A 72,089-nucleotide genomic window follows, 5' to 3' on the forward strand; every position below is an offset into this window, starting at 1 on the left:
AGAAAGTCAAATACCAGGGTAAGGGAAACAATATTTAAATTGAGAAGTAGGATACGGGCAATGAAATCAGAAAAACGTTTTAAGATATCTGAACTTCATCGAAAATTTCCGATCAGGATGATGCGTTCAAGAATTTCCGAAGGAAATCCCTGAACCGCAAAGTGCTGAAATTTTGATAACTTCCTGCACCTCAGGTAAGCTAATCTTATGTATCGGTACGTCATACATTATAGATAATATTCTATGAGATTAAATGAATTGTTTCTTGTGATCATTTGAACATTAATGCTGCTGATATGTATTTGTCTTAATTGATCACGAAGTTTTCGTGAATTACTTATTTCGTCTTAACACAGTGTGAGACAAAGGCCTACGTTCTAGAAAATAAGTCATACAATTGCTCTTAGTGTATTTTATATCTTATATCTGTTTGGTGTCCTCTGAAATTACTAGTTTTAATTAAATTTTATAGTTTTTTGCAAACCAATGTGTTGCAATGAGCGCGCGAGACAGAATAGTAAAGAGAACTCTAGCGGCGCTTGTCGGAAGTATCTCGAGACAAGTTTAGAGTGCTGTATTTCCCGGCCTTGGTGTATCTCGTAGGCAACGTTCAGTAGCAGGGCAGCTCTCCAGAACGGCCTTTTGCTTTTGCTTGCGGATGCTTATGGGCTGTGTCTACGACATTTCACCCAGTCAATACTCGCTTACTCATGTAAACACACTAGTAGAAATGAAAAACTTCAGTTCAATAATTGATGCTTGAGCTTGCAAGTAGAAAACACAAAACACTATTCTTCACTATATCACATAATAACCCTATTTTGCTAGAGCACAGTGTTCTCATACGGGAAACTTCCAATCTTGCAATCACACTTCTTCTAAAGTTTCACACACTCTGATAATCCGAAATAGCACCCTCACGGAATACACTAATAATATGAGGAATCACTCAGATGGAACCATCAAAAGCATGAGAAAATCTCACCATATATTGCGGACAGAATTATAACACGATATTGGCTTCATCTAGAAACAAATTTAGCACTCTAATAATCTCGACTGTAGGATTACAGAACAAACAAGAAACACTGGTTGGAAAAACCTGCTTGAGTCGCTTGAGGTTAGTCATAAGTTTTTTACGGGGATTGGCATATAAAGAACATTCAAATAAAATGTGGTTGGAGTCGCCATTACTAATATTGGTACCACACAAACAGTTTGTATCCTGCGTTAACACAACGGCCTATCTGACTTGTGAGTTAGACTGGAAAACCCCAGTGTCAAGAAACGCAACGATTGCGGAAGGCAGTTTTGTATTGGTACCGGTTGTGAAACTTAAAACGTTACTTGATCAGTGCTGGCGAAGAACGGAACAGCAGAGCGCCACTGCAACTGAAACTGTTATTTTCTCGCAACGGTTTCATTCGACAACGGTTGTGTTTCGGAAACGGTTGCGTTGTATCTGCCCCAGCCCTAAAAGTTTAGTACCTTTGTGTCCCCGTGCTTTTTTCCATGTCTCACTCCCTTGTTTACTTCTTCTTTTACTACTCTAGTTTTATGGTGTGATCCCCTCTTCACCTACTTCAAGATCTTTACGTTCCATGCAGGATTTTGCGTGACATTTCCACAGCTCGATCATATTTATAGGTGCTCAATATATTTTGTGCTCTTCACAATTCCTTTCTCTATCATTGGTCGTTCTGTCCTGGCTTCCATTTTTTGAACTGAGTGCAAGTTTTGGTTGTATGTGAACTGCAAATACTTAGACTGCCTTCTGATACGTTATTTTTCAACCCCTCTATAATATTGTGCAAAATGCACTTCTCCTATGATTTTTAGACTCTATCTTGCGTGCGATTTGCTTTATTATTCGCATAGTGGCTGGACGACAGTAAAAAAGTCTATAAGTATCCAGAAGAAGAAGAAGATCTACTTGTACCTGTTGAGTATTCTGAAGTTCCTTGGGTCTCCCATTTTAACAAGGCTAAATCCGGAAGTGTCGCGTATTATGTCTCTACTGTATTTGGTATGACTGCGTGTGCGGTACTTATATTATTCGGCACTATTGGATGTTTTACATGTCTCACATTGTACATAGAACGTATACAAAGGACTTATGTTTCTAAGACACGTGTTTTTAATACACAGACATAGAAGAAGAAGGAGGCCCACGGCTCAAACCTGAGTGTCTCTAAACTAATCGCTCACCGGCCTTGTCCGCCTCAGAGGTTCACATACTTTTTAAAAATTTATTTACAAGCGACTAAATTCATGCCGCATTCAAGCTTGTGTGTGGTGAGGGTAATTCATCAGTTCTCAGGGAAATGTGGGACCTTCACTGAGGAGAATTTATATTACAATCTCCCCTGAAGTCCGAGTATTTCTTCTTGGATATACACACAGTTTCTTCGACATTTCATTGCTCGTAGACCGAAGATTTCTCCAGAGAAATAACGGGTGGAGCGTTTTAAAAGGTATGTTTTACGCAATACATGTCATAAATCTTATAAAGAGGTTTGTAACTTATTTATTTTAACGTGTAAGAAACTTGGCGTTAACAACATTTGGCGCTTGTGAACCACAGTTTGTTTCATACGGTATGAAATGATTGTAGTAACGCAAACACCTTGAAGTAAGGCACCATATAATTTGTATGTTTTATATAGGTTATCGTCTGTAGTGCCATAGGTTAGGAGCTTTAACTGATTATATATGAACATAATGAGATATTTGTCAAGTGTGTCATTTTCTGATTTCTTTTCGAAGTGTGCGCATTCTGTGTTACTGCTGGCTTTTTGGGTTAAGTCCAGGATCCGCCGGCACGGGCGAGCACGGGCTTCGTGGCCGCTGTTTGTGCGTCTATATGACGTCATATATGACGTGTTTGGCGAGTTGATTGTTGCAAACATGCTGGATGATTTGAAGGGACGTGCAGCGGCCGCTAAATGTATGAATTAATGGTCTGTTATATTTAGCTGTTTGAGACTGCATTATACAATTTACAGGCACTAGATTGGGTTAAAACTTGACTAGTTGGTTCGTGAAATGGGTATTAACGGTACGATATGATGGGGCTCACTTGATGTCGCGAAAACTTTACGAGTATTAAGCACGTGCGGCAAGTACGAAAAGCATTGGTGTGGTTTGGTTAGGTCTGGCTAGTGGCAAAACCATTGGTCTGGGGACAAGCAAAGGGGGTCTGGGGTCTTAAGTCCCCAGATTAGAACCGCGAAGCGGCCAAAAGGCCTCTAGCATCCCGTACGGAAGCAATTGTGTTTCACCGAAAACCACTGATAGTGACAGGTTAGGTTATGATCCACCGAAAACCACTGATAGTGACAGGTTAGGTTGTGATCCACCAAACACCACTGGTAGCGACACGTTAGGTTAGGTTTGGTTAGGTGCGACAGCATTGCTAATTGAGCGGGGTGATCCACTGAAAACCACTGACAGTGAAGGTTAGGTTGTGATCCACCGAAAACCACTGGTAGCGACATGTTCGGTTAGGTTTGGTTAGGTGCGACAGCATTGCTAATTGAGAGGGGTGATCCACCGAAAACCACTGACAGTGAAGGTTAGGTTGTGATCCACCGAAAACCACTGATAGTGACAGGTTAGGTTGTGATCCACCGAAAACCACTGATAGTGACAGGTTAGGTTGTGATCCACTGAGAACCACTGATAGTGACCGGGATCCACCAAAAACCACTGATAGTGACAGGTTAGGTTGTGATTCACCGAAAACCACTGGTAGTGATACGTTAGGTTAGGTTCGGTTAGGTGCGACAGCATTGCTAATTGAGCGACTGTTGTTGGAAGTACACTTTTGTTGATCACATCATGAATGGGAAGGCAACACTGTACATACAAGTATACTACAATCACTGAGACAGGATATGAATTTCTGGGTACTCACCATAAGTTGACAGAGGAGTGGACAGAAGATGCACTTCTTCTGTTTATGTAGATGTACTCTCTCTCAAAATAATAATTACTAGTATGGATACAGCACCAAACAGGAGTTTTAATTGTTTTGGCTTGTTGTACTTCGTCTTAAAACAATAATCACGACTATGACAGAGCTGGACACACAACTCGATTGCTTTCGTCTAGTTGTAGGCCTACTTCCTCTTAAGATAGTAATCATGACTACAACATAGCTGGAGACACGACTCGGTTGTTTTCGTGTAGTTATACTTCCTTTTAAAACAATAATGAACACTATCCCACAGCTGGACACACGACTGGTTTGTTTTCGTCTAGTTGTACTTCCTCTTCAAACAATAATCGCACTGCTGGTAATGAAACTTGTGATTTGAGTTTGGTGTATTTTTGTTACTCATAGACATTAAGTTGGTAATAGTTGAGAGAGAGAAGACAGAGTCATCTTTTGGGGTAAATATTAATTACTTTGCGATGCTATCTTTGTTACTGGTAATGTACTATATGTATCTATACATACATCGTTTACACATGAAACTATCAAGTAACACGTTAGCTGAGTGGATAATCTGATGGACTACGAAGTTGAAGATAGCCGGTTCAAGACGGCTTATCGCCAGGAATTTATAACAGGTACCGGTAAGTAAAATTAGTATAGTATGCAAATATGTAAGTGGAATAAGTATGTATAAATTAGGTTAAATGGATGCCGGTGAAATACAGGCAGGAGTTGAAAGAAGGTGAAGAGATAGAAACTAAAGGCAAAATTTCTTCAGTATGTTTTAATTTCTCCCCACCCAAAACCCCTGGAACAAGGCCAGAATTCGCCGGCACAGCTATGACGACATGCTTACAGAACCCCCTGGGTAGTAGGGGCTTTTGGGTGGAAACAAATCAAAAGTTATTGATGAATTTTCCCCTTTCACTGTCCGTTTCTTCACACTCGTTCTCTTCCCACCTTACTCCACCGGTATCCATATGTCACATATTATACGTATTCTATCACTTACACATTTGCATATTATACTAATTTCACTTACCTCATAAATTCCTGGCAGCAGGCCGTCTCAAACTAACGATCTTCAACCTCGTAGTCCATCACCTTCTCCACTCGGCTAACAAGTTACTTGACAGTCAAAGCTATTAAGGGGATATGTATATGTACACACGTATAGATGCATGTAGTACACCATAAGTGAAACAGATGTCATCGCAAAGTAATTCACATTTACCCAAAAAGATGGCACTCTCGTGTATCTCTCTCTCTCTCTCTCTCTGAACTGTTGCCAACAGAAACGAAAATACATCAAACACAAGTCATGAGTTTCATTACCACTACACGTTCTTCGTATAAAAGGAGACCATTATCCACGTTCCTTCCAGTCATTCGGCACTGTATAGGCGTACATAGTGGAGGTTCATTTCCAACAATATGTTGGGAGTCGCCATAGTAGTGAACAAATATCAAGAGGAACTGCGAAAAGGCACATTCATTCCGTGTTCTCTTACTCCAAAGTCGTACTCTGGAAGCCAGGAGTACCGAATAGGAGATTTCTCTAACAGCTCGTCTCCAACAAAGAAATGGTCATGGCATTCCTACGGGAAACCAGACTAATTAAAGACACCATGAGGTGCCCCAAGTGTCAGTCCACCATGACCTTGGAGGACATCAAACAAACGGGCGACGGCGTACAATGGGCCTGTACTAAAGGACCAGGGGATTCGAGATGGAAAACAACAAAGACTATACATCACATGTCTTGGTTTTCAAAGAGCAACCTTACAATTCCGGAAATCATACAGTTGACGTACGAAATAGGCCACAATACCCACTCCGCCGACATAATTCGTGAATATGGCTTCTCGCAAACCACCATCACGGACTGGACAAATTTCTACCGAGAAGTATTCATTAGCTGCACAGAAACGACCTCGGAATCCATCTTATTATTTATAATTTATTTATATGTTTAATATCATCATAAACTCTAAGGGCCCCCTGCTCATCATAACCGAAGATTTCTATATTTCTTTGGATCAATACGCTAACCCCAATCATAACATTAACGACATTACAGAGAAAACCAGTATCATCTTTGACAAAGTCATTCCTGCAATAAAAAATGACTATCTCAAATTAGTAAACACACGTCATAACAAACCGACGAATCACAAACCTAACCCCGCCCCTACCTTCACAATAGCCACTCCTCCATCCCCTCCACCAACATCCCTCCACAGAGCTAACATGAGCCCCAGACGTACTCGTAGCAGAACACAACAAATCTCCAAACATATCGGCAACAACAGTAAGTACTCTTTTCATTTCACACATACATCCAGACATTCCTTCATACATATGCTATACTGATATTAGCTTTTCTTTACAGATATCAACCATATAACGTGCATAGACGAGAGAAGTGTCACCACCAACTGCTCTAAAATTAAACCCTATCTTGCTGTATATATAAATCTTATCTGACTACATCAACAGTTCAATTGTACAGTACTCAATTTTCAAATTTTATGACAAGAGTTCTTATAACATACCAATACAAAGTATATCAGCCATAGAGGAATCTCGACATTCACCTAATACAACTTGATCAACACAAGAACTACAAGAGGATTGAAGAATGAATGCAACGCAACATGAACTCAAATTTTAATAGACGTTTCTAAAATATACCATGTTTTAATGTGTTTAATGTGCTATATTTTTTAGTGTCTTATGATGTGGCATATATTTTAATGTGTTTATGTACTCATGTCCATGCTCAATCAATAGGTTTTAGTTTATTCTAACCATCACCACTTTTAATCAGAGATATTTTAACGCAACATACTGCAATATATTTTACTTCCATTTTTCATTAGACATCCGGATGCTCTTACGTAACATCTTTGTAATTTTGTCTAATGACTGTAAATTTGTGTGCTAGCTGATGATGGCCAAGATAGGCCGAAACTGGTACTAGTGCAATAATTCATTCACAATAAATGTATTGATCGGTGGAACATTTTTCTTGTCTATTACACAACTCGGAATCCATCAGCGGCCCAAATACAATTGTCGAGGTCGATGAAAGCAAATTTGGCCGAAGGAAATATTATACGGGGCACTTCATGGAAGGCCAGTGGGTTTTGGTGGAGTAGAGAAGGGCTCGGGCTAGTGTTTCTTCACCACCGTCGAAGACAGAACGGCCCACTCCCTCATACCCACAATAAAACAGTGGATAAAGCCCGGGACCACAATCATCACAGTCTGCTGGACATCTTACAGCACTCTGAAGAAACATGGACATGAGCACCTGACAGTCAATCATTCAGTCAAGTTCGTCGACAAAGTAATTGGTGCACACACAAATACAATAGAATCTACATGGAGCCATGTCAAAGCATCCATCCCAGAATATAACCGCAGGAAGAGCCTCTACACCGGCTACCTCGTGACATACATAAACAGTGCAAAATAGCAGCCGAAGATAAATATAACAAATTTTTGGAAATTGTCCGGGAAATTGACTGGTGAGTCTGAACAGGCTCGCCAACATTCACCTCTCCCTTCAATATATCTTCCATGATCCTGTTCTCTCAATGCACATGTGTGCAACACGAAAGGCAGTTGTCGCTGTAGTGTCGAGTAATGTTTTAAGAGCAAGTACAGTTATACAAAAACATTCCAGTCGTGTGTCCAGCTCTGTGATAGTGGTGATTATTGTTTTAAGGGAAACTACAACTAGACAAAAACAATCCAGCTCTGTGATAGTGTTCATTATTATTGTAAGAGGAAGCACAACTAGAAACATGTTCCTATCATGTGTCCAGCTCTGTGATGGTGGTGATAACTGTTTTAAGACGAAGTACAACTAGCAAAAAACACTCCTGCCATGTGTCCAGCTCTGTGATGGTGGTGATTATTGTTTTAAGAGGAAATACAACTAGAAACAAACACTCCTGTCATGTGTCCAGCTCTGTGATGGTGGTCATTATTGTTTTAAGAGGAAGTTCAACCAGAAACAAACACTCCTGTCGTCTGTCCAGTTTTGTGATGGTGGTGATTATTGTTTTAAGAGGAGGTACAACTAGAAACAAACACTCCTGTCATATGTCCATCTTTGTGATGGTGGTGATTATTGTTTTAAGAGGAAGTACAACTAGCAAGAAGGAACTCAATATTGTACCCAGTTCTGACCCATCGTACCGATTATTGTTTTGAAGAGGAACTACAGCTACCAGAAACAATTCAATCTCCTGTTCTGTACTCCACTCGTATTTGCACTTCAGAGAGCACTATTATGCCAGCACAACAATTCCATCTTATGCCACTCCTGTCGCGACAGTTCCTGCACTTATGGTGAATACTCATAAATTCATATCCTGTCTTAGTGATTTCCATGTACTCCCAATGTAAAGTGTTGTTTTCCAATTCGTGATGTGCTGACCAGAAGTGTACTTCCAACAACAGTCGCTCAATTATCAATGCTGTCGCACCTAACCAAACCTAACCTAACCTGTCACTACCAGTGGTTTTCGGTGGATCACAACCTAACCTGTTACTATCAGTGGTTTTCGGTGGATCACGCCGCTCAATTAGCAATGCTGTCGCACCTAACCAAACCTAACCTAACCTGTCACTACCAGTGCTTTTCGGTGGATCACAACCTAACCTGTCACTATCAATGGTTTTCAGTGGATCACCCCGCTCAATTAGCAATGCTGTCTCACCTAACCAAACATAACCTAACCTGTCATTACTAGTGTTTTTCGGTGGATCACAACCTAACCTGACACTATCAGTGGTTTTCGATGGATCACAACTTAACCAGTCACTATCAGTGGTTTGGTCGATCACAGTTGCTTTCATAAGGGATGCTAGAGGCCTGTTGGCTGCTTCGCAGCCCTAACCTGGGGGCTTATGCCCCCAGACCCCCTTTGCTTGTTCCCAGACCAATTGTATTGCCACTACCCAGACCTACTTAACACTTGTAAAGTTTTCGCTATTTCAAGTCAGCCATATCATAACGCACCATTAATATCTATTTCACGAACCAACAAGTACAGTCACAACCAAATCTGATGCCCGTGAATTGTGTTACACAGTCCCAAAAAGTCAAATATACCAGACCATTAATTCATACATTTAGCGGTCGCTACAGGTCCCTTCAAATTATCCGCCATCTTTGCAAACATCAACTTGCTAAACACATCATATAGACGCATGAACAGCAGCCGCAGAGCCCGTGCCAGCGAATCCTGGACTTATAACTGAAACCCCTCCTACCCAGGAGGTCCCGTAAGTATGTTGTCATAGCTGTGCCGGCGAATTCTGGCCTTGTTCCGCTTTTTGTTTCCCATCGCGAACGTATCAGCATTGTGTTTTTTAACATGTTGCAGAACAGGTTGAAGAACAAATGTTACCATCACGGCCAATTAGATCTATGCTGCTGTCCACAAGGGCCCTATACACATGCATTAGTCGAAGTTAAGTCTGTGCAAACCAGTCTCTATAGGCAAGCCTTCATGTGTATGGCCATTAAATCCGTCAACAAGAAGTCCGCAGGCAAGTCTCCAACATTCTAGCGTTGCTTGAATTTGGACGGAGACTTTGCGACAAAAGCACTCTCTGAAAATGGTGGCAGGAAATGAAAGCATAACAAATGCAGACGTGCCAAGTCTCCCGATTTGAGCGGGAGACTCCCGATTTTTCATCGTTCCTCCCGATCGCCGGGTCCGATCTCCCGATTTTCAGAGCAATATCCGTAATTTTCGTATTATTTTAAACTCCCGCGGATTTCCTCATTCTATCGATATATGGCTGAGTACGGCTGGTCGATAGTAGTTCTAATAATGATACCAGATGGCAGTACGGGGCACGGTGGCCAGTCATGTGCTGCTCTTTGGTCTATAACACAGTCATTCTCTTTGCACATTCGGTGTTCGGCTGTTGTGCAGTGCACATGTCTCGCTCCGGTCACTGGTGCAGCGGCTTTTTCCCGTCTGTAGATAAGTAGAGTGTTTTATGTTTGTGTTTGTATCCTCGTAATTTTTCTTTTGTGTTTGTTCCGGTGCTAGTATAGTGTAATCCCCTTTTGGAATACTATGTCTGTAGATAGTGGCGGTGGCCCTTTAGGACGACCTCCTGATATTGGTAAAAATGCCGTGCGTGAGGATATACACATGGACGCTAGTAATACTGATACCCAACGAGACAGTTCTCAAGATACAATACGTGACATGGACCAGCGTCCGCACGTTCCTGTACCTACCTATTCTAACACTCATCTTGGCCCTTACGTAGTATTTGTCGAATCGACTGCATCTCAAAATAAAATAGGACATATTCACCCTATGACTCTGGGTCGGATTTTTTACGAGAGGCAAATTGGTGACGTCAAGGCCATCCATAGGAAGGGTAGAAATAGAATTCAAGTTACTTTCATGTCTAGCAAGGCTGCCAACGCCTTTCTTTCTCATCCCATTCTTCCAGAAAAGAAATTGACAGCTTTTATTCCGTCCTCGAATATTCAGCGAGTAGGGGTAATACGGGGAGTAGACACTACTATTTCCGAATCCGACATTCTCACCTATTTAGACTCACCATATCCTGTAGTGAAAGTACAAGGTCTAAATAGACGTTCATCCAAAGACGGACAAACTGAATATATCCCTACAGGTACTGTGAAGGTTGTATTCGAAAGTCAACAACTTCCGAAAAGTGTGTCCATTTTTAAAGTAATTTTAGAGGTTCAGGCCTTTATATTCTCTCCTTTATTATGCAAACGATGTCAGCGGTATGGACATACCGCTACTAATTGTCGTTCCAGGGAGCCGAGATGTGGAAAATGTTCCCTTAGCCCGCTGTCACACAGGGCATCGAACGATCAAGAGCGACCAACTGGCATCGAGTACTAACGACTAAATTAATTTACCTTGTCACACTGCTCATCGATCGAGAGGGATCGACTGCACGGAAACAGCTGATATTCCCGCCCAGTACCGTACAGGCTACAGACGTATTCATATTCACGAGAGAAAAAGAATGTGTTGTGAAAGCGATAATTCGGGTGGAAATATGATTCTAACCTATGAATGTAGGAGAAAGGAAAGAACCAGACGATCACAGTAGACAAGGTAAAGAGCCATGGAGAATTCCACCAACGTGTGCCTTCGTTGTGGAATGACGAAGAAAAATTCAGGAACTAGTACCGAATGCTCATCAATAATTACGGTATAAGGAATTAGAGGAAAAAATGTAGTCACTGATAAATATCAGGCAGACATTAATTACAGGAAAAGTATAAGTTCTGAGGAAAGGCTGACACTATCGTTAAATTCAATATTCACAACGATTTTTTTAGGTTTAAAGTCAGAAGTGATGTTCACCTCCGAAACAACTACTGTATGTCCGTGGCAAAATATATCAAATAAAAGATTAGTGGCAGGTACATTTCTTTGCATTCTGTAGGATTCTAATAAAGTATTGATAAAAAAGGACTGAAAACTGTTATGTAGCCTACATCAATTTGAATTCATAATTTGAAGGTGCTACAATGACCAGTGGAAATATATTTATTTAGGCCTACAGGTTTCTGGACATTAATGACTCATACAGATTTAGGATTGCTCACAATACATCAGTGGATTTGTTCCTATTATATGTGATGCCATTCATAGAGCACTACAGCCAGAATTCTTGACAGGGTGAAAGTTCCAACAAATGCATCACAACAGTGGCTCATTGTACTTCAAATATAAGACTAATACCATTTATGCTTATTTGTTTTAATGATGCTGGATCTTGGAGCATAATTACTGTTTTTAAAATGATATTTTGTGGTGTTTATTAGATGGAGGTTAACAGCTTTTTTTTTCCATACCACTTGGTGAGATCCCACCTACCAAAACAATAGACATATCAAGAAATGCTTCCAGTCAAAATTTACATTACCTAATGTAGAAATAATGTGTCAAGTTTCATTACAATCCTGTAAATAATTTTGAAAGAAAGAAAAATGCACATATGCTCTGAATATTGTGAAAATGATAAAAGTATTGGAGTTCCTTACACTGTTTCTCTCCCTCATGATCCTCTTCAAATCTCTTGTTGCCTCTCCTCTTCTTTGTTATTGTGCCATGTTCAGAATAGTATCATATTGCTTTCATGACAAAGATGTTGCTGAATTTCTGTAAGGCCTACTGTGTTTTGTGCAAAGAATCCAGGTCCATATCCAAACTTTGCAAGAATGACAATCCTGTCTTAATTTATATCATTGAAGACTACAGCAGCTTCAAAAGCAGCTAATTTTACCAAATGGCTGTGAAGAAAGGTTGTCTATGGACATCTCTTCCAAAGTAAATTCTCTTTGGGGTTCTGTGTATTCACATATGTGTACATTTCTTGAGGAGTTCAGGTGAGGCTAGTGCTCTACACTAGCTTAATAACTATAGGAAAAGCTTCTGGAATATTGTTCTAATTAGTTGGCAGTGTAGTAGACTGATACTTGTCACAACTACATGTAAATTACACACAAGGTCTTGTTTATTACCCTCATCACTAAGCATAAAGTACTGTCCCCCCAAACTTCGCACTGGCAAGCTGCTCTAATTGCTCACTTGACAATAATAAACCAATTAATATAAATCCTGCACTTCCATCCAAGTTACTGGTAAACTCCTTGGTACAGAGTAACAACTTTTTCTGCAAAGGTCTGGTAGGACTCTCTTTCTTACCTCAATGTTGATTTTGCCTTTCTGTGTATTGTTCATATGTAACTTCTTTACTGATATGAACACTACCAAGCCTATCTATCCATCCTGAAATACTTTCCTTATGAATCAGTTCAAGGAAAATGAAAACTTTGCCTTCAATTTAACCCAAAATGAGAACCAAACACTGCAAAAAATAATAGGTGCTAATAACAAGCACCTTGCCTTCTATTTTTAGAAGTGAAGAGTGTGCCTTTCTAACAACTAAATACTATTGCCATCTACAGTAAAATGTTATTTAGGCCTGTTGCTCAGGTGGTAAATGATTTAATTTTGCTATATCTTACATTGCCTGTCAAAACTGTTTGTAAATACCAATTATATAAATTAATGTTTGACAGAGTAGGGTGTATGGGTCTTTTAAGATCTTGGATTGACTTACAGGGTAATTAATCTACTCAACCTTTTATTACAAGCATGTAACTGTCATATGGATATATTTTTTATAAATATGTACATGTTCTGCCATCATATTCCCTTAATATCACATCCCACAAAATACAGTTGTTTTATGTTGTAGATTAAAATCTACAAAACTTTGGTAGAAACACCTGTCAAAATAGTTACAAATGAATTTTTCATCTTTGGTTTTCATTGTTTATATGGATCTACAGCACAAGAAATAAAATAATCGGTCTACCTTGATGCCCCCTGTAGGCCTATATGTTATGAATAAATTATAAGTGCGGTAACAGACATGAAAGTAGCGATTGCTGGTGCCGACAGGTACCAATGGCAGGAGAGTACTTGGAATGAGGAGATAAAGGCTACCTAAGTTACAAAGGTATAAGGTGGCAGGGAGCGATTCCGTCAGGTATAACTCTATAGACTTGGTCTATTGAAACTGTGCAATCTAATATCTTGCAACTTCAAAAAGGATGCAATGAATATGACATGAAAATTAGTCGTTTCAATTCTAAAGTGATGGCAGTAGGGAAGAGTAGTAGAACTGAATGTCAGGTTGAGAATACAAAATTGGAACAGGTAGATAATTTCAAATAGGTATTTAGGATGTGTATTCTTTCAGGATGGCAGTATAGTAAGCAACATTGAATATAGATGCAGTAAACCCAATGCAATGAGCTTGCAGTTGTCTTCAACAGTATTCTGTAAGAAGACAGTCAGCTCCTGGACAAAACTACTCATGTCTTTACACTGGTCTGGTTTCAGACCACCTGTGCTGTACATACCTAATGCAATGAGTTTGCAGTTGTGATCAACAGTATAGGTACCAAAAGAAGGAAGTCAGCTCTTGGACAGAACTATCAATACGCCGGTCTGGTTTCAGACCACCTGTGCTGTACAACTGCTTACTACATACACACAGAAGGGACCTACTACATGTATTTCAAAATACTCCTTTCCTTGTAAACCATACATGTTCTACCACATAAAATACACAAATTAAGATGTTGTAATTATGCTAATAATTTTAAAAAATTGGAGTTAAGGTTCTTTCCCATCAGGTGCTAATACACATAACTCACTGAGGATTCAAATAAATATTGATAGATAAGTATAACAAAAACTGATTTAATTAAAAAAGTAGAACATTTCTCAAGAACATAAATTTTATTCGATTTTTTCTTGATCTAACACTGTATACAACAGTTCCTGAATTTTAACTTTGAAAACCCTTCGACCTAGTACACTCATTCTTTCCATGTCATCACAAAGACACTAAAAATAACACTGATTACATTTTCTTTTCAGTTTTCAGTATCTTTTCTAAATATTCACTTAACACATCACTGTCACTGTCACTTTCACATTTCTGTTTCTTTTATTTTTAACTGCTGGCAGAGCTGTTTGTGGAAGCAGAAGCCACTGGACTGGAAGTTGAAGACCCTTCAGTAATTTCTGATCTGTAGGAGTAAGACCCCTCCAACACAAATTATTTCTGCTTCCTCCTCCTCTATTTCAGCTTGGTGAAAAGGCTCTCACACATCAGGTGCCACTTCCATAGATGTGTTTGTTACAGAACTGAAAAAAATGAACAACATATTAATGCAATTCTTCTAAATTGGAGCTATATTTTAGTCTGGACACAAGCCTTCTGCTTAAGAAATTGTTACTTTCAATAATTATTTTAGTAAGATGATTGTTAGGTTGGATTATATTATATTACTTTCAGTTATATCTGATAAATTAATGAACAGATGGGTGGAACTTATGGCCTACAGACTGAATCTTCCCCTCACTCTTTCACAACTAGAACACTGGTCTGTAGTGTAGGCCTACTTTTAAAAATAAATATTACAGAATTGTACCTTTTTCCAGCAATGAAGAGTTCCAGAAAGTTGAGAGCATTGAAGTAGACCCATTTTATGTTTTCTGTACAGCAGAACCTGGGAGGAGAGGGAGGATGTTATCTCTCCAAGTTCGATATCCAGCCTTCAGAATTTGCCTTGTTTTGGCACAACTTTTTCCTGAAACAATGAATCAGAATATTGTGACAAAGAAAATATACATGTAGTAGGCCTACTTATGGCATAGGCCTACACTTATTTGTCATTAAAGCGAACAATGGTAGGCCTATTCATTTCATTAGGTACGAGATGGAGGTTAGGAAAGCACTGCTTATGTTTTCCAAACATTTCTTCAATTAAGTTACAAGAATGATAATTACTAGTTCTCCTAGTGTAACTTTTTTTACCAATCTATTCCGTATAATATATTTTATCAATAAATAATCTAAGATAACACTATTCATAAGATAATCTTAAAAATATAATAATTACTTACCAGTTTTTGTCCCAGTTCTCGACGCTATAGAATGCCATACAAAATTCACGGTCTTCCTATTACTATATCCAGGGAGTCTAGGATTATACACCACTTTGTTTTCATACACTAAGCAAATTAATGTTTCGATTTCATCAACAGATGACTATGTTGCGTCCGCCATCATCGAACGACTGCGACTGAAAAACGGACACGTTTGTTTTCACAAACCAGTCGATCTTCATCGCTCGTAGTTGATCGCTGACGATCGATGCTGTGTGACTGGTGCCACTGCCCTCTGTAGGTTTGTTTTCTTAGTCGGTTGATCGCAGTCGTTCGATCGAGCCTGTGTGACAGCCCCCTTACTCATTCTACTGAAGATTGCACTCACCAAGTCGTTAAATGTGCTAACTGTGGTGGAAATCATCCTGCGGGAGCAGAACATTGTGAAATCCACAAACAACAAAAAGAAATTAAACGCATTATGAGTGTTGAAAACAAATCATATTTAGAAGTGAAAAACTATTTTGCCCCATTACAGTCCCTATCCAACCCCCTTCTGATGCCCGAACATTTTGCTCCTTTACCCAATAGACCATCTCAATCGGACGAAACTCTCCCTCGAAAGCGTAAATTTAATATGGTGGTTAGTAACCCTTCCCGCCCACCCGTTAAACCAGGTTATGACAGGGCATCATATCTCAATTTGATAAGTAATCCGAAGACGGTTCCAGAACATTCTGGCACTCCAGTCGTGCGTTTGATACCTGCTACTTCTAACGAGCCTGCATCTACATCACGGAAGTCAAGTCCCCTCGGGCAACCTTCGGATTCCCATGCACCACTTTCAGCATCTCCCTCTGTCCCGGCTTTACACGATACTTCCAATGTTAATTTTATCGACCAATGTCGCACCTTTTCTAAGAAACTTGACGATGTAATAGCCGACGTGGGACAAAATGTCCGCTTGAAGCTTTTGTTAAAGTCATTACAGGAAGATATTCTTTCATATGTACCCTCCCCTCCTTCCAAGTAAAACATACGGCTATTGTAATAGAATTGTAGGAGCACTTTCCACACATCCGCCTCCGCCTCAATCGTGTTTGTCAGCTTACACATCTCTCTTGCCTTACTTTTCTTGACAGTACCTTCTGTCCATGTGGCCGAGTAGTCGGTACTGTAACTCCCATCTTTTTTCACTGTCAGACATATGAACATCACCGTCGCGAATACATAGGTAAGCTTTTTCATGAGGGTTACCAACTGTCGTTAAATGTTTCGTGTTTCGCGTCCTCACCGACTTTTCACGTTGTGGACTTAATCATCAATGTTTGTTTTTTTTGTTGTTGTATGTAACATCCATTTGTAACCTTTTCCTTTCATTTGGGTACGGACTTGCACATACTCACCCTTATATGTGGTCCGGTTTTTGTTTGTTTGTAGTAAGACGTCGTGGCAGACCACACAGGCGTGAAGAATTAGAACCTTGTGTCCCAGTGTTTTTGTGTTCTTCCCTGATCGTTTAGCCTATATATCATTGGCATTTTCCTAAGTTTCATCATTATCCGTTGCCATTCGCTTTTTTACATAGCTCTCCCTCCTCTTTCGTAGTGTACTACTTTCTTTTACTGTTGGCACCTCTCCCCGACATTCATTAACCCGCAAACCAGTGACTGGACGTAGCGTCTTACGACGATGTCCAACAACTAACCAAGAAGAAGAACAATTCTCTTTGCAAGCGAGTCAAGCGAGTGACATTCACTTTGGAGTAACCTAACCTCAGAAGTAGCATACCAAAGTTGTTTTACCCGTAGAAGTGCTCGTGTTGTGCCTTACTATTTGTTTTGGCCAAAATGTCAAAAAAGAAATATGATGCAGTTTTTAAAAGTGCTTATAGGGAAGAGTTTCCGTGTTAGAGTGAATCCAGAAAGGGACCAACGTTCACATTCTGTACTATATGTAGGTGTGAATTTTCAGTTGCACATGGCGGCAAATGCGACATACTCAAGCATATGCAAACGAAAAAACATAAGGAGAGTGTCCAGTGTGTAGAAAGAAACCAGAAGCTGAACTTTTCATGTAAAAACCAAGATGTAAATCCTGTGACGAATTCCGAGGCGTTATTTACGTCATTTATAGTAGAACATAACCTGCCTGTAAATTGTACCGATCACGCCGGACCTTCGTTTCGCAAAATGTTTCCTGATTCGGAAATCGCTAAACGATATGGGTTTGCTAGAACGAAAACAGCGGCTATCATTACAGAAATGTGCATGGAAGAAAGGGCAGGATTTTCATATGGGAACTTTGAAGACTTACAAAATTCCTAAGCACAGTTTAAGTGCAGATGTACCTTGTTTGTCTGAAAACGTTAAGGAATGTCATAACATTTCATCTCACTCCTCAGTTAAAAGGAAAACCCAGTCATCAGTTTCACTAATAAAAATGAAACTACTGATCACACTAAGAGCCATGCATTGTCACGTGAAGAACGACTTTTCATGTTCCTTTCATCAAATTTACACGAATCTTTTTGCCTTTTTCTCTCAAGTTTTATGGATATCATTGAGAATCTAAACGTAGCTCTTCAGTCAAGTATGCCGCACATCCACTTATTGAGGTCAGTTTTGGAGGAACTGTTGAAGAATGTGTTGGCAAGGTTTGTGAAACCAGACGTTATTAAAAGATCCTCCTCTCTCCTTGATGTAGATTATCATACTCCAACAAATCAAAAGGATGATTGTGATTTGATGATAGGGAACTCTGCGTTTGTTTTAGTGAACACCTTGAAGTCTGAGGAAAAGTGCATATTCTTTAAGTCTGTTAGAAATTGTTTCTCTTCATCGTGTGACTACATGGTACACAAATTTCCATTCAAAGATGAAGTTTTAATTAATGCAGAAGTTGCAAATATTTCTGCTATAAGTAAGGCATCATTTTCTAGCCTTAGATTTTTCATTAACAAGTGTCCGAACATTTTGATTAGTGAAACGGAACACTTGGATAAAGAAACTAATATTCTGCACTCACAGTTTTGTAACTTTCAGCTCGAAGAAACAGACCTGGCAAAAGGAAGAATTGATGCTCAATGGGCATTGGTAGGTTAGATAAAATCAGCTGATGGTGTACTTAAATATGACAGACTCTCTAAGGTGATGCTTGCTATTTTATCAATTCCACATAGCAATGCAGAATGTGAAAGGATTTTTAGCAGAGTCACAAAGACAAAAGCACAGTTCAGATCCTTGCTGTCTGAACAAACTTTGGAGAAACTTTTAACCTTGAAATCAGTTCAGCAAGGCAAGTGCTTTGAGCAAAAATTTAGTTCTGAGTTTCTGAAGAAGGCTAAGTCAGCTACTGGTGTGTTGAACAACAATTAGTCATAATGTGATCACCATGTTGAAGGATGAGAAGTCACATGTTTCTACAGAAAGTTCAGGTATGTCCAGTATTTAGTATTCACATGTAAATGATGAAAAAAATAATGTGGGCAAATAGAATTGTTAATGTATTGAATTATAATGAATTTGTACATGTTGTGCCATCAGTGATGTGTCGTAATACGTCGCGATTTGCTGCGAAATTTCTCCTGATTTTTCACTTTTGAAAGTTGGCATGTCTGCAAATGGATATGTAACTGTTAGCAATGGTATTCAGTCCCTTTCAAGCAGCATTTACACACTGTTCGGTTGCACCCTGTCACTGGTCTAGGGATTGAATTTGATTTGCTTATTTTGATCTATCCTGACCAAAATGCAATGGCAGAGCTACTTGTACTATTGGCTTGAGGAATTACTCGCATAAATTCCTTGTGCACTTCATTGCATGGTTCTTGTCATGTCTTTATCTGTGGGAAAATAAACTGAGGATTGCAAACATGGTGACAGAGAATTTCAGATCTTAATAATTTCGGCCTGTAGCGAGAAACCTTAATGTAGGAAGGTGATCATGGATTTTGCAATCACAGTTTTTCTTCGTGATATTTGGTTTTACTCTCCAAAGGACCTTGCCATATGTTTCCTCATCCATCCTTAACATTGAAGCATATCAAATATCCAAAGTTTGTAATCATAAATATAAAAGGTGTGTGTATCCAGCTTTAACAGTTTCTCGGCAGATCATGAAGTCTGAGCACGTGTGGGCAGCCATGTACCTCCGACTTGCTTTACAGAGACATATCTCTATGGGCAAGTCTTACAGAAGTCTTCACGTATATACTGCCCTTGACAAATAAGTCCAGGCACTGGAATCAGAGTAGTTTCATAGTTCGACATGTGGCACTGGATGCCTAATATTAATCTGTAAAAATAAATACCCCACTGTAAAAATAGGTATTGACTTTCATTGCCGATTTCTTAATTTAGAAGTATGGAGATTGTTGCATAGGTTAATATTGTTAAAATTGTTTATTCTATAGGCACAGTAGTCGATATTTGTCAAAATAATGCATGAAATTGCCAAATTTTTTAGTAGTCTGGCGGAGTAATAGTAGCAATAACTTTTGTTATCTATAGTATGTAGATGCATTGTAAAATTTACCACAAGGATATTGTTCAATTAATGTATCCACACAGATGCACACAAGATGCTGTCAGTAGGTACAATGAATTTTATTCATATGTATACACTAATTACACACTCGCATAACCTTAATCACAGTATCACAATAAAACGCTTCACTTCAAGAATATCAAAAAGCCGCCCTGATTAAAACAGTTGACAACTGACACTGAATGCCACAGAGGTTATACTTTGAAATACAGTTGAAACCAAATGACTACCGATCAATTCAACATAGAGACCTCCTTAACTGAGCGTGTCAACCACGTGCTACTAAACAATAACTTCCAAACCACAACTTAAGTAACTCAAGAGTAACTCTCAATGACTCACGTCATCGTCAAGAAAACGTCTATATATAGGTGCCTGACCAGGCTCTAGAAAGTTATGTTACAAAAAAACTACCTTCAAGAATATACTAGAGTTACATAAAATCAGCTTCATGGTCCATATCGCACTTCAATAGATTCACAATTAAGCATTTATTATTTTCCACCTAGTCGATACAATGATTGCTTAAGGCAATTTAATGGTTAAAAGTGGTACATGTTTCGTATATTATCAACATCTTCAGCCACATAACACTGTTTAGATGAAAAATATATAAATTGACAAAGTAATGCTTAAGAGGAAGTGTCCTTAAAATTAACATAAGATTGACAACATTAAAACAAACAAAAAACTCAAGAGAAATATATAAATTATTTCTACAATTGAAAGCAGTCGTCAAGAAAACACTTGTACAATATTCCATAGAGAATATGTCCTAAATGAATATTCTTTTCTTATAAATTCATGAAAAAAGGTCAATTTATAAATTATAAATAAAACAGTTTATAAGTAATTGCTGAAATGAAGAAATCCAGATATCACAATGTGGCTCTTATTATTAAAGCAGATGGAAATATAACTAATTCCTAGTTGTCAATTCTTATTAAGCCTGCTTTCCGTTGGAACAGTAACTCCTGTCATTCTTTCACAGTCTTGTGTCTGGTGTAATAATGATGTGGTGTTCTTCCTTGCTCTTGCACCTGAGGAGGTGGAGGAGCCAGGGATATAGGTGTGTCAAGAAGCTCCTTGCTGTCACCTGTAGTTTTAACCAAGGAGGAATAAGTTGTAGGGCTATCTGTAGGTGGAGAAATTCCAATTCTTTTTTCGTGATCTTTCTTAAGCATTTTCAAATGTACTAGAATTTGATAATATAAAGGATTCTTATATTCTACAGCCTCATTAAGGTTATCATTTTTCTTTATAAGTTGGTCTAGATGAATGTATAGATCTTCATGTGTGTTCATTAAGCTGCCCTTCTTTAATTTCTTTATGATAGTCAGGTCTTGTTCTATGTTGGTAAATTTATGACCTGTGGCAGTCATGTGTGATCCCATAGCTGAGAATCTTCTATGTTTTTCAGCATTCACATGTTCCAAATATCTAACTTTAAAATTGCGGCCAGATTGTCCTACGTATGTATTCTTGCATTCAAAGCATGTGAGTTTATATATTCCCGAATCAAAAAATTTATCTTTTTCCGAGAGATTTATTGTATCATGGTTGAAAATACTATGTTTCATGTTGTTATTGGTGGAAAATGCAATTTTGAATTTTTTTCTCTTAAATAAATTTGTTATTACGTGTATGTTTGGATTATTATATGTGAACTTGATGTATTTTTCAGTTTTACTAGGTTCGATTGCTAATTTGGATTGCTGCTTCTCCGAAAATTTATTATTTTATCAATCATGTTATTGTTGAAACCATTCAAGAGGGCTTGTTGTCAGATAAACAACAGTTCTTTATTCCTTTCAGATTTGGATAAAGGAATACTAAACGCTCTGTTAACGTAACTATAATATGCTGATCTTTTCTGTGCCTCAGGGTGTAACAAGTTGTTCTTGATAGTGGTCAGTGTGAAAGTAGATTTTCTGTGGATTTTGAAAATCCTTTTTCTTCTCTAGTTGTGACTATGTCCAGAAAATTCAGTGATCTTTCTACTTCCTTTTCTAAAGTGAATTTTATATTGGAATCCAAATTATTCAATATATTTAAAACTTTATTGCTATCGGTGAGTCTGTTATCTATTATAGCGTAAACATCCACATAACGTGTCCAAAAATCCAAACCCTCTATTTAATTATTAATTTTCGTGTGTTCCAAATAGTCTAAGTGTATATTAGCCAATATTCCTGATGCTGGGGCTCCCATTGAGAGTCCTTTTTGTTGGTAAATTTTATTATTAAATGTAAAATAATTTTGATTTAAGAATTTTAACACATTAATAAAATCTTCAATTTCTGGTATGCTTACTAATTTGTTCTTCATTAAATTCTTCTTAATGATTCTGATAGTGTCTTCTATTGGAATGTTTGTATACATGTTGGTTATGTCAAACGAACATGTCATGTGAGATGATCGAAGTTTAACATCTTTAACTAGATTGCAGAAATCAACTGAGTTTTTGATAGGTGTTTTACAATGAAATACGTATTTACTTGATAAGAATTTATGTATAAATCTAGAAGTTTTATAAATGGGGCTATGTTTGAAATTTATGATACCTAGTTCTGGCATCAGCTGTTCTGTCAGATAGTTACGAAACAAAAAACATATAATGTACCACTGTGAGGTTGTATTGTTCTGCAGTAGATATTACAGTCATTGGTTTTTTGAATTGTGTAAGACTATAATTTGGCAAATTCTTTTTGAAATTTTGAAATAATAATTGTTTAGTGTTATGTATGTGTTGCTTTTTAAAACCTTTAATCTTTGCATATAGTGGGTTTTTCCTTCAGGCAGCCTCTAGGTGGAGGAAGATACAACCTGTGTCAATAAAGTTCAGTGAATAGTCCTGTACTATCAACATAGATGAACAATGCACAACAGTAACCTTACTGTCCTTCGAAATAGTCCTCTCCCATAACTGTGCACTACTGAGGTTGGCGATACATGTACTGGAAACTTGGCAAGAAGAGTTCCTTTGGGATGGTGTTCGAAAGCCTCGTCACATTTCGTTGGGTGTCAGGAATATTGACAAATCTCTTTTCTTTCAAAGTGAGTTTGATGCGTGACTTTTCACCTCTGACCTTTTTCCGACTAGGGGATCCCGGAGAACGCCATTCCATGCTTTGCCACTTCGTTTCAGGGTCGTACCTGAGACACCAGGTTTCACCCTCAGTGACAATACAGTTCAAGAAATTAGGTGTCGCATCCGTCATTTTGACAAAATCCTGTGAAGCCTCTAAACTAGCCCGCTTCTGATCATCAGTCAAGTGATGTGACACAAGACGAGAACACATTTTCCTCTTCCCTAACTTCTGGGCAATGATTTGTCCCACGGATTCATGGTTGTCTGCAGTTCATCCGCTATTGTGTACACAGTTAATCGCTGATCGTTTGTGATTAATGTCCTCACCTTCCCAAGTTTTTTGTCGCTCACGGCGGTCGCCAGTCTTCCGCTACGGGGGTTGTCAGAAACACTTTCCTAGCCTCCTCAAAAACGGGTGAACCACTCGTACCACACTTCAAGAACAGTGCTTGATCTTCGTAAACACATACCAGCATCGCATGCATTTCTTTCGGTGTCTTGCCAAGCAAAAAACAAAACTGTACATTGCTTGTTTGGTCGTTCATGTTCCTGTTTGCAGTTCAGAACCAAAGCACTAAACATGCACTGTGTCAGACATGTCTTACACGGCACACACACGATGCTCAACTGAACAACGTTGGGAGCAAGTGGTCAAAACCTGCTGCTATGCAGGTGCAGCATTGTGTCGCCAGTGTTGCCGGATCAACCGTTCTGACTTCATTCACCGAACTTTATTGTCACAGTTTGTATTGAAATAAAACATATACATTAGTAGGCCTACAGTAGATACATGCAATGAAAAGTTTGTTCGTTTCGAAATATTTTCTGGTCTCTAGCAGTTCTGGTATAGATATATATTTATTAGGTACCTTGATGATCATTGGGGTCTGTGGCTAATTGGTTACCTTGCTAGCCTATGGTTCTAGGATTTCAGGGTTTGCTTTACCTTCGTTGGTTAATTCCTCTAACTTTGAGATGGTACGTAAAGCAGCAACATGACATCCTTTTGAGATTCAGTTGAAAATATTCCTTTCAGTGAATTCTAGGTTGATAATACTTTAATCAGGCATCTACCAAAAAGTAAAATTTATATTGATTTGTGACAACTTTGTTAATTATGTAGTAAGAACAGCTGTCAGCATGCGTAAATATGTCACAAAACAAAATTACATCATATGGACAACGCATGCAAGTTCACAGTAATTATGACCTAGCCCTTTGTTTTGGGGCATATCAACTCATGTTGTTCATGAGGTACGGCAGAACAAATTTGTGATTATTATACTACCTTTGAGAAGATTGTGGTTATTTAAGAGAAATAACAGTATTTTTGGCCATCTCATCAGTGAGCAGGTACTCTTTCATGCCTAGAAATCGTGCAGTCTTAATCCTCACAAAACACGGGAAAGCAGCCTATTTCAAGTGAATGAAGTGGCGTATGGCTTTTAATGCCGTGAATGTCTGAGGCTCACCAGGTGCAGGTCTTTTAATTTGACGCCCATAGGCGCGTTGTGATGAGGATGAAATGATGATGAAGATGACCCATACACCGCGTGCCAGCGGAATTAACCAATGGTGGTTAAAATTCCTGACCCTGCCAGGAATTGAACCTGGAACCTCTGTGACCAAAGACCAGCACGCTAACCATTTAGCCACGGAGCCGGCCCTATTTCAGGTAATGACAAATGCAGCCTGACAGCAAATCATAGAAAGGAAATATGGGCGGAGATGATAGTCCTGCGCACATAACATCTGACAGTTGTTTGATACCCATGATTCAGCAACTCAGATACAGGAAACATGAAGTACGAAAAATTACTCTACAATGGTTGTTTTGTTGAGATTTGACACCAGGAAAGAGAACTGAACTACTTTCATTTAACAGTTCTCCAATATGCTTGTGCTGAGCATTGTCTCTTTTATCTTTAACCTGGTGAATTTTACACCCACCTATAGATGCGGTTGGTCCAGCACTGCTACGCCCATCTATAGAAAGTGAACGTGAACTTTAATTTTTCTGAGTTCCCCGGTTCACTTTCGAGTAATACCAATACAAATAAATGGTCCGTTATTGGACATTATAAATTCTCCAGCTAACTCATTTCTGGTTGCCAGCGTTTCGCCCTGTGTGCTAGGTTGGGCTCGTCAGTTGGTACCTAGCACACCTACCAAGACACATGGCTAGTGCATACCGTGGAGGCCACTGTATAGGCTACTTGAAGCCACCGGCAGTGCTAATGCACTATGAGAGACTTTGTCTCACTACCAAAAATTGATGCCTGCTTGGCCATCAGATGATATAGATGTTGATTCCTGTAGGGAATCTGAAATATTTGTCCCGAATGAGTAAATTTATAATACCAATACAAATGGTCCATTATTGGACATTATAAATTTTCCAGCTAACTCATTCCTGGTTGGGCGCGCGGCTGTGAGCTTGCATCCGGGAGATAGTAGGTTCGAATCCCACTATCGGCAGCCCTGAAGATGGTTTTCCGTGGTTTCCCATTTTCACACCAGGCAAATGCTGGGGCTGTACCTTAATTAAGGCCACGGCCGCTTCCTTCCAACTCCTAGGCCTTTCCTATCCCATCGTCGCCAAAAGACCTATCTGTGTCGGTGCGACGTAAAGCCCCTAGCAAAAAAAAAAAAAAAAAACATTCCTGGTTGCCAGCGTTTCGCCCCCGTGTGCTAGGTTGGGCTTGTCAGTTGGTACCTAGCATACTTACCAAGACGCATGCCGAGTGCATGGTAGGTGTGCTAGGTACCAACTGACGAGCCCAACCTAGCACACGGGGGTGAAGCGCTGGCAACCAGGAATGAGTTAGGCGGGGAAAAAAATTATAATGTGCAATAACTGACCATTTGTATTGGTATTATGAATCTACTCATTCAGGACAAATATTTCAGATTCCCTATGAGAATCAACATCTATATCATCACTCTCGAGTGCTGATTCAATCTCTGGCATGTTCTGCCATCTGTTGGGAATTATATAGAGCTATTTGATTATAGCGTATAGCTTTAGGAAGTAACTTACAGACCTCTGGGAGCCAGGTAGTGTTTGATGACAACCCCAAAATCCTTTATTTTTAAAAAACTTTTTTGCCAGTGGAGTTGCTGAAGCTGATTGTTGATGAAACAAATCAGCATCACAAAAATTGGTGGAAAACATTGAGCTGTCATGACATTCCAGGTTTAGAAAGTATTTTAAATTATCAGCTTATGTACTTGTAAGGAATTACATGTATTAGTTGCCCACAGATTTTAGAGAATAATTTTATTTTGAGCTCTTTACTTTGTATATAGATGATGCACACATGGGTACAAAAAGTGTAATTTTATTTTCTCTCAAAATAATATTGAACATAAGCATAGGATTTTCCATTTGCATTTAGATTTATAAAGAACCTACATTTATAAACATTTGAACCTAATAAGTTAAAAATTGAGGCTTCTACAATTTTTTTACAAACAAATGAAAAAGCTCAGCACTGAGGTGCTAAACAGTCAACTGTTAATAATCTTGACCATAATGGCCAGTGTTGGGTCCATATTGACTTAAACACAGTAAATAGAGAGCTGGATGATCTGCCTAGTCGATACTGTATGTTATGTTTAATATTATTTTGAGAGAAAATAAAATGACAAAGTAAAGAGCCCAAAATAAAATTATTTCCTAAAAGAAGGGAATGTATGTATTAAAAAAACATGTACTAGATATAATGTCATTGTGAAATGTCAATACATTTTTTAACACATAGTATTGACTAGGCGGATCATCCATCTCTCTATTTACTGAAACAGTCAACTGGGAACTCTGCACTTAAAAGGTTAAACTGTAGTGATAAATATATGTACACTGCAATGTGGTTGTAGCATTTCTCATACTATTTGACTCGTGCTTCTTTCCAGTGTCTTGCAGTGTCCTGGTATTAGCCAGTGCCATGGATGAATCGCTGGATGTCATACTGGAGGCAGAATGCCTGGAGGATCCATTAGCAACCCCATCTGCAGTGAGTATTTTTATCATCTAACTTGGGAGTCGGATATATATTTTGAGGATACTCAACTTGGAGATTTGAAATCCTTCTCTGTGGTTTGAAATAACAACTTGTGCTGTGCAATTGGTCAACGAATTAATAAACAATGTGTTTATTTGCAGGTACTGTACCTACTTACCTGTATTACTACTTGCAGATACTATTCCTTAATATAGTGTGCTATTTGAGGTGATCATTTCCAAACCTTGTCTTATCCACCATAAGTGACCTTTCAGGAAAAACCAGATTTCTATGGGAAAAGGAAAGTTTTGACACAAACTTTTGTGATAGAATTGTAACAAATCTAACCAAGAAGGCAATGCTACCTCCAACTCAGTTTTTAAATAGTTAAGAAGAGTTTTAAGAATGAACCGCCTCATTTGCAGGTACTGTACCTGCCTATAACATGCTATTTGTAGGCAGTTTACCTACTCATCACAAGTTATTTATAGGTACTGTACCTACGTATAATATGCTAATTGTAGGTTCTGTACCTACCAGCAGTACACTATTTGCTGGTACGCTACCTACATATCAGATGCTGTTTGCAGATACTGTACGTACTATACACATAACATACTACTTGTGGGTACTGCATTTGCATATAACGTACTATTTGCTGCTACTGTAAGTGCCTCTGACATGCTATTGGCAGACATTCTACCCACATATTGCTGTTTGCAGATACTGTACGTACTTGTAACATGCTATTTCACAGTGGTGGTGGTGGTGGTAGTAATTATTATAATTGTTTTAAGAGGAGGTACCACTCAGCAGTCATCCTCTTTTAACACTAATCAAAATGAAAATGGAAGAGATCTGACACTTTAAATAACAAAAGTATCAGCAAATGAATTATAAAGGCCATGAAGGGTGTGAAAATTAAAGACTCACTAGGCCTTGCAAACCTAATACTGCTATAGATTGAAGAGAACAGGAGTTGACCAAGGGAGGTCAGATAGGAAAGATGAATGTGGGGAACCTGGCATGAGTGGAAGAAATGCCAGACTCTGCTAGGAGAAATGTGGTCGCAACCCATACTCCCAAATTGAGAGCCCTGGGTCCATCTTTTAGACACCATTTACAACTGTCAGGGGCTACTGTAGATGTATTCTACTACTTCCACCCACAGGGGGAAACACGCTACAGTATAACCCCAATTTTGTGTGACCTCGATTTAACTTAAACCCGCATTTAACGGAAGAAGTTTCCAGTCTCAAAATTCATTCCATAAGAGCAATGCAGTTGTATATTCGATTTAATGTAATTCACAACCAGGCAAAACCCACATTTAGTGTTAAGGAAATGCTAAAATTCTCAAATTTTTATTTCTATTTGTTTTGGTTATGGGACATTAAGAACCCACAACAAAGATGTCATAAGCTTGCTCAGGATGATTCAAGGCAGAAGAGGAATTTAGAGCGCGGGCACTTGAACCCCAGTTTTAATGACAATGTTATTAAAACATTCAAAAATTCCTGTATTGATATGACATGCAATATCCTTCGATTACAGTGAGAACCTTTTTACTGATTCATCCGTTATTACGGGAAAATTCGGGCATGTTAGTTTTTATCCGTTATCAATATTCATACACACTACTCCAGTGTTTGTATTGAATGCAATCAATCATCTCCCGTATCGATTCCTTGCTACATGCGAACGATTCTATTTTGAGCAAGCCTGAGGTCTCCATCCTCACAACTCTGATTCGTGTTAACAAACATCGGGATATGTTTTCGCAATAAGGGCAATCCTAGCAATTGTTAACTCCTTAGAAATAAAGGCTTTAGTTAACAATTGCTTAATTTTAATACTATGTACTGAAATAAAATAAGAATGTATAATACCGGGCGAGTTGGCCGTGCGCGTAGAGGCGCGCGGCTGTGAGCTTGCATCCGGGAGATAGTAGGTTCGAATCCCACTATCGGCAGCCCTGAAGATGGTTTTCCGTGGTTTCCCATTTTCACACCAGGCAAATGCTGGGGCTGTACCTTAATTAAGGCCACGGCCGCTTCCTTCCAACTCCTAGGCCTTTCCTATCCCATCGTCGCCATAAGACCTGTCTGTGTCGGTGCGACGTAAAGCCCCTAGCAAAAAAAAAAAAAAGAATGTATAATTCTCCTTCTCAAGATACAGCAGCATGCATAACTAATTTCAGAGGTTAGTTTATGTATTTTAGCATCTTGTTACATTTCAGGAAGGCTGTTCCTGTGTAAATTTATAGTGAAAATGTTATCATTATTCAACAGGGAACTTGAAATATGTTTTCATAATACGTATGCTGTAAACCTATAAGAACAACCTGAAACTGAAGCGGTTCTGCATTCACTGACAAAAATATAAGAACAACCTTAAACCTAAGCGGTTCTGCATTCACCGACAAAAATCTGTCAAAATGAAGCACAAACTGTAACTACAGTACAGTGTGTAGGTTAGACATCTCTTTGTTTTACTGCTGTCTCTTCTTTAATAATGCATAATAGGACAATTTATGTTAATACAGGCAGAGATCTCTGGAAAATTGTGCCTTCTACTGAAACCTCTATTTAAGATAAACCCCCATTTAAGGTTGCAAAAATCAGGTCTCTGTAAAAAGTTAGATAGGGGTTCTTCTGTATTTGCTGGTACTGTACCGACGTACATCATGCTGTTTGCAGTTATTGTACCTATGCCTAGGACACTATTTTCAGGTGTGTGACTGTACAAGGCTGTTGTACTCCCAGCTCTGTAACATATGCTTCCCAGACTTGGTGACTTTATCAGTGGCCTATCAAGATGATAAAATGTTTCCACCTGAATGCCTCAGATTAGCCCTCTGCATCAAGGGGAAAAGCTTACATCAAAAATACTGATGTATTTTCAGGGCAAACTTACCAAGTATTGAGTCGTTGCTCACTCAAAATAAGTTACGGTAGATTGCACATGTGATCTGGATTCATTACCGTCAATTATCCACCTTAGCTACCATTAACTCTGCCATAGTATCCATTCCACCAGAATTATGCTTTCATTGCTAGAAAGTGGCACAATTGGAATGTCAAAAGTGGTAGGCAGGTTGCACAGATGGCGCCACTTCAGAAGATTTGCACTGCGGTACCCTGAAGTGCCATATGGGTTGCTGCAAACACCCTAGTGTTGACGCTGAACACTTGGCTTCTAAGCGTTCCAAATGGCACCACATGATACAAAGCAAACTCAACTTTACCAAAAGGAGGGGTTACAGATGCTGGATGACGAACGGAATGAACTGAAAAATAGGTTCAGGCATCAAATTATATAGAGTACATCACTAGTGCCAACAGTGTTCTTCAGTGCACCTTCTACTCTTCAAAACAAAAATATAGTTCAGCAGTCATGTCCGAGAGGCATTGTGCAGTGGTCGCTGTGGTCAGATAGACCAGGAACACACAATTTGAAAACACTGTATCAGCATATAACACTCGATTTGCAGGTACTATACTAAATAAACATTGCAGTACACACTTCAGTTTCTCTGGCCGGGTAGCATGAATACACCTTTAATAAAGCACACTGCCTAGTTTAATCCTGTATCTGCTGTTTCAGTACTGTTTTTGAATTAGGCGAAACAAAGTGACCCTAGAATGAAAACGGTGACTATTAGCAACATTAAAAGTAGGCAAGTTTGAAGCATCTTATAATTACAAGTGAAATCGGAATAATATGTGACACGTCTGACAAATGTCCTTGCCTACCCAAGAGTGGTTTTCTCAAAACATATGTTAATGTTGACAGCTGACTGGAGGTGAACTGTGGAGACAGTGTGTGATGAAAGCTAGTTTGAAGGGAGAGTAGGGGAGGGTTGAATCTAGTGGGCGGGGAGCGAGTGTGTAAAGGTTTGTTATGAGACTTGTTCAAGGAGAAACTGTTGAGTAATGCCTCGAAAAGCACATTCGCAGTTTCCGAAATTTCATTTAAATTGTGAGAATTGATCTATATTAATGAAGATGTTAAGTCCTTATTATTAAAGCAAAGAATTTTTATGCCCTGCTCTATGGAGGTGAAGGAGCGATTAGACTCTGTTATGTAAAGTCCGTATTGTCGTTCGTATACTTTTTCAAGTGGTACAGTCAAAGGTAATACCAATTCCCTATGGGAATCAACATCTATATCAACAGTCAAAGGTTCCACCTTTACAATACAAAGATTTTTTATTTAATTAACAATTAACAAAATATCTGTACATGTTTAGTCTATCCTGTAGACATCAGTCGAATAATTGTAAGTACAATAGACAAGGACAACGTAACTAGCTGGACATTTAACATGTATACCCCTGATTTGTGGTATTTGTTAATGATGTTATTGACTTTGTACTGGTTATAGAAAAGATTAGCATTGTTATTGATTGTTTTAAAAGCAATGTTGACATTATGTTTCTTAAGAATATTTCTGATTTCATAAATATTTGTTATTGGTGTAAGTGGAGGTGGCATATTTATCTGCTTTCTTTTTTGCCGTTCTGAGCAGAGTTGAGGTGGATTTGTTTACAATTTTTCTGACGATCCTGTCTATGAAATGCTGGAACCTTTGACTGTACCTCTTGAAAATTAACAAGTGTACATTTGATTATGGACAAACGGAGCAGTGTTGTTTGCTTGTTAATACTTATACTACTCTTGTGCTGAGGTACTGATCTTGGTATTCATATATGATGGCAACTTCCTTTAATCTATGGCCTGGTTTCAAGACCTAGACTAACTGTGTGTGTTTGTGAAACCAAGCATTGTTATCAGTGAAAGACATGTACAATATCAAAGGGATATACCATGTGTTGATACACAAAGACAGTGAAGGGCATTTATCCAAATATATGTTTTGTAACTATTGGTCATCGGCTCACTACAAATGGTGGTAGAGTCCTCCCTGTCATTTTCCGTTACTTTTCTTTTTATTCTAATGCAGTGAACTCACAGTTGCAATCAACAGTGTCAGTCCATCAGCCCGCGAACAAAACTATCTTTACACTAGTCTGTTTTTAGAATGACTTCGTTGATTGGAAGTGAAATCTTGGTGGACACAGGATAAGTTAGAAGTAACGGACATGAAAGTAGCAATAACGATTGTTGGTGAAACAATGGCTGAGTGATACTTAGAATGAGGATGTAGAGATCAAGTTAGGATTGAACTTAGTGGGGTCATGTGAGGTAAATGGAGGAGGATAGATTACCTAGGAGAATAATGGACTCGGTCATGGGGTGCAAGAGAAGAAGGGGGAGACTAAGATGACAATGGTTAGACTGTATTTCTAATAATTTGAAGATAAGAGGTATGGATTTAAATGAGGCCACAGAACTTGAGGAGGGATTAGTTAATTCACAGAGGCTTCCAGACTAAATGCTGAAAGGTGTAACAGTGTATAACACTTGTCTTTTGATAGTGGATTCTGTTCTGGATCTGGACCGCAAACTCTTTCTTTTCCTGGACCTGTACAATTTACAAGATGTCAAGTGAGAGAAAGTGAAAAAAAATATCAATTTAGGAATATTTGAGAGAATAATGTGTGACTTATATGTCCCATGGAGTAAAACAATATTTGCTCCACAGAGTGCATTGAGTCCTTCTCTAGTCTGTCACCACTTACCTGGCTCAGTTTATAGTTAACTATTGTTTTCTCTGCTCACAATTTAAAAAATAATGCATTGTTTATACATCAGGGCAAATTGTCAATTATTTCAGTGAACTTTTCCTTTGAGTGACTACAAGAGACATAAAGTGTACTCCAACCTGAATGCGAACTGCATTTCTTCCTCATTTTGCCTGAACATACAGACGCAAAACCAACGTATTGAATATGCAGTCGGACAGTTACTTTGATTGAGACTGGGAACTTAAAGCGGCATTTCAACAGTAAAGTTGTGACTAACAATTTCCACTTGGCAGTGAATGTAACTTAAAAGCTTTTCAGTTTGTCGAACACACAATCTATATATATATATATATAAAAATTAAGAGTTTTGTCTGTACATTGCTCAGAATTTAAAAAGGATGGTATTTCTGTAGCAGTCGTACCCAGAGTAACAAGGAAATGCACTTTTTACTTTTCCGTAATTTCTGTCTGTCTGTCTGTCTGTATGTATGTATGTATGTATGTATGTATGTATGTATGTATGTATGTACACGCATCATGAGAAAATGGCTGAAGAGAATTTAATGAAAATCGTTATACAAAGTCAGGTAGTAAGTTGCTACAGTCTAGGCCATAAATAATTTTATTCACGCTGAGTGGAATGGTAGCTTAGGGGAAGGCCTAAAATTTATTTCTCAAATATTTATGTCATTAGTGGTCCTATCTTAAGGAAAATTGATATGAAAAGTCGGGGAATAAGTCGCTATAATCTAGGCCATAAATAATGTTATTCGTGCTGAATGAAATGGTAGTTTAGGAGTAGACCTAAAATTTAATTCCCAATAAATACGTTATTAGTGGTCGTATCGATAAATACTACATAACTTTTTAGTTATGTAGTATTATATTTCCGATCATTTATGTCTTATACATTGTTGCCATACTGGCTATAATCAGAGATATTCATGAATTTGGATTTTTGTTACGAAGTGCTTATCAGCGCAGAGTCACGAGAAAATGGGTAAACAGGATTTAATGAAAATCAATATGTAAAATCGGAGAATAAGGAACTACAGTCTATGCTATAAATAATTTTATAAGACGCCCTAATATCACAGAGTCGAAAGAAAATTAAATGTGAAGGCCTGCAATATAGAAAGCTCATAAAATTGATCAAGATTAACATTACATTGACCATTGTTTTTTGCGATGTGCTTTGTTTTCTGTTGCCATTCATCTCCGATAGATAGAATTACTGCTGCATACCGAGCATTTTTTAAAAATTTGCCTTACGTCACACCAACACAGTTAAGTCTTAAGCGACGATGGGGTAGGAAGGGGCTGTGAGTTTGAAGGAAGCAGCCTTGGCTTTAATTAAGGTACAGCTGCAACATTTGCCTGGTGTGAAAATGAGAATCTATGGAATAACATCTTCAGGGCTGCCGATGGTGGGGTTCGAATCCACTATCTCCCGGATTCAAACTCACAGCTGCGCGCCCCTAACCACATGGCCAACTCGCGCAGTCATACGAGTCTAACAGTCTGCCTAAATATTGGCGGGAAGTAGCTGTGGAATTAGGTAACTTTCTTCTTTAGTATCCCATTCCTCTGTTTCATAAATTTTTCCAATACTACTGGTACATAACACACTGGTTCATCATAACATTCGAGCTATTCAATCCCTACTCTGAGGCACTGATTGGAATGAGCAATGTGTATATTTAACCGAATAATGCCAGAGAATTGTTAATGGCTGTCTCCGGTCTAGTCATTCCAGCTCTGGAACTTGGGACTGTTAGATCAGCACCGTAGTACTGCTCATTAAAAGTGAGAAAATGTGTATTTTTCATTTGATCAAGTATTTTATGTGATAACATTGCTTTTAATCGCTACATTCCTACTGACGTTTTTGTAATGGCCTATGTTGACTTCAGTTGGGAAAACCACAAAGTCAGTCTTCCTGAGAATCCCGTAGCGAAGCACGGGTACATCAGCTAGTTGCAATATAAATATTACACTGTAACACACCTGTAAAAGACACATTATTGAACAAGAAATAAAATACACACTGTTAAAGAATGACATGTTTCATCCTGAGAAAAACATCATCAGATTCAGGGAAGACAAAAAACAAACCCCATGGCACTACAGCCCTTGAAGGGCCTTGGCCTACCAAGCAACTGCTGCTCAGCCCGAAAGCCTGCAGATTATGAGGTGTCGTGTGGTCAGCATGACGAATCCTCTCAGCTGTTATTCTTGGCTTTCTAGACCAGGGCCGCTATCTCACCATCAGATAGCTTCTCAATTCTGATCACATAGGCTGAGTGGACCTTGAACCAGCCCTCAGGTCCAGATAAAAATCCCTGACCTGGGCGGGAATCGAACCCAGGGCCACCGGCTAAGAGGCAGGCACACTACCCCTACACCACGGAGCCGGCAAAGACACATTCAATATTTGGAAATATTTATGTTTATTTCTGTCCAAGCATCTATGAATTTGAAACTTATCTTAATGAAGCCCTGCTTTGTTACCGTGAATGAATTTCATGAAAAGCAGTTTCACATCCAGAATAACTCATGAACACTGAGGGACTGCATAACCATTGCTGAAACCATTGCTGACTTTGAAAAGATTTCACAAAACAACACTCACATTTGAGAGTGAGTGGGTGAATTTTATTTTTCACAAGTGCATATTATCATTGAATTTAAAATATCATTGATGTGCAGTTTTGTTTCTATGTGAATGTATTGTATGTAAACACTCCATTAGTTGAAATTTTAAGAAAATCATGGAAATGCAGTGTTAATTGATACCAGTGCACAACGTATTAACTTTTTGATGTAATGATTATACAAAATAACTAATCAGTATAAGCATGACCATCACATGTCTAACTAAAGCAAATATTAGGCCCCTAGTCCCCTTCACTGCGCTATTACCAACAGTCCAGACCCAAGGCGAAAAACATTGAATACCGTGACTATAATGAAGGTAGTGTATGTATTATGATGTCTGAGACTGGTTGGATCCTAAAACATTACCACTAAAGGTTATGCTGTTTTGGGGAAAACACAAAAATCAATGGTTGCACCTTAATGAGGCATACTAGGCAGGATGATGAGTGGGGGAGCCAGAAAGTGTTATTGCAGCATGACTGGCTCTATGAGTAGCTGCTTTCGTAACCTTTTCACTGCTGAATTCTCGGACAGGCAGGTGCGACCCTCGTGCTGTATTATTTCAGCCAACAACCTCATCAAATATTATCGACAATTTGAACATAAAATACAAGCACTAACTATAGAATAATATTTTGAAATGATATTTTAACTCAGTTCATATATGGGATCCATGGTTTGATTCCACATGAGGTGGCAAAACTTTCGCCCATTAGGAAGATGCTTAGAAATTTTTATTTGCATTATGGGCTATATCTATTATATTTATGCACAATAACAAACCATACACAGAATTAATATCAGGAAGATTAAATTAAACACACAGTGTTGATCAACTTGCCATGAACTTAACATCAACTGTCTGTTTGCTTCATCCGCTACCCTCACTGACATCTCTTCTTTCACAAATATATCAAAATAATCAATTTCAGGACATTCAGGGGTTTAATTATTATTTAAAATAGCTAGGTTTGGTGCTTGAAATGCATACGCCTTTGGCGTAACCTCATACGACTATGTGAGTAGGCTTAGATCAGTGTCATTTCTTCCTCTCTCTGGCACCAAATCATCACCTCTGTCAACATCATTAAAAATCCCTATCACTTCACTAATATCTTCAATACCACTACCGTCACTGTCAAAACCATCATCGGACTCGAATCTCCTCCAAAAGTGTAAGATTTCCTCTGGATACATTTTATGTTCGTACGTGGCAGCCACCATTCAAACACAATCTTTACAACTGTGACAAAACAAAAATGTTATCCTGCACAACTACTTGCGGAAAAAATATAAACTACTTAGTGTAAAGTATGACTAATAAATGGCAGAAGAATATAACACAGTTATAAAGCAGATGGAATATATTCGACTACAGCACTGGCGGCGCAAAGTCCGGATCGAGTATACTCGATCACAGCACTGGCGGGCCATTTCAGGCAACTCGAGGATACTAAATCACAGCACTGAAGAGGTTAACATCCTAATGTACCGTCATGCTCAGCTCCACCCATACCTCTGCAGCTTCTGTACTTTCACAGCCATAAACTGAGACAGAGACTTTGGTTGAAGCTACATTTTCCTCTGGCCTCTGCCAGGAAACAGATGCAGATATACTGAAACCATCAAGAAACAGCAACAGGCTAATATACGATGTATGTTGAAGTATATGATTTTTTTTTCAGGGGGTGAAAGAAGAATTTCAGTTTGAAGAGAAGTTCATCAGTGACTCTTCAGAGTAAGTATTCAAAGATACATTTCATGTAACTGAAACATTTTAATACAGACATATTGACCTTAGACAGTACATTGACTAGTCCAAGAATTTTTTTTCACAACTAGGTCCTAGAACATGATAATAAGTGCAAGGTTGTTGCATCAACTAAACTGTGCTTCCATAATTATGTCTGCATTGAGACTTACACTATCTAATCAAAAGTATCCAGATGCTTACTTGAAACCATCCTTTAAGCCTTACCCCTCGAATTAAAGTTCTCTGTGTTGTCTCTACTACTCGTCTTTTAAATGTAAATGTTTATCTTATATGACCCATACTCATCTCTCACGATTTTGGAGATAACACTTGCTTTTAAATGATGTAGTTAGGCTATACACGTTTACAGCAAGCTATACTGGAGCAAATAAAAGCAATATGTGGAGTTTAAGACAAATTGTCTTGCATTATTATTATTGTTATTATTATTGTTATCGTATACCGATTGGTTTCGTTAATAATTTCAGTGTACAAATTATCGCTAAAAAGCAATTGAAAAACTCAATTCAGCCTTTGGTTTCATACCCCACAGTAGTTCGTAGGCTGAAACCACTGTAAACGGCGATTTCTTGAAATCTGGATCTGTTGATTTATAATTGTGCCAGCCATCAACATCAGGTACATGTTGGGTTACGGTAGACAAACCGACCATCGTCAATTCACGTTTAGGCATCGTGAAATGCTATTAGATATATTCATTAGGAGCAGAGGTGCAAAAATACTGTGGTTTTGTGTGTTGCGTGATATATAAAACATATAGATGACTAGAAGAGCACATGGCGACCATGTTTGTTTACTATCGCTCGAGCTTTCGTATGCGTGAATAGACAGCTGACGTCTACACTGCCATATTTTTGACTGACTGTCAAATAGTATCTGGATTCTACGAAGTTCCACGTGGAACCAAAAGATGGCAGTACAGTATATCATTGTGTATTTTATTGGCTAAGAGACGGCAGACGAGCGGTGGGCGATAAAATGTCATGTCGGGTCTCCCCCGACATGCAACCGGAACGGGAATATCATAATGTCGGGCCTCACCCGACAGACGAGTGGTAAAGGTTAAGTGTTCCTTGGATACACTGGCCATTAGTGTATATTGACAAGGTGATCTTTATTATAGCTCGAACTCTGCAGTTTTGAAACATCTCAGGGGGCAAATTGATGTGGCAACTGATAACCATTCCACACTCGTAGTCATTAAACTCCTTTGCTCCAGTCACTCTGCAGTCGTCTTGTAGAACTGAACAACTGCATACCCTCACTTGACTTTGATAACAGAAGCCATGGTCGGTGGGACATCTAGGCTCTAGTTCACATGTGCAGAGGGCTGTCCAAATACTTTTGATCTGATGTGTGTGTGTGTGTCTTAATTTACTATTGAAAAATATGTATACTTCAAGCTTCTGGTGTTATATAGAGGATGATTGCCTAGTTGTACTTCCTCTTAAAACAATAAGCACCACAACCACTTTAGTCACAGCAAGCTCGTTAGCTGGAGTCACTTAAATGTGGCCAGTATCCAGTATTCGGGAGCTAGTGGGTTCCCACCCCACTGTCGGCAGCCCTGAAGATGGTTTTCCGTGGTTTCCCGTTTTCACACCGGGCAAATTCTGTGGCTGTACCTTAATTAAGGTCGATTCCTTCCCACTCCTAGGCCTTTACTGTCCCATCGTCGCCATAAGACCTATCTGTGTTGGTGCAACCTAAAGCAACTTCTAAAAATAAAAAATAAGCCACTGTTTCTTTCAGCTTGGGTGACGTTAATACAGCAGGGATGTTTGGAATTAACACGTTTGCTCCTATTCATTTAGCCCTTGCATCACCTAGAAGCTGAAATTATATTTATGTAAAATATTAAAGTAAGAGTTCTGTAGGTGCTAATTTTGACTCCTAAGAATTTAACACCAGTGGGGTCCTTTGAATGCAAAAACGCTTGTAAGCGTCAGCTGCACCGGGATCACATGGTAATCCATGCATGCTGTCTACTACTTATAAGCGTCATACTGTTACTTCAGACATTTTATTATTCACATGATCAACAATGTTACAATGCTAAAAAGAAAAAGATGTTCCACCTATTCAACACAATAATATTGTTGCACAAATTAATTTAGCAACATATTTAATATGTTATGGGACCGGTTTCGACATATGTCCATGTCATCATCAGCCGACACAAAAATGGCAAGAAGTCAACACAATATATATACCCTAGTTTTAATTGTTATTATTACGGTTGTTATTTTTATACTGAGCTAAGTGGCAAAGTGTGTGTTTACATGCTACAGCTATGGAGCCAATCTCTGCATTTGGGATCAAGACAATTTTCACTTCCAGGTAAATGTCAGGATTCATAAACCACCTCCTTACCCAATTTTATTCACCATTCATTTAATCTTCATTGGGTCCTCAACTGAGATTGCTATTGGGGAGGGCATCTGGCCATACAAACATGCCTTCTAATTTCATCTCACCTCACCCCTGACGTTAAATCAGGAAACAGGACTAAAGGGTAGAGATCCTCTTCTTCTTCTTCATCATCTCAAACCATCTCTGGTTGCCTGGGTATGGTGAACAAGCGCCCCCCTCCCCCCCCCCCCCCCCCGCCCTCTCGCCTTGTCATTGTATCACTCTTTTCCCACTAACTTTTCCCAATCATGCTCTCTGCAGCACATCCTTCTTCTCGGTCTCCCCTCAAGTTGACTTTCTTCCACCTCTCTTCAAATTCCCTCTTTGCTGTTCTGTTACATCCTCTTTGTGTGTCCAAACTTCTTCAGTCTCGATTTCTGGATCTTGCCTCTCTTCAGACTCCCTCCTTGCTGTTCTATTACTGACATCCTCTTTATGTATCCAGGCCTCTTCAGTCTCAAGTTCTGGATCTTTTCTCTCTTCAAATTCCCTCCTTGTTGTTCTGTTAACCAGGTGAGTTGGCCGTGCGGTTAGGAGCGCTCAGCTGTGAGCTCACATCCGGGAGATAGTGAGTTTGAACCCCACTGTCAGCAGCCCTGGAGATGGTTTCCCATTTTCACACCAGGAAAATGCTGGGACTGTACCTTAATTAAGGCCACGGCCACTTCCTTCTCATTCCTAGGCCTTTCCTGTCCCATCGTCGCTATAAGACCTATCTGTGTCGGTGCGACGTAAAGCAACTAGCTGTTCTGTTACCGACATCCTCTTCATGTGTCCAAACTTCTTCAGTCTCAAATCCTGGATCTTGCTGAAGAAGGAATCTCCTGATCCCACTTCTTCTCTTAATCTTCTCATTCCTCATCTTATGCTTCCTAGTCTTCTGTACCATGGTCCTGAAGTGGAGATTTATCCCTATTGGTCATTGTGATGGTTTCAAGGCTGTGTGGTGTATAAAAAGACGTGTAGAGTGTCATCTTTTTTGTCATATGTATCTGTTCATCCCAAAACAGCCACCTAACGTGATTGGTAGAATTGTGTCTCCTTGTTGATTCAGTTGTTCATTTCATGTTTTGCTAGACTATCTTTCGAGACAATAATGCCCAAGTACTTAATCTGGGATGCTATCCAGCTTTGCTTCATTCAGCATGACAGTTGGTTGTCCCCTTTCTTCTGCTGTGCCATAAACACTGTCTTTGTCCTGCTGAAGTTTACCCTGTAGCTCTTAAACTCATTATTCCAGCTTTGCAGTCTCTTCCAGTTTCTCTTTTGACTCACTTCAGATGGCAATGCAAGCTGTGCTTATAAAGGCTTGTAGGTCACCATATCCTTTCTTTTAAGTGAGTTCATTATGAGCTTCATCATGATAATAATTAGAAGAGGTGACAACAAACTGCCCTGCTGCACTCCTCTCTTTGTTTCAGTCTAGTCTGAATAATGACCGTCTGCTTGAACACAGCTTCTGTTCCCACTTTACTTTGTGTATGAGACTGTCTTGTACCTGCAGTTCTTTCATATATTGCCAGATTCTTTCCCTCAGAACACTGTCATAGGCTTTCTCAAGGTCCAAAAGTACTAAAAAACACAGGCTTCTGCTTCTTCTCCCAGTATTTGTCCATCAGCATCCTAACTACAAAGATGAGATCTGTAGTTGCTGTTTCTGGCTAAAAACTATACTGTTCTTCCTATAGGAATGATTCAGTTGTATTTCAGATTCTCTTTTCTGTGATAATTTCCATTATATTCAAACCATGAGACAGCAGCATAATAAAGCAATAGTTGGTTCATTTACGTCTACTTCCATTCTTGAACAGAAGTACAATTATGCCTTTCACCCAATCCTCAGGGATGGTGTTTACCCTCCATATCATGTTGAGCAGTCTGCACAACCACTCACTTGCAAGAATTCTTTCTGCTCACAGCAGATCTGTACTCAGTTCATCTACGTCTATTGCCTTTCCTTTCCTCATGCTTTCTCAGTCTCCAGCAATGTGATTGGTGATTCAGTATCTTGACTTGTTACAGTTTGTTATTTCCATTCAGCAACTTGCTGAAGTAGGTCTTGATTTCTTCCCTGATTCCTCCCTCATCTCGCACAAAAGTTCCATCATTCCGTTCTGTCACCTTTATGGACTCTTAATAACTTCTGTTTTCCTTCACTACTGTATACAGCTACCCTGCTATCTGCAAACTTATTGCACTTCTTCTCTTCTTGTCTTCTCTTACTATATTCTTAAGAGCAAGTTTCTTGGCACTGTGTATTTCTTGGAGTCTCAGGATTTCTTGGTCTTTGCATTCTTTCCCCTGTTTGTTTTACTTTGTTTGGTTTCTGTCTTTAACAGCTGTTTGAACTCTATTGTTGCACGACAATGTCTTCTTTTCCCTCTTGATTGCACTTTTAATTCCACGTTGGTTCTTCGCTTCCCCTACAAATGTTTCTTTAAAAGTTTTCTAGTCTTGCTCTGCTGTATGCTAGGAACTCAACCCTTCAGGAAGCTTTGTTGGATTCTTACCTTGTATTCTTTTTTCACTTGACCTTCTTCCAATTTCTATGTCTTGAAGTTAGGTGTGTTTTCTTGATATTCTTCTAAGTTTTGCTTGTCATGTGCTTGAAGTTCACAACCTGCATCTTTGGTCACTATCCGTACTTTCACTTGGAATGACCTTGACATCGTTGATATATCTGCCTCCTTGCTTGTCCGAGATGGCATTCCCTGTAACTTTGTGGCTGTCCCTTTTTTGATGAATGTAGTTTTAATGATACTGCTCCACATTATCCGTTATAAATAGGTCAGATAACTCATCATAGTCGTAGTTTTGCCTGTCATTTTTAGTAGTTTTAAGAACACTTAATACTGGTACATAATAATTGAGTCCTTCATAATGTACTTTATAACACTCCTTTCCATATATTATTCACCATTCGGGCGTATCTGGATCTTAACATTCTTAAGCAACCTTGTTGTAAAGTTGATCTTTGGTATGATAAAGCTTAATGAGCACATTAAAATCTTGATGGGTATCTTATTCATAGGAATAATCTGAATGCTGTGGTGGCATAGTCTTCTTAGCCTCAACTTATGTACCAAGACAATTTAGGACTATTACGCCACCAACGCGTAGCAATACTCATATATTTTATATAAACTATTTAAATGTGTGTCGTTACACGAATTTTACCAGTGTGTGTATATTGTTGCTATATGTGAATTTATTCTTTTGCTTGGTTGTACGGAAGGCTGATGTTGACGTTGAAAACATGTCGAAACCGGTAATGTTGTAGTATAATTTAAATGCAACAGTTTTGTATGTACTGAATAGGTGGATTTCCTTATATTAAATTAATTGTGTGATATATATTTTCTTCAGCAAGAGTGACATTTTCATACGATATAAGCTGGGTTTTATTATGCTTTATTATTTTGTACAATGTTGGTTTTAGCATGCATTCTTTAATAAACTGCACATTATTTTCCCGCAACCATACCCATATTTCTGACTTACAGGTACTAAACACTGGTGCTTTACTCAGTTCATGGGGGTGATAACTAGCATTATCCATGCTAATAACAAAATTTTCAGGGTAACAGTTGTTCCTTAAACCACATAGTGAACCTATCACTGTCCATTTCTTCGTGATAATCTTTAGCACATTTAAAAACTAAAAGTGTGCCTTGTACAAAACTGTCTTTAGTCACAATTAAAGCTGTCAAGTTCAGTTTTTCAACTTTTATGAGGTTGTTTTTTGGCAGGACTCCTTCAGACATTTTTCATGATAAAATACTACAAATTTTAGGTTCTGCAGTTCGATCCCAAACTCCACGAATAGATATTAACGTTCTGCCATTTCTTGCATCATCAAACTCATTTTCAAAATATTCATGTAAGACTAGCTGCTTTGTATCTGAACCTACTGCTTTTCCCATCCCTTCAGGCATATGTACATTAAAATAAGACATAAAATGATCAATGATGTCATTAACACATCCATCTCTAACTAAACGTACATTAGGTATCACGTTTGATTTTCCTGCTTCTATTGTGTACTTCATTGTATAACATTACTTTAAACAACCACACTGACTCAGAGATTACTATCAAAAACTCATACACAAACACAAAGCCCGTTTGAGTGACGAGATTGTGGCTGGTTTCTCTGTCCCGAGGGCACATGAACGTATTAGCCTTCGTGCTGTGTATTTGGAGATTGCTCATCCTTTCTCACCCTCTCTCAGCCATAAATACTTCAAATACTTGGTGGGAAGATTCTCTTTAACTCTCCCAACAGATTTTACATAAGATTTATGTAACCTTGGAGGCCACGGAGAAATAACCTTCCTACAGGAGGTGTTCTACCGAACACTCCCAATATTCTAGTGCTGATTTCATGTTTGGTGTCATTTTCAGACAATATGTTAATATTGTTCATTTTATCTTCATTGTTTAGGGGCGCGCAGCTGGTGAGCTCGCATCCGAGAGATAGTGGGTCGAATCCCACCGTCGGCAGCCCTGAATATGGTTTTCTATGGTTTTTTCCATTTTTACACTAGGCAAATGCTGGGGCTGTACCTTAATTGAGGCCACGGGCACTTCCTTCCCATTCCTAGGCCTTTCCTGTCCCATCATCACCATAAGACCTATCTGTGTCGGTGTGACGTAGAGCAAATAGCAAAAAAAAAAAATCTTCATTTTCAGTACCAATATGGAGATGAATTTTTCTCAGGTTTCCTGCTCATAATCAAGCCAACTTTCTTCCTTTTTTTCTTATGTTCAGCCCTGTCGTACTTAAGTCTTTCTTCAACGGGTGAGTTGGCCATGCAGTTAGGGATGTGCAGCTGTGAGCTTGCATCGTGGAGATAGTGGGTTCGAACCCCACTGTCGGCAGCCCTGAAAATGGACTTCTGTGGTTTCCCATTTTCACACCAGGCAAATGCTGGGGTTGTACCTTAATTAAGGCCATGGCTGCTTCCTTCCCATTCCTAAGCCTTTCTTCTCCCATCGTTGCCATAAGACCTATCTGTGTCAGTGCGACGCAAAGCAAATAGCAAAAAAAACTGAGTCTTTCTTCCAAAGATTTAACTTTGCACTTCAGCTTCAATCTCACCTCACAATATGTGATCATTGGCAAAGATTAATGTATTTGTTCTATCTTCATTTCTTACAGTCTTCATTACCTCGTCTTTCACAATAATAAACAGTAGTGATCACAAACAACTACCCTGCTAAACTTAGTAAAACACTCTGACCTGCCACTTCTTAGTATCAGCAAAAACAGCAATGGCCTTGTAATAATACTCAACATGGCTTAGCTGTGTTAATACTGCTACAGGGCTGAAAGGAATGGGAAACTACAGCCATAACTAACTCCTGAGGACATGCAGCTCTCTCTCTGTATGAATGATGTACTGATGATGGCTTCCTTCCGGGTAAAATGTTCTGGAGGAAAACTAGTCCCCCATTCGGATCTCCGGGTGAGGACTACACGAGAGGGGGCGATCATCAGGAAGATGGATACTGACATTCTGCGAGACGGAGCGTGGAATGTTAGAAGTTTAAATCATTGTGGTAGATTAGAGAATCTGAAAAAGGAGATTAATAGACTAAAGTTAGATTTAGTTGGTGTAAGTAAAGTACGTTGGCAGGAAGAACAGGATTTTTGGTCAGGCGACTACCGAATTTTCAACACAAAATCAAACAGGGGAAATGCAGGAGTTTGTTTAATAATGAATAAGAAAATATGGCAGCGGTTAAGCAACTACAACCAGCATAGTGAAAGAATTATTGTTGTCAAGATAGACACCAAACCAATGCCCCCCACAATAGTGCCTACTAGCTCAGCAGATGATGAAGTTGAAAGAATATATGAAGAGGTAGAAGATTTAGTATAATATGTAAAAGGTGACGGGAATCTAATTGTGATGGGAGAATGGAATGCAGTGGTAGGCCAATGAAGAGAAGGTAATACAGTAGGAGAATTCGGATTGGGACAAAGGAACAAAAGAGGAAGTTGACTGGTTTAATTCTGCACTGATCATAATTTAGTCCTTGCCAATACTTGGCCCTAACACCACAAACGACAGCTGTATATGTGGATGAGACCTGGAGACACTGGAAGGTATCAAATAGCCTTCATTATGATTAGGCAGAAATTCAATAACCAGGTGTTGGATTGCAAAACTTTCCCAGGAGCATACGTGGGCCCTGATCACAACTTGTTGGTCATGAAATGCCGCCTGAAGCTGAAGAAATTGAAGAAAGGAAAGAATGCAAAAAGATGGGATCTAGACAAGTTGAAAGAAAAAAGTGTGAGGGATTGTTTCAAGGAACATGTTGCACAAGGATTAAATGAAAAGGCTGAGCAAAACGCAATAGAGGAAGAGTGGATAGTCATGAAAAATGAAATCAGTAGGGCTGCTGAAGAAATGTTAGGAAGGAAGAAAAGATCAACTAAGAATCAGTAGATAATTCAGGAGATATTAGACCTGATTGATGAATGACGAAAATACAGGAATGCTAGAAATGAAGAGGGCAGAAAAGAATACATGCGATTAAAGAATGAAGTGGAAAGTGCAAGGATACAAGTAACTATTCTCATTTTGGTTCCGTATTGAAGTTGACGTATGTCTCAAATATTATTACAATATTATAAGTCCACATGTTCAATACAATACAATATGATCCACTATTTCATATGGTCAAAATGTTTTATACATAATACATAAAAGTCAATGGTACATGTTTCACCCTCCTTACGGGCATCATCAGCCTATATCAATCTTAAAAATAATACATATGGAGTCATTCCAATCTTATAAATTATAGGTTAAAAAGTTGAAAAATGATTTCGTAAAACATTATACAATAACATCTAAAACAACGTTAATGCACCAATTGATATAGGCTGATGATGCCCGTAAGGAGGGTGAAACATGTACCATAGACTTTTATGTATTATGTATAAAACATTTTGACCATATGAAATAGTGGATCATATTGTATTGTATTGAACAGGTGGACTTATAATATTGTAATAATATTTGAGACATAAGTGCAAGGATGTCGAACGTTGTATGGTTCTAGGAAAGGCATACAGGAAAATCAAGGAAACCTTTGGAGAAAGGAAATCTAGGTGTATGAATATTAAGAGCTCAGATGGAAAGCCACTTCTAGGAAAAGACAAAGCAGAAAGATGGCAGGAACATATCCAACAGTTATATCAAGGTAAAGATGTAGATAATTTGGTTCTGGAACAAGAATAGGCTGTTGATGCTGATGAAATGGGAGACCCAATTTTGAGGACAGAGTTTGACAGAGCTATGAGCAACCTAAATAGGAACAAGGCACCTGGAATTGATGACATTCCCTCTGAATTACTGCCTTAGGAGAAACCAGCATGGCAAGGTTATTCCATTTAGTATGTAAGATGTATGAGACAGGAGAAGTCCCATCCAATTTTCGTCAGAATGTTCTCATACCTATTCTCAAGAAAGCTGGTGCTGACAGGTGTGAAAACTACCGCACCATTAGTTTAGTATCTCATGCATGCAAAATTTTAACACGTATTATTTACAGAAGAATGGAAAAACAAGTTGAAGCTGAGATGGGAGAAAATTGATTTGGCTTCAGAAGAAATGTAGGAACATGTGAAGCAATTCTGACTTTATGTCTGATCTTAGAGGATCGAATCAAGAAGGACAAGCCCACGTATATGGCTTTCGTAGATCTAGAAAAGGCATTCGATAATGTTGATTGGACCAAGCTATTCAAGATTCCGAAGGTGATTGGTATCAGATACCGAGAACAAAGAATTATCTACAATCTGTATAAAAATCAGTCTGCAGTGATAAGAATCGAGGGCTTGGAAAAAGAAGCAGCAATCCAGAAAGGAGTGAGGCAAGGCTGCAGTTTGTCCCCTCTCCTTTTCAATGTTTACATAGAACAGGCAGTAAAGGAAATCAAAGAGGAATTTGGAAAGGGAATCACAGTCCAAGGAGAGGAAATCAAAACATTGAGATTTGCCGACGATATTGTTATTTTATCTGAGAGTGCAGAAGATCTCGAGAAGTTGCTGAATGGTATGGATGAAGTCTTAGGTAAGGAGTACAAGATGAAAATAAGTAAGTCCAAAACAAAAGTAATGGAGTGCAGTCGAACGAAGGCAGGTGATGTAGGAAATATTAGATTAGGAAACGAAGTCTTAAAGGAAGTAGATGAATATTGTTACTTGGGTAGTAAAATAACTAACGATGGCAGAAGTAAGGAGGACATAAAATGCAGACTAGCACAAGCAAGGAAGAGCTTTCTTAAGAAAAGAAATTTGCTCACTTCAAACATTGATATCGGAATTAGAAAGATGTTTTTGAAGACTTTTGTGTGGAGCGTGGCATTGTATGGAAGTGAAACATGGACGATAACTAGCTCAGAAAGAAAGAGAATAGAAGCTTTTGAAATGTGGTGTTACAGAAGAATGCTGAAGGTTAGATGGATAGATCGAATCACGAATGAAGAGATACTGAATCGAATTGGTGAGAGGAGATCGATTTGGCTAAATTTGACGAGAAGAAGAGATAGAATGATAGGACACATCTTAAGACATCCAGGACTTGTTCAGTTGGTTTTTGAAGGAAGTGTAGGTGGCAAGAACGGTAGGGGTAGACCAAGGTATGAATATGACAAACAGATTAGAGCAGATGTAGGATGCAATAGTTACGTAGAAATGAAAAGGTTAGCACAGGATAGGGTGGCATGGAGCGTTGCATCAAACCAGTCTATGGACTGATGACTCAAACAACAACACAAGACTGTTATGGGTTGCTTTTTTGTGGGGGAGGGGGTGAGCTGAATCTTGTCGGATTATGACGGCCGATTGGGTGGGCTTTCTGTAGATCTTGTAGGTTAAAGATTCCTGTTGTCTAGTGATGGTACGATCTAGAAAACTGATTTTTTGAGCTACTTCCGACTCCAATGTGAATTTAATATGAGGAGCGATGTTATTAAGTGTTTGAAGTGTGGTGTGAGCATCTTCCAAATTCTCGTTGATAACTACTAGGACATCGTCGACGTACCTAGCCCAAAGGAGGATATTGTCAAATTTATTGTTGATTTTAGTATTCCCAAAAAGTCCAAATAGATTTCTGCGAGAATGCCTGATGCAGGTGAACCCATTGCCAGACCGTTTTGTTAATAGCTGGTACCATTAGACATAAAAAAGTTGTTATTTACGACTAATTTGAACAATGTAATGAAATCTTGAATTTCCAATTTACTCAAATGACTGTTTTTGTGTAAGTTACTTTTGATGATGGGAATTAATTTGGAAATTGGAATGCTTGGGTACATGTTTACGATAATGGGAGCACCTGCCTTATGAATTTTTGGAAGAGCTCTAGCCGTAGGAAGCCCAGGGTTCATACTTATAAGCTGGGTTTTTTCATGTTTAGTCGTAAATAACAACTTTTTTACGTTTAATGGTACCATCTATCAACAAAACGGTCTGGCAATGGGTTCACCTGCATCAGGCATTCTCGCAGAAATCTATTTGGACTTTCTCGAGAATACTAAAATCAATAATAAATTTGACAATGTCCTCCTTTGGGCTAAGTATGTCGACGATGTCCTAGTAGTTATCAACGAGAATTTGGAAGATGCTCACACCACACTTCAAACACTTAATAAATCGATCCTCATATTAAATTCACATTGGAGTCGGAAGTAGATCAAAAAATCAATTTTCTGGATCTTACCATCACTGGACAACAGAAATCTTTAACCTACAAGATCTACAGAAAGCCCACCCAATCGGCCGTCACAATCCAACAAGATTCAGCTCACCCCTTCCCCCACAAAAAGCAACCTATAACAGTCTTGTACATAGAGCATTCAACGTTCCTATGAATAAAAAAGATCTTCATACCGAATTGAATACTATCCGCTACATTGCCAGATTCAATGGCTTCAATAGCCATTTCATAGAAAATATCATTAACAAACATAAATTTCGCCCCACGACCACACTTAAAAAAGAACCACCTAAACATGACTCTTTTTCCATCTTCACTTACGTCAATGGAATTCACAAGATCACCAATGTTTTAAAGAAAAAAGGTATGAAAATAGCCTTTTAAACCAACAACAACAACACACAAATCTTACATAACACATCACATATTAATAAAATAAATAGGTACACAAAATCAGGCGTCTACAGGATTAAATGTAATACATGTTCTAATATTTCTTATGTGGGGCAAACCGGCCGGAGCTTCAACATTAGATATTTCTAACATTTCAATGCAGTCAGATACAACAAATTCTCAGCTATCGGCCAACATATGGTCGACTATAACCACAAATTCACGAATATTGAAACAGACATGGATATTCTCAAAATAGCTAAGAAATGACCTCTACTCAATATAATAGAGAACTTTTACATTAATTTGGATCAATACTTTAATGCCAACTATAACCTTAACGAAATAACTGAGAAACCCAATATTTTATTTGACCTTTTCATTACTTACTATAGAAAAAACAAATCGGTCGTTCAAAACTCTTTCTTTAAGTCAATTAAGGGTCCCCCGACAATACAAACACCATCACTTCCTCTCCCGTCCACCCCGCCTTGAACCTTTCCCATCCCTTCCACCCTCTACCACTTATGTCATTCCTCCCCTCCGTATTCACCTACCCCCTCTCCCCCTGAGCTACTCCGTGCTACCCTCACTCCGTAAGTTGCATTCAGTACAGCAAGTTTGTTCCACGCAGCGCAAGGTGAGTCATCGTTTATATTTTCCGGTGCCTCGCTTGTTCTCTACTCGATCACCCGCGTTAATACTAACTTCTTTCCCCAGGTTCATTGGGGTCCCGACTGAACTGAGACTACTTCTGTTTAACACAGCAAGCTTTTTATTCCACCATAGAACATGTCCAACTTTGTCAACTTTTAATCTTATGCCGGTCTCATCGGACAATTCTTCCCTCTACACTATAGTGGAACTCACATCTAGAACTTTCTAGAAGCATATACTTAGTTATATATTTTAATTGTGCAACACAGGAGTAATTGTCAACCAAAGACTATCTCATCAAGAGTTTTTACGCGACTTCACAAAGATTTTACTTGTCAAAGTGAACACTTCTGTTACTTTTATCACAATTCGCAAATACGATTTTTCACTTTTGTCTGTCATTCCACCACCATCCCATCCTTCTAAATCCTCTCTCATTTCTCCACATTATTTTACTTTATTTTATCACTTTGTCTTTTACTGTTGTAATTTGGCTAGGCTGATGATGGTCCTCAATGGACCGAAACTAGTACCTATTAATATCATTGTAATGTTTTTGTAAAAACATCAAATGATTTTTTAGTATTGAGAAGGTGGATAGTCTCAACTCAATACGGAACCTAACAATGAAGTTTATTACTTTGAATTCCTTTTTATCACCTTTTTTTAAATATCGGGATAATTAAACCCTTTCTCAACTCTTCTGGTATCTCTTTCTTCCTCCAGATTATTCTAAATAATCCATACAGCCACTGTAGCCCTATTGGTCCTGCTGCTTTTATCATTTCTGTAGTTACCTCATCCACTCCTGTCACTTTACTGCTCTTCATCTTTTGTATGGCTGCCTCTATTTCTAACATCGATACAGTAAAACCTCGTTAATTCAAAGTCGTAGGGACGCAAAAATCAGATTTCGAATTAACCGCCAACACGTACTTCGGAAATGCCAAACCTTCCGGCATCACAATATATTCTAAGACCCGTTACTGCATGCAATTAACCTTAATTCACAGTTTAAACCTCTCAAATGTCTTGGAAAAAACTATTTCCAAAATGTATCCAACAAGGTGCATTTACAGTATTCAAATAATGCACTTGGATAACTCACCGACAAACATAACCTCACGCAATGAAATCAAAAGAAAGAAAATGTAATTCAGAGACGAGGAGAAATCTATACTGGCTCCCCTGTGCAAGTGCTTTATACATTGGATCACTGTACTGTATGCATTTTAGATGCCTTGTGTTTGCATGGAATGTACCCGATGCCCTTAAAACATAGCGGCTTATCGAACTTTCCTATGAGGAAGGGAGAAAGTCTCTCACTTCCGTCCACATTACAAGAACAGTACAGTGACTATACTTGTACGATTTCCCACCATAGCACTTCTAAGACCCATTAACGCATGCAATCACCTTGATTCTCAGTTTAAACTTTTCAAATGCCATGGAAAACACTATTTCAGAAATTTATCCAACAAGGTGCATTTACATTATTCAAATAATGCTCTTGTATAAAATAATGACAAACATAACCTCACGCAATGAAAGGAAGAAAAACAATTCAAAGGCGAGGAAAAATTATGCTGGCACCCTGTGCAAATGCTTTATCTTTTGGATTACTGTACTGTCTGCATTTTTAGATGCCTAGTACTGGCATGGAAAGTGCCCGACGCCCATAAAACATCTTGGCTTTTCGAACTTTCCTAAGACAGGGGAAGGAAGTCACTCACCTCCATGTGCAGTGTGCACTGCATAGCAACACAGTACATTTCCCGGCTGGGAATTCTCTCCTTTAAAACAACAAATCCATTTGGCCTCAGCATTTAAAAACATAAAACAAGCAAACAATATTATTTGATCGGCATTGACAATATTATTTAGTGCATACGAATTGATACCATGCTTTTTTGCCAACCGTCGGTATCACCAGTGTTTGCAGATTCTACCTCTCCACACCCTGCCTGCTACGTGATATTGTGCCGTTCCTAAAAATGCCGAATACAAAATAATTACGATTCTGCTGGAACACAGCAGATATGAAGCACACTGTAGACACGCCGACATAGGTGAAAGTGCGGAAAGTTACCCCTTCACATTCCGGAAGACTTGTTCTTTCATGAAGCGGGGAAATTTTGAATGAAAATTACTCCATAAAATACTAAATCTGAATTTCAGTAACGGGACCGACATTGTTCTTCGAATGACAAATTATCCGTATTTCGAATTAAACGATTTAAATAACATGCAAAACCATACGTCATGTTTCCGGAAATGAGAGCTGCTTCGAATTAGGAGAAATTTTGAATTAACCAATTTTGAATTATCGAAGTTCTATTGTTACTCCTTTTCTTGTTCTTCTTTCCCCATCGATTATTCTTGCTCCTTCTCATCTACCAGTTCACTGTATTTAATATTTAGCAATTCTGAGAAGTATTCTTCCCATCTTTTTAATATGTCTTCTCTTTGCATCAATATCTGTCCTGTTTCAGTTTTTACAAATTTTGTATCTTCCCTATTTCGTAAACTATTCTTCACCGAACCATATAAAACCTTTTTGCTTTCCTCCATATCCTCCTGTAAAGTTTCTGTGACCGGGCGAGTTGGCCATGCGTGTAGAAGCGCGCGGCTGTGAGCTTGCATCCGGGAGATAGTAGGTTCGAACCCCACTATCGGCAGCCCGGAAAATGGTTTTCCGTGGTTTCCCATTTTCGCACCAGGCAAATGCTGGGGCTGTACCTTAATTAAGGCCACGGCCGCTTCCTTCCAACTCCTAGGCCTTTCCTATCCCATCGTCGCCATAAGACCTATCTGTGTCGGTGCGACGTAAAGCCCCTAGCAAAAAAAAAAGTTTCTGTGAAACCTCAGCTTTTCTGTTTCTCTTCTTGTACTATTGCTATCTATCCACTTCCTTCAAGCCATTTGTTTCTCTTTAACTGCTTCCTTTACACTGCTGCTCCACCAAGGAGTCTCCTTTTCCTTTTTTTTCCCTGATAGTCTTCCACAGGTATTTACTGCACACTTTGCAAATTCATTTCTGAAACATGTCCATTCCTCTTCCACACTGTTCATATCATCTTTGAGAACTTCTTTCTTCAGATTCTCTTGAAATTTTTCCCTTATTTCTTTCTCTTTTAACTTTCATCCCTTTATTTTTCTTTCCCTTTTTTCTATTAACTTCGTTATTTTACCAGGTCTTAATTTGGCTACCACCACTTTATTATCTCCTTTGAAATCTGCTCTTGGCATTGGTGTCACATCTTCCAGTTGTCTACGTTTCTCCTTCGCCAGCAGAATAAGATCAGTCATTGTCTGTCTTTCTGTCTCCCCAACCATATCTATTTATTTTTTGTGTGTTCTTTTTTCTAAACGATGTATTGCCAACAATTAATTCATTCCTTCTACAGAAATCTAGTACCAAATCTCCTTCTTCATCTTGGTTTCCATAACTATAGGGGCCAATTACCTCTTCTTTTTTCTGTCTGTTTCAACATGTGCATTCATGTCTCCCATTATTATAACCTCTTTGTCTTCAATACAACTTTCCATTTCTTCTAGAAACTCTTCTAAACATTCACCTGTATAAAATCCTTGATTCCACTTTCAAGTCCAAGTCTAACTTTAATTATCCTGTCACTGATCTGGTCAATTTTGTCCACATATTGTGCTAGGTCTTCTCTCAATATAACATCAACACCATTTGTTGCCATCTTTCCTCCACTCCAATGTAATCTATACCCTTTCTTCAATTCTTTTTAACCTTTCCCCTTCCATTCTGTCTCACTTATTCCCATCATTGCTATATCTTCTCCATATACTCTTATCAGCTCTTCTCCCTTGCCATTCAAAGGTATGGCATTGATGATACTGATTCTTGCGATGTCTGGTAGCCCAATTCTCATAGTTCCCCCAGAGCACCGGTAACTGCGCGTCACTTCAGGGTGTCGCCCTAACATTTTCTGAGGCCTCAATTCACTCATACTCATTCTTTAGGCTGCTTGTATAATGGGTTTGCCACTCCCAAAGGCATTTTATTACCTTCTCCCAGGTTCAAATTAGACCGCCCCTAACATGGAGTCAGGCGCCCTTCATAGCCGCTCCTCTGGAGTACAGACGCTACGGGTTTTCCCCTTCTGCCATCTCCACCATACCAAAGTCCATCTTCTCCACCGTAGATGCTGTTGAGATCTTAGTTCGTAACTCTGAGCTAAAAGCCTTACCAGATAATACACACCGGGTCAGTGTGCTCATGTCCAATGTAGAAACAAGGTGTCAGGACAAAATTCCAAGTATTTGGTATGCAAAGCCTTTTTAACATTGCTAGAATGCTTCAATATAGGCAGAGAGAGAATGGATAGAAACTTTCATTCATTTCTTTATGTCTCATATTCATTAATCTGTAATTTTTCCTTTAAGCTAGTTATTACATACTTTAATATTGACTTTGGTATTATTTTATCACATGTTATTTCATTGCTTAGAGTTGATTCAAACATATATATATAGGTCTGGATCAAATAAGATTCTGCCGGAGAGTATCAACAATTATGGATTTAGCATTGCAGCCAGGTCTTCTTTTGAATATTTGTCCTCCATTAAGGTATAGACCAGCAAGTGATCTGGTTCTTGCTAAAAACTGCAATCACAGAGCTCATTGTCATTTTGCTGTTGTTGATGAGCATGTTCCACTTCCTCAGTTTGGTCTTGCAGCGTAGAACTCCTGTCTGATTTCCAAATTCCATATGGCAAGTTTTAACCTGGTGCCATTTTCTCTGACAGAGGGATGATCTAGTCCTTTATTTCTGTCTTCCATATCTTCACACAGCAGCTTCATGTGAATCTTTGAGGGCTGCTATTCCCGTTAAATCTCTTTCTGATTGGTTGATGGCCAAAAAGTGGATGTGTTGAGTCAGTTTTGTGCCATTTCATCTCAGATGCTGCAGCTGCCATTTTTTTATATGAAGTGGAGGAATTCCATTTCAAAAATAATCTTTTGAAGTGATGTTCATCTGAGATATCCAGACACATACTGGAAGTCTCATTCAGAGCTATTTCCACCTCTTTGAAATGTCAAGAAAGCCAAACTGGTGCTACGTATTCAGCAGCAGAGAAGCGCAGTCTAAGGGTTGAAGTTGTGAAAGTGGTTGGGTGAACACCCTGCATCCTTCCTGTGGAACATCGTAGTGTGTTATTGCATGATGATACTTTGCTTTTGGTATTTAGGCAATACCACTTGAAAAATTAATGTTTGGTCAAGGTTGACACCAAGTTATTTTGGTTTAAAGGAATGAAGAAATTTTTCAACTTGCAACTTAATATTCAGTGTTCCCTCAGCTTCTTTGTTATCCAGGTGTAAAGCTCAAACTTATGTTTTGGTTAGATTTGGCTTCATATTGTTTCTCTGATAGAATGTGCCAAGTTCTTCCAAACTAAAGGACAAAGAATTTTGTACTTCTGCAAAGGTACAACCATGTGTGGTAACTGTAGTGTCATTGGCATAGATGAGTTGCGAAGTACCTTCTGTTTTGGGCTGTTGGTCCATAAATTGTAAAGCAATGGCTTTAAGACACTGCCTTGTGATCCATTTTTGTGGAGGTGCCAATGACTATATTTCCCATTTAGAATTACAAAAAACCTATTCACAAAGATTATTCTTATTGTTGAGTCCATCCAGGAGTCCTTAATCGGTTTATAAATCTTTTGAAGTAGTTTGTTATGATTAGTACTGTTGTAAGCAGCAGTCATATCTACAAAGACTACATCAGTAATACATTTGTCCTCAAAGCCATCCTCTATATACTGAGCAAGGTTCAGAATTGGTCCACAGCACAACTTGCCTGGTCTGCAGCCTCACTCTTGAGGAGTCAGCTTGTTATGCTTGCCATCAATGGAATGAAATATTCTGTTGAGAATTATACTCTCCAGCAAGTTATCAGTGAAACATAAGAGTGAGGCTGGTCGAAAGTTCTTTTGGGCTATTAGGTGTCTTCCCATGTTTCAGGATTCCAACTAGCCGAGCTCTTCTCCATAGCCTAGGGATCTTCAGACTGGATGTATAGTTGTTCATCAATGAAAGTAACCATTGGAGTGCAGCTGATCCAAATTGCTTTATTTGTTCTACTCTGAGATCATCCACGCCATGTGCCTTGTTCATTATCAGGCTGTCGATTGCTTTCAAGTTCTTCCATTGTAAGAAGGTTCTTAAAGAAATCAGTCTCTCCTTCAATGTATCATTGAAGCCTTTCCATTTAATAAGTTGTTTTTCTATCTGATTAGTTACATGAGTAAAGTTGATTAATGAAAAGTGATAATGTTCAGATATTTTTTTATAATTGAAGACATTTTTCTTCATTTTTGACATAGTTAAATTTAATACTGTGAGGTTCTTCAGTCTGTCAAAACTAATTCAGTATAACATAAATTTTTAAAATACCTGAAAAAGAAACCACCTATTAGCAGATTATACCTGAAAATGATGCCGTTAATTAAAAACACTACTGAATTAGTTTTAACTGACTGAAGAACCTCGCAGTTATAAAAATGTGTTCAGGATTCTCAAACTGCTCCAGGGTGCCAGTGGGCTCATTGTATTGTGCTACAAATGTGTCTTGCACTGGTGTTTTTTTTGCTGTTGTTTTTATGTCACACCGACACAGGTCTTATGACAATTGTATAGGAAAGGCTGGGAGTGGGAAGGAGGCAGCCATGGCCTTAATTATGGTACAGCTCCAGCATTTTCATGGTGTGAGATGGGAAACCATGGAAAACCATCTTCAGGGTTGCTGACAGTGGGGCTTGAACCCACTATCTCCCAGATGCAAGCTCACAGCTGTGCACCCCTAACCGCGCGGCCAACACACCCAGTCTTGCAGTGGTGTTGCAGCAGTGTACTACTCAGGGATTTTCTAAGGTGAGCCTGCTGCTACACGTTGACAAAATGGTGGTCCTTGGATATTGAGAAGCCTGGACAGTATCAAATTGATTTAATTATATATTTTCAACTTCTGGATTCAAATTATAGTTCCAGAAAGGAAACCTAATTTTTGAGCTTTAGTTTATAGTAATTATACCTGGATATTAAATAAAAGAGATGGCAACAAGCCATAATTTCACCCCTATATAAATGGATAAATTTGATTAATATAATAAATATTTATAATTATTTTCAGTGGGAAGGTGTGTGGTGTCCCTCAACCAATATTCGACAGTTCTGCTGATAATGAATCTATGGTTAGGGCAGAGCTAAATGATGATATAGAAGTGTCAGAGGATATTAAGGTGAATAGCCAGCATTCATTCCTTGCCAGACATTACCGGAAGGAGGATCTGAAGGAGCGCTATATGCGGTACACTGGTGAACGTCCATTCTCCTGCAGCATGTGCAGCGAGACCTTCATCACGAGCGTGGAACTCAAGACACATGTGTCTCAACACAAAGGGAACGACATACTTTTCTGCAGCACCTGTTACAAGACATTCTTCGACAAACGTACCTTACATTTACATATTTTAACTCATTCAACAGAGCGTCCTTTTATCTGTACTGTTTGTGACAGAGTGTTTGAACAGCATTGGAATTTCAAAAAACACATGTTTTTACACACTGGAGAGAGGCCTTTTTCCTGCAGCACATGTAATAGATCATTTGCTGATCCTCAATATTTAGAGAAACATTTAGTGACACATACTGCGGAATATCCATGTTTACCATGCAATGTATGTAATAAGATATTCAATAGTAAGACTGGCTTAAAGAGGCATCAAAAGCTACACACAGGAGATGTAGTTTACTGCAAGATTTGTAATTTGAAATGTTATGATGAATCTAGTTTGAAGAAACACGCCCTTGTCCATTCCCTGGACCGACCTTTCGTTTGTGATACATGTTCCAAGTCCTTCACCGAAATTCATAATTATAAAAGACATTTGTCGATACATACAAAAGGGCGACCTTATGCTTGTAGTAAATGTGAACGAGAATTCATCAACTGCTTCGATCTTAAAGAACATATGTACAAACACACCGGAGAGCTTGTTTTTTCTTGTGCTGTATGCAGTAAGACTTTTACTAGAAGTTCCAATCTTAAGCGCCATAAATTGTTACATGACAAAATGCAACCTCATTCTTGTAAAATCTGTAAGAGATCTTTCTCCCGTGCAAATCATCTACAATCACATATGAGCCGACTGCATACACAGACATTTACAGAGCTTGTTTCTGAAGTTGACCCCAGTTGAACAGACTTCAGCCAAGAAGTTGTGGCACTTCCGGTTTTTATCTGCAAAATAGACTTGCTCACTATAGCCCCTCCCCGGTATGTCAGGCAGTCTGTAACAAGCTGTCCTTCTGGTAACTTCAGTGTAGAATGCAGACTTTGCTGATTCACACTCTCCATCAACACACTAATGTACCATTCCTTCTTGTTACCATCACTCTGTGTGCAATTTGGTGTCTCAACATTGTGGCTGTGCTGTACTAATTTTTTGTAATCACTTAATTCATTATTGTATAGAGCAATGCTTTTGCTACCCACCAACAGAAGTATCGCCATTCTGTGAGTCAGTGTGCTGTGAACCAGTATCTTCTTTGCATCAAGTGTGACACTACATTATTGCATTTGTAATTAGATTATTCACCGTGAAGAGTGGATTGGAGGATTTACTGTATGTGAACAGTATGATTGGATGAGATTCTACTTTATACTATTCAAAATAGCTTCATAATGTTATGAAATGTCGAAGAACAACCACCCCTGTGCCATGTCCTGCCTATTCACCTCGCCTTGCATCCTGCAACTTGTTTCTATCTCCAAAACTGAAAATGCAGGTGAAGGGGTAAAAATTCAGACAGTGACGAGAATTTAACCTGGACCATGGTCTGTTTTGAACACACTGCGAAAATATTACTTTCTGTATAGTTTCCAATCTGGCAGCACTGCTTAACCAATGTCTAGCCTCACAAAGGGCTATGTAGAAAGTCTTGGGAACCAGTAATGTATAAGGCAAACAGTTAACTATTTAAAAATTCATTCTATAATTTTTTATTTGTAAAGTTTATTTGTATTTCAAGAGGTAATTGGTGTAGATGTGTTAATTTATTGATCATGACTCTCTAACTCGTGGCACTAAACAGTGATATTTTAAAGATCGGCAGTAAAACTGATCAACATAAATCCGAACTTAGATGTCTAAAAGTGCCTGCAGAGGCTACAAATACCTTGCGTTATTGATAAATCGAGGTATAGGAAAATGTACATACTACTGTGGCTCCACAAAAAGAAAACCAGCTGCACCATTCTTTATTTCCTAATTTTTTATACTGCCCTTTTTTTCAATGTCTAAAATTTGAATATTAGACCTAGTAAATATCTTGTTAAAAGTGTTATAATGCCACAAGGAGCAACAGTGTCATTTTAGAATAATGTACTTAGACATTCATATTTTTGAAAAGAAATTCGTTGTCTTCCTACAGCTTCCTCTGTAACCATGTGCTTCTCAAAATTCTTCAACAGATTAATACTATCCATGCAGGTGCCACAATATATCATACGATAGTGAACTTATAATGCACCGCTACATGACACCGCTTTGCTGTATGGAGGCAGGGTTCAGCTTGATGACTCCACCTTCCTGTAAGGAGGTAGAGTCGAGCTCTCAAGTTGTGTGAAGCATCATTCTTGGTGTGTAGTTGTGCTTGACGTGTGTTTTGAGCAGTAATGACTCTCAACAATGATGAAGGACATTAAGAACTCTTAGTAAAAGAAGTTTTAGCTGAGTCTTGTGGGAGTGACTGCGATAAATTTAAAAACAGTGATAATGACTTTGCTATTTCAGCTAATGAAGAAAGTTCAGGTAGGTCTTATATTTCTGCGAGAAAACTATGTTCTACAGCACAGGGAAAACAGTCCATGATGACAATCTTTCAATGTGTTACATCTGTGTATTATATATTTAACACTCCAGACTCTGAATGTGACACTATAAGAATATATCACCCAGCCTTCTACATCTGCCGGTGCGTCTACTCATCCACGTAAGAGAGTGTGGACAACAGATGCCGTAAATGATTGGACAGAGGTGGACCACATTCCAGACCTCATGGTTTATACTGGTCCTCATGGTGTGGAACAGAACATTGCCATTGATGATTCCTGTGAGTCAATTGATTTCTTCATGCACTTCATTGATATGGACACTATAAATACACTGAGGAAGCAGACCAATTCATATGCACATCAGAGACTGTGTAAACTTCAGTCTCAAAATATGCTCAGCCCGAATTCAAGATTTAGCCAGTGAAAAAAACAATTGAGACAAAAATGTTACTAGCAATTTTATTGCATATGTGGAATAGCCAGCGACTCAGTTGAGAACCACTTGAGCACTAATACAGTTCTAAGCTGCAACTTTTGCCTGAATGTGTTATCCAGGGACAGGTTTCTGAATATTCTATCAATGTTTCACATGGTAGACAATACAAAGCAATAGAAGGCAGATGAATTGGACTACAATGCTCAACTTCAGCCTCCTAAGTAAACTTTTCAGTACATTTCAAGAAACGTATGATAATGGCAGAAGCTGTAATTGTTGATGAGGGAATATTTCCATTCAGTGGTAGGATATTTATCAAGGTGTACATGCCCCGGAACCTAACAAATACAGACTAAAGATGTGTATTTTTGGCCAAGTAGAGCACAGATTGCATCAGGAACTTGGAAGTGTACCACGGGAAAGATGTAGAGGTTGGTAACGGTGCTGCTGCTGTTGTGAGGTGATTTAGCCAACAAAGAATATACCATATACCTCAACCGATTTATCAGTGTTCATCTTGTAGAAGATTTTGCAGAAATGAAGACAGGAGTAGTGGGCACAGTAATGAAATCCAGAAAAGGACTGCCAAAAGCATTACTGGAGGCAAAACTGAAGAAGGGTGACCAAATATTTGGCTGTAAGAAGCACGTCCTTGCCCTGCGATGGAAGGACAAGAGGGATCCTTAGACGTTAAGCAGCAGACACAATCATGGCCAGCATGCAGAATATAAATACGAGGTGGGGTAAAGAGAAATCAAAACCAGTTTCAGTCACAGACCACAATAAACACAAGCCTGACATTGATCTTTTCAACCAACGTTTGTCATATGGTGCATTTGAACACAAGAACTGTTTAGTGATGGAAAAACTGGCCTACCACCTCATTGTGATGGTAATTGCAAATCCTTGCATCGTTCTCATCACTATCAAAGTAAAGAAGTTTAGCACTGCTCAGTTTATGGAAGAGGTTTACTCAAGTTTGGCGTTGTTTGCAGTCAATGCAGTCAAACTCGGCACCTCCAGTTTGAAAATTTCTTGAATCAGCCGAAACCCTTTCCCACACAGAGTTCCACTCTCTGAAGGGAAAAAAGTGTATTATCTGCAGTGACAAGGAAAAGTTTCACACAGCCAAGCCTGGAAGTTAGGACACGTCCGTCCAGTGCAGCAACTATAATGTTGGACTTAACATCACACCATGCTTCTAACACTCACACTGTGATACATCATGAAAAGTGAATCAGTGTTTTGTGTACTACACAGTGTTGTTTTGTAAATGTGATTACTTTTTGATGTAATTTCAATTTTTTTCATAGGCAAAAATGTTTTTCAATTTTTGTTTTCATGAAAACTATTGTTCATTCTTGGCTGAATTCAATGATGTAAATTTTAAACCAGTAAAATTAAAAATATGCACACATAAAGTGTAAAGTTCCCTGAATCCAGTAGCGTTATACCTTTGGATCTAACATTAATGTCACCGGGTGAGTTAGCTGTGCGATTAGGGGCATGCAGCTGTGAGCTTGCATCCGGGAGATAGTGGGTTCGAATCCCATTATCAGCGGCCCTGAAGATGGTTTTCCATGGTTTCCCATTTTCACATCAGGCAAATGCTGGGGCTGTACCTTAAGGCCACAGCCACTTCCTTCAAACTCCTAGTCCTTTCCTATCCCATCATCGCCATCGGTGCGACGTAAAGCCACTAGCAAAAAATAAAAAACATTAATGTCTTAATTTGTGACCTGAATATAACATAAAATAGTGAGAATCAGCCGGCATATATGGGGTAGAGCAGCAGTAAGACAACATGATAAGTGTTGATGATGATGATTGTTGTTTAAAGGGGCCTATCATCTAAGGTCATCGGCCCCATAATAAGTGTTAACAGCAACATATGTCTCACCCCACAGTGTAAACCACTTGCCGAGGGTTGCGAAGTGGCCCATAAGAGGGTTTTAAGCTGCTACTTAAGGTTATGAAGAGTATGTGGCTTGTCAAAGAACATGCTCTTGATTAAAATGTACAAAGTGTTTAATTTTTTTATAAGGAGACTATGTTGGGGCTTCTCATGCAGGAACTAATTTTATCTCCAGATAATCAACTACATGTAAGTGTAATGTTCTCCATTAATTTCGAGTTACAGAAAACTATTTTACACCTGGGCTTGAAATATCATTCAAGATATCAAAGAATTTGAGAAAAAGAACTTTGACTTATTGAAAATATGACACATGAACTATATATCATTCCACTAGAATATGAAAGTTCTTTGAGTTATAGAAAATTTGACTTGTAAGATGTTTTTCTGTATCTGTAATAGAATACTTATGTTGACAGCATATTTTCAAATTTGTGCTAATATTTGTTTCCTGATGTCATCAGTTTGATGGCAACTTTGATTTCCACCTTTCATAGTCATCTTTATGTTAAACAAACCTTAATATACCACTATAAAAGTTGCTGATTTCTATTTTATAAACATATATTATAAATCAGGACTTCCATTGAAGGTTCCAGATGGATTGCCTTACTGGATATGGACATCTTGGGTTATCTGCCACGTGAATTAGTTCGGCAGATTAAACTCTAGTCTACACATTTTAACATACTGAACATGCATGTATACATATTGTACCAGGAAGGCATAGGCCCTGGCACATACGAGTTATAAATTTTATTTTTGAGTATACAATTAAGTTCCGAAGCATGAACAGCTGTGTGAGAGAATGTTCTCACTGCGCTGCACGAAGGGGGAACTTAAGTCGAGCGAGGTCAAGTGACGTCACCACTGCCTGTAGCTTACCTCCCCTTCGGAACTTTCTCGATTATGTTTATGAACTTTTTAATGCCTGGACTGATCAACACGAGACCAGTGCTGAATTGTAGCTAATTTTCTGGAAGTAAAACCCTGAAAATTTGAAGTCAATCCGTCCAGTGGTTCCCGAAATATAATCATTTAAAGTTTGAAAGGAATTATCGCCCCTTCATCACCTGATTCCGAGCGCTGCTCGCAAGACCCGTATAAATAGGTCACTGGGCCAAGGCCATAACCAGTGTGTGCCGTAAGGACAGTATGTTCCGTCGCGATTCGCAAGGACATAGTCGTGGCTACACTTGAACGCTCTTAAAATAGTACAACGTCGTACGTAAAGTTTCTGCGCGCCGCGACGATGGAAATATTCTAGATATTTCTCAGACTGAATTATCGTAATATTATACTTGTAATTTTATTAACCGAGTGAAGCTATAAATGGAAGTGAGAATTGAAGTGTCCAATATTTTACTGACCAGTATACGATATCGTGAACTTTATCAATTTCACTTAATTCTGAACTGTGATAATATTCTAAGTCATTGCGTGTAGTGAACTATAACCCTAATTCAAGACCATTTCAATCAATCTAAGACGTACTTCCCCTGCGATAATATAACAGTGAACTGTATAAGACATTATTTCACTCGACATTTGTCCCATAACAGGACTAGAAGTAACAATTTTCCTTGTGCACTTTCTCGATCTTTCGATCACCACTGTGAGAAACCCAGTGAACATTAAGGACTTTTTATGATAATATAAGTAGTACAGACTAGTGTGGTGTAAATCCAGCCATAAAATTGCCTTAATCTGTGAATAATATTATTTCAAAGACGGTGGTAGAGACTGTTATAAATCACATTTTTTTTCAAGTGCTTATAGTGTTCATTACTTTACAGTCGAATCTCAGACGTAATTAGTGACAATTATGAGCTGTGTTAAATCTCAAACCCATAAACTGTGTTTTCCGTACTATGGACTGTGAATTCCAATTCAACACCGTAAAATTAATATAAGAATAGAACTGTGCATTACAACTTATGTCGGTGTGTAGTATTAATATCCGTGATATTTGTGAATTCAATAGTGCCAATTGAACTTTCTGTGTTCCGACATTACCTCCAAGAACAACGGAAATCTTGGCAAAGTGTTACGAGATCCTGCTACATCGAACGTTGCTTCCAACCAGGGATTTACATAGTTTCTTCAGTTATGGTACCCATCGAGGGACGTCGACAAGGGAGATTGACGTGGTATCTTCACTGAACACCGCCGGTACTGAGTTCGAGCCTTGGCTGCACTCTGCGGAATGTTCCAGACACCAAGTCGCCGTACAGCACAACTCCAACACTTGTAAGCAGATCTCGTATTCTGAGTGAATAATCCAACTGACTGACTTTTTATAAAGCACGTAATCCATTACAGTGCTCTAACAAGTGCTCCGTGTGAATATCAACCTGTACCTTATCATCATTTAAAAGAAATTCATATTTTTCTTTTAAACTATAAAGTTCTTTTCAAAGTCATTAATTAATTCAATTCACTTTACCTAGATGAACTTTAGGATTTACAAGTGTTCTATTAATTTCATTTTTCAATTCAAACGAACTGTAGAGACATACAGCAAGCGATCAAATATTTTATTTTATTTATCAAATTTTTCATGACGGTGTGTGTTCATTTTACGCTCTAAAAATTAGAAAGACTGTAGGTCAGCACCATAAGTGATAATAATATTCAAGGTGCTAAGTGATATTTTTGTGTTTGCATTTAAATCAGATGAACTGTAGGTCATACATGATCTATGAAAGAGTAATAATCACTTTGGACATCCTCAAGCGACGTCACAGAAGATCGTAACATAAATCTTTTATTTTGCACATTTTGGCAAATATTAGCTAGAAATTTGAGTTTGCAATTCCAATTGCAGGGTGATATTTCTGCAGATATTGTTAATAAACTCTATCAAAAAGATTTACCATCTATTATTTGCCCTGCGATACTATCCGTCTCTGTACTTGCTCCAAAATCAACCGAACACTACCTGAGATCCTTCCCATGCTCCGGCCCCACAATCATTTCCCATATATATATATACAGGGTGAAGCGTAATTCGCGCACTCGGGCGTCGCAGCGCGACTCCTCACATGCCAGCAATAAAAAAATGTCTCTTACAAAATTTCATCTTGCGAGTATATCCGGTAGAAAACGGACGTTAAAGAGTAGCAATCTGGCAACACTGTAACCATATGTAGGGTAACTACCACTGTCAGCACCACGTTGTCGTCGTGCTGTACAGTTGGTGCAGTGGGTAGAGTTTTTGGTTGGCATGCAGGAGGTCGATGGTTCGATCCTGGGTTGAGGCGCATTTTTTATTTGATAATTTCCATCTGACATTACCTACTGTAATACAGTAAGACATCGTTTCTGAGGTCACATGTATCCTACATTTACAACATAATAATAATACATTGAGATACGTACTAAACAGCATGCGGTTACCAGACGCAACACGCAATGTTGAAAGGCAGAATTATTGGGACCATGGTGATAACACATACAAATTGTAACCGAGTTTGGACATTATTCGCAGAGCACGTTGCTAGGCCTACTGGTAACGTAAGGCCCTAACGAAATGTAATGGACCTAATCGAGGCAAGAATAATAGTTGGTACTAATCTATGGGGTCCGCCTCTGTGGTGTAGTGGTTAGCGAGATTAGCTGCCACCCCCGGAGGCCGGGGTTCGATTGAAAAGTGGTATGAGGGCTGGAATGGGGTCCACTCAGCCTCGGGAGGTCAACTGAGTAGAGGTGGGTTCGATTCCCACCTCAGCCACCCTGGAAGTGGTTTTCCGTGATTTCCCACTTCTCCTCCAGGCAAATGCCGGGATGGTACCTAACATAAGGCCACGGCCGCTTCCTTCCCTCTTCCTTGCCTATCTCTTCCAATCTTCCCATCCCTCCACAAGGCCCCTGTTCAGCATAGCAGGTGAGGCCACCTGGGCGAGGTACTGGTCATTCTCCCCAGTTGTATCCCCAGACCAAGAGTCTGAAGCTCCAGGACACTGCCCTTAAGGCGGTAGAGGTGGGATCCCTCGCTGTGTCCGAGGGAAAAGCCGACCCTGGAGGGTAAACAGATGATGATGATGATGATGACTAATCTATGGGACCATTGGAGGAGGGTACAAGGAAAACAGGTTTCACATCTAGTAGATGTAGTGGTGCGAATAAATTCACGCCCACGTCGTGGAAAGGGCGCCTTTCAAAGCTGACCAATGAAAACGATTGTTCGTCCATTTCTAGGATCGTAGTATGTAAGTGCAAATGGTTTCTAGAGGACCCGCTCCAATCGCTGTTGACGCTTAAGATGCCACCTGGACTACATTTACGAAATAAAAAACATACGCCTCAACCCAGGATCGACCACTCGACCTTCGCATGCTAACCCAAAACTCTATCCATTGCACCAACTGTACAATACGACTAACTACTGCTGACAGAGGTAGTTACCGTACATATGGTTACAGTGTTGCCAGATTGCTAATCTTCAACGTCGTTTTTCTGCCGGATATACTCGCAAGATGACATTTTGTAAGAGACATTTTTTTATTGTTCGCATGTGAGGAGTCGCGCTGCGACGCCCGAGTGCGCGAATTACCCTTCACCCTGTATATATATACATGTATATTGTACTGAGAAATGATTGTGGGGCCGGAGCATGGGAAGGATCTCAGGTAGTGTTCGGTTACTTATTGGAGCAGGTACAGAGATGGATAGTTTTGCAGGGCAAATAATAGATGGTAAAATCTTTCTGATAAAATTTATTAAAAATATTTGTGAAAATCACCCTCCAGTTGAATCGTCAAAATTAAATTTTCAACCAATTTTTCAAGAATGCAAAAATAAAATATTGTTGCTTGTATTCTGAGATATCCACTTGATCAAAAATGTCCAAAATAAATATCACTCTTTTAGAGATCGTAAACACCCTACAGTTCATCTAAGATCTCTTAAAGCCGGGCTGAGTGGCTCAGACGGTTGAGGCGCTGGCCTTCTGACCCCAACTTGGCAGGTTCAATCCTGGCTCAGTCTGGTGGTATTTGAAGGTGCTCAAATACGACAGCCTTGTGTCGGTAGCTTTACTGGCACGTAAAAGAACTCCTGCGGGACTAAATTCCAGCACCTCGGCGTCTCCAAAAACCGTAAAAGAGTAGTTAGTGGGACGTAAAACAAATAACATTATTATTAAGATCTCTTAAATGGTTTTAAATACCAGAATAACACTTTGCACATTGAATTTCATTAAGTCCATCACTTGTGATGCAGACCTACAGTATTCTAATATTTTTTAACATAATATTAACACACACTTCCATGAATAAGTTGATAGTTCAAATAAAAATATTTGATCACTTGCTGTATACTCCTACAATTCATCTAAGTTGATTTTATAAAATAAAATAATGCACTTGCAGACCCTAGAGTTCATCTACATGAAATTACTTCAAGTTATAAAGGATTTTAAAGAAGAATTTAAGTTCAAAAGCAAGACATTAAGTCTTCTTAAATTATTAGGAATAGCAAGCTGAAATTCACACGAAGCACTTTTCTGTTCTTGGATGGAGCACTATGATTAACTGAGTGCTTTGTTAAAAGTCAGTTAGTGTCTAAGTGGAATTACACTCAAAATATAAGAAATCTGGAATCTACTTATAATGGTTGGTAAAGTGCTGTCGTGCGGCTTGGTGACTGGAACATTCTGCAGCGTGCAGCCAAGGCTCGAACTCAGCACCAGCAGCATGACAAGTCCGTTCAATGAAGATACCATGTTAATGTCACGCTGGAAATGATGTTCGACGCAGCAGAATCTCACAACACTTTGAAAAGTTTTCAAATGTTCTTTTAAAGATAATGTCGGAACACGGAAAGTTCAGTTGGCACAAAATAATGGACTATAGAGCTCTCAATTATCATTAAGATTGGTATTATACACTGACACAAGTCTCAATGCACAGTTCGTATTCTCACTTTTATTTCACAACGTTGAATACATGACTTAGAATATCACAGTCTATGCTACAGTATGATTCGTAAGTCAACTTAATGAAGTAATGACCTACGGGCGTTTTTAACACGGAAAACACAGTTTTTCACACATACAGTTTATAGAATAAGGACTCAACGCCCTCACAGTTCATAATAATCACTGATTATGTCTTAGGTTCGAGCACAGAATAATCATCACAGACCATGAAACACTTGAAAAAATGTCATTAATAACAGTCTCTACACACCAGTCTCTGGAATAATAATGTTCATAGATTAACAAGATGTTATGACTTAATTTGCATAACACGAGTCCATACGACCTAATATTGCCATAAAACGTTCTTAACATTCAGTTAGTTTCTCGTGGTAGTAATCGAAACTTGGAGAAAATACACGAAAAAATGGTCACTTTTAGTCTTGTTATTTGTTGAATGTGTAGTGGAATAGTATCTCACACAGTTCACAATTGTACTGGTATAGGAGAAATGCGTCTCAGAATCATTTAAATGGTTGTAAATTAGAAGTTCATCACACGCAATGTCTTAGAATATTGTCACAATCAATGACACAGTTCAAATATACGAAAAAATGACAAAGTCCACAATACCGCCAACTGGTAAATGAAATACTTGAATCTCCAATTACACTTCAATTCACAATTTCTATTGTAACTTCACTCGGTTAACACACTCCTAAATATTATACAATGACGATTTAGTCGGAGAAAATTTTATAACATTTCATTCATAATGACACAGTAGAAACTTTACTTACGACGTCTTCACACAATTTCAAAGTGCTCGAGTGTAACTTCTACATCTTCGCGGATCGCGACAGACCTTACTGTCGTTCTGTCATAATCGTAGAACGCACTGGCTATAACCTAGGTTCGTTGACCTATTTATATCCGGCTGTGGGCAGCACTCTGAGTCAGGTGACGAAGGGGTGATAATACTTCCCAAAATTTAACTTGTTATATCTTGGAAACCACTGGACGGATTTCTCTCAAATTTGAAGGGTGTACTTTTAAAATATGGGCTACAATTTAGTGTTGGTCTCATATTTATTGATCCAGTTGTTGAGAAGCTTAAAGATGGTTTCGAGAGAATTCTAATGGGAGGCAAGCTACAGGCAGTGCTGACGTCTCTTGACCTTGCTCCACTCATGCAGTCTCCCTCACGCAGTGCAGTGAGAACGAGAACCTTCTCTCGCACAGCTGTTCGTGCATCGTAACTTATTACAAGTCATTAATCTCATTTTTGGTCTGTATTGACAATAGTGATTACATACAATTTACAAAATATACATTTAATGTTAACCTAGTCAATACTTACAATACCACATTTTGTGGTTAAATATTTATAAATGATAGAAAGGTTGTGAACATGTTTCGCCCTTCTTAATGGGCATCATCAGCACAATGGATAACCTTAAAACAAATAATTACAACTAAGAACATTTACAATTATTGGTCATATAAAATTGGAATGAGATGATGTGACGTTAAAAGTTATTTTCGATATCATAATTAGAAAGTTTGATGCGAATGTTACAAAGTCAGGTTAAAACTATTGTAGTACATTTTTACAATATTGTCTAAAAAATATATATCGGCATTCATCTGGAATTGAAATGGATCCTCTTCTTTTAATTTTTGGTGAAAGTCAATGTTGTTGTCGTGTTCACCATCAAGCAGATTTGAAGAAAAAGATATGTAAAAAACATATGTTCTTATTGTGGAAATTAGGTCAGGAATGAACAATTGGTGTTATTTGTTGAGTTAAATTGGTTAAAACACTTTCAGGTGAAAATACGTTGAAATGGAATATATGTTGAAAAATTTATCTGATGTACAAGTTGGAATGGTTAACATTATAACAGTAGTCTTCCAGATTGTTGTGTAAATCTCAATGGTTAGAACTGCAAAGAAATATCAAATTTACAGAAAACCTACAGACTCGTCAATTACAATAAATAATTCTTCATTACATCCTGGATCACACAAACAGGCATCTTTTTACAGCCTGATATATCGAGCCTTAAGAATCCCCTTATCTCCCATAAATTTGAGAACTGAATTAAATTATATAAGAAATCTTGCAGTAACCAATGGATATAAGATTGAAATGATAAACCGTCTGATATATAAGATCAAAAACAAGCTATCCACTAATCTCAAACCAGATAGGCCTAACAGAAATAAACATGCCATTTTCACATATAATAGCCCAACTATCCTCCTAATTACTAATACCTTCAACAAGTATAATATAAACATAGCTTAAAGAACAACCAATACTACACAGAACATATTTTTCAATTATAATAAAATAAATAATAATAATAATAATAACAGCAAATATCAGGTTCAGGGGTATACAGGTTGACATGTTCGCAGTGTAGTTATTCATACGTTGCCCAGACTGGACAAAGTTTTATTACAAGATATATGGAACATTTCAATGCCGACAAACATAACAAATATTCCGCTATGAGTACACACATGAAGGAAACGGGTCACCATTTTACCTCAATAGAAAAAGATCTGACAATAATAAGGAATACTAACAAGGGAAAACTACTGAATGAATTAGAAAATATTTATATTTTTGTGGACAAAACATTTAATAAAGATCGCAACCTTAATGATGACACGGAGATTAAGACTTCTTTATACACACTAATAAAATCAAAATCAAAATCTCTTTATTTGCAAATGAGGTGTCTACCTCGGTGGCAAATGGTACACTAAAATACATTATTGTCAAGCACTTAATATTAAATTAACAACAGAAGAAAATTTTCCTATAATACAATATTATACAATTTACGCTAAAAATGTTTTCTATTAAACACACAGCTCATCCTTAATAAATTTATATTGTTTACAAAATTCTGCTTATAATATCTCCTGTACTACTTACAAATATAGTCAACTGATATACAGTATGTGGAATTACTTCAAATGATACTATACAACTGGTATAAGATTAATATTTACATTGCATTTATTTATTTACTTTTTCTTTTTACCCGTTCTGGATCCTAAGTAGCATAACGACCTGCTGCGTCTTAACTAGAGCCCCTTTTGCCACCACTTTTCAGAGTTCCTGAAGGGCCTTCACAGCTACCGTAGCGGTCCCAGGGTCCTCGAAGTCCCCACTGTACTTCACCCCTACAGGCAGTCCCCTACTTTGGCTGTCCAAACTCCTTAGACCAGGGGATGGAATTAATTTATTCACACACATTTTTTTTTATTTACAATAACCTGCACTGGTCGAATGCCCTCTAACACTTCATTTATTTTCTCTGTTGCTGTTTATTCTCTTCTTGAATATCTGTACAGATTTTGGAAAAGGATCAAACACTACCCCTGGTAAACTGTTCCACTCCTTCACACCCTTCCCAATGAATGAAAATTTACCCCAATCGCTTCTGCTAAAATTCCTTCTAATTTTATATTTGTGGTCAGTCCTGCCGATATAATTATTTTCCAACTGAAGCCTCTCACGGATATCTCCCCATGCTTCTTCTCCTGTATAGGCTCTATAT

The 72,089-nt window shown here is 38.6% G+C and overlaps 1 protein-coding gene and 1 long non-coding RNA gene across 2 annotated transcripts; one reads left to right on the forward strand and one right to left on the reverse strand.

The window, feature by feature from the left end:
- The first annotated feature begins 2,072 nt into the window (after positions 1 to 2,072).
- LOC136859556 (gastrula zinc finger protein XlCGF57.1) lies at positions 2,073 to 59,753 on the forward strand. The gene is made up of 4 exons (XM_067138703.2): positions 2,073 to 2,474; positions 26,996 to 27,096; positions 37,078 to 37,130; positions 57,535 to 59,753. Exons 2-4 carry the CDS (start codon positions 27,028 to 27,030, stop codon positions 58,601 to 58,603), a joined length of 1,191 nt encoding a protein of 396 aa, XP_066994804.2. The 5' UTR covers positions 2,073 to 2,474; positions 26,996 to 27,027; the 3' UTR covers positions 58,604 to 59,753.
- LOC137496997 (uncharacterized) lies at positions 14,298 to 15,797 on the reverse strand. Its single transcript, XR_011017578.1, has 3 exons — positions 15,460 to 15,797; positions 14,985 to 15,143; positions 14,298 to 14,697 (listed from the first exon to the last, which is right to left on the reverse strand). It is a non-coding gene; the product is annotated as an uncharacterized lncRNA (long non-coding RNA).
- Positions 59,754 to 72,089: the final 12,336 nt, after the last annotated feature.

This window comes from Anabrus simplex, chromosome 1 (genome assembly GCF_040414725.1).
Source record: "Anabrus simplex isolate iqAnaSimp1 chromosome 1, ASM4041472v1, whole genome shotgun sequence".
Classification (NCBI taxonomy): domain Eukaryota; kingdom Metazoa; phylum Arthropoda; class Insecta; order Orthoptera; family Tettigoniidae; genus Anabrus; species Anabrus simplex.

Excerpts from the sequence above, each read along its gene's own strand:
- LOC136859556 (XM_067138703.2), top strand. The coding sequence starts at position 27,028 with ATGGATGAATCGCTGGATGTCATACTGGAGGCAGAATGCCTGGAGGAT. Across the intron at positions 27,097-37,077 it reads CATTAGCAACCCCATCTGCA|GGGGTGAAAGAAGAATTTCA; the intron begins GTGAGTATTTTT and ends TTTTTTTTTCAG. Across the intron at positions 37,131-57,534 it reads TTCATCAGTGACTCTTCAGA|TGGGAAGGTGTGTGGTGTCC; the intron begins GTAAGTATTCAA and ends AATTATTTTCAG.